The sequence below is a fragment of the Metopolophium dirhodum genome, chromosome 1 (assembly GCF_019925205.1).
Source record: "Metopolophium dirhodum isolate CAU chromosome 1, ASM1992520v1, whole genome shotgun sequence".
Classification (NCBI taxonomy): Eukaryota; Metazoa; Arthropoda; class Insecta; order Hemiptera; family Aphididae; genus Metopolophium; species Metopolophium dirhodum.
In genome coordinates this window covers 83,771,556-83,822,765 of record NC_083560.1, presented here as the reverse complement: position 1 = coordinate 83,822,765, position 51,210 = coordinate 83,771,556, and the positions used below count along the sequence as shown (strand labels likewise).

Below are 51,210 nucleotides of genomic sequence, written 5' to 3'. Positions count from 1 at the left end.
TGTTTAACTTTTTTAGGACCACCGGAAACATGAGTTCTATTGAAACTACATTAGATGAAAGCTCAAGTACCTTACAAACTGGTCTTCTGAACAGTTTGAATGAGAGTGAATATCTAGAAGTTGTTTCAAACACAGGTACTCCTGTCACCCAGTCTTTTCCACCTCAAAAAAAGAAGAAGATGATTACTCCCTTTCAAGAGTCATTACTAGAAGCCATAAAAAATCCCCCTCGCAGACCTATTGAAACAGAAGATTCTGACAAGTCATTTTTAATGTCCTTTTTACCTGAAATTAAAAATTTTAATCCACAACAAAGATCAGAACTAAAATTTCAATTTCACCAAAGTGTTAGAAATATATCTCAGTTTAATAATATACCACAGTACAGCCCAAATGTATCAAACTACTATAATCCTTTAAATTATCAACAGGCCCCACAACCACAAATACCCCACAGCTCAATATCAATACCGACACCAAGAAACTATACACATCCAACATATCACCACTCCTATTCTCCAATTTCAGACATAGTAAATAATAATTTTTCTCAACCAAATGATCAAACACCATCACAGTCTCCAGTATATTCTCTACTTCAAGATCCGTCCAAGTAACTTGATTATTTAAAAATGTTTTTTTATTATTTATATTTATTCCTATTTATTTTATACATGAAATACATTTTCTCATTTAAAGGTTACAAGTTATTTTGTTTTATATTATAATTTATTTTATTAACAAGTTATATTATTAAAAAGGTTGATCATTTTATTTTATGAATTTTGTTTTAAAAATTGAACTATTTTGTGCTATTTTTAGCTGTTATTTTAAAATTATAAAACTGTTTGAGCTTTGCATGTTTTAGTTTTTTTTAATACTTTGAGTTTCAAATAGGTTATAGTATAAGTCTTTACTTTGGTAACTAATCAATTTTAGATATTTTAAAATCAGAAAAATGGACAGAAAGTTTTATTTATATTTTTTGATTTAGTATAAATTATAGACTTGACATTTATGTTATACAAGGCTAATGAGTAGGTACCTATATAATATTTGCTTTATGTATTTATAAAATAGAACCTTCATAAGAGACTGCAGTATGGTACTAGAACTAGGCTCACTTTATTCTATCCATTAAAACATATATTTTATTTGGATTTGAAGTTTGAAAAAGTTCTAATTATTAATACAATTATTATGGTTAGTAGTTACTAAATAAGCTATACTTGAATAATTGATGCCAATTAAAAAATTATATTTAACTTGGTTGATATTCTTCTAATCATTTTAACATGACTATATTTAAATTGACTGATATTTTAAAATTACTTTAAATTTACTGTTATTTCTGATTTTTTTAATATTTACCTCAATGTAATAGTTAGTCGTTGTTCAGCGCTGATTGAGTTACGGAACTGAGTGTTTTCTTTTGTGATAAAGGGACGTAACTTTTCTAACAATTCATTGAAAGAATTAATTGACATCCTGTAGTATTCAAAAAATTTATCAGGATAACATCTCAAATTTTGGTAAAATGCATCAAATTGTCCCAGTTCTTCACGATTATGATTTACAGGGTGCACCCAATATTTTATTATTGGCCCTGGTGAATCCAATTCACCATATGCTTCTGCGACAGCAATCACTTTTACTATATTATTTAGATAATCTAAATCCATTGTAAACGTATTAGGTACCTATGTAATACGTATAATATACATTAAATATTTTGATCACATAATTTTAGTTTAAATTTATAATTTACTTACTTGTATTTCATTAAATACTTTAAAAAAAAATCGTGATTGGTAAAACAAATTATATACTGCTCATATACTGTTACTTGTTGGTACAACAAATTTCAATTAGTACAGTTAAGACTATAGGTAGGAAACTAGGAACTATGCCCAACTAGAATTAACTGGATAAGTGATAACCAATAGTAAATTCTTTAAAGCATTTGCCAATAGGTATTTAAATGAGAAAACACACGTGATTACCAGAATTCGAAATCCACGTGAAAAGGCGCAAAAAGTGGTTGATAAACTGATAACACCTATTAGACCAGCGGCAAAAAGTACGCAGTGCGGTGCGGGTCGTATAAACAGCGAACGGTTAAACCGTTCGAAACTAACGGCGAAAATAACGCAGTGCGTTTAGACCCTAAGTGTCTCAAAAGTACAGATACTGAGTGTTTTAAATTCTATTTTATAAATACACGATACATGTATTATTTTTCAGTCAAAGATTTAAAAAAAAAGTGGAAACACATACGGGATACCCATAACCGCTGTAAGAGAAAATTATTTACTGGATCTGCAAGCTCAGCAAAAAAACATTGGCCTTTGGCAGACCGTGTGTCATTTTTAAACTCTGTCGAAAATGCACGAAGGTACCTATATAAAAATAAATTATTTGTTTGAAATTGAAATATATAAATAATTTGTTTATAGTTTTGAGAGCAACATGGGATCACATAGAGAAGAAGGAACTATAGAAAATTTGAATATTGGTAGAGATTCGGTCATTTCACCAGTCCAAGATGAAGAATAGTCTGGGTCTTCATTTACAGAGGAACAAGTGGACCATCCTCTCCAAGATCGAAATTCTCCAGAACGTCCTTTTCAAAAAAAGCAAGCTCGTTTTAAGACAAACAAACTACCAATGTTGTTATCAAAAAAAGCAGAAGAAAGAAATAAGACCATTAAAAAAATTGAAGAGCAGAACCAGCTTTTTTTAGATGCTGAAAATAAAAGAAATGAAGATGACGAAATTGATTAGTTTTTTAAAAGTGTAGCTTTAAGTGTTAAAAAATTACCCAGAATAGCTATAAAAGAATCTAAATTGAGAGCATTAAATATTATGGTAAATGAACTTGAAGACAAATATGGTGATCATTCACATCAAACAATACCAGCTTTCTACCCAATTCAACCAAATTATAACCATGAGTTTTCTAATTCTGGTACGCCGTCACCTGCAATATCATACTCGATGACAGATACTCAAAGTACACCGTCGCCAATATCATACAATATCCACATACTCAAGTCACACCCTCCGCTTCACCTGACTTATTTCAAACATCAATTGCAAATACTTCTTCATTTTCATTAGCACCTTTCGACAACTAGATATAAGGTAAAAGTAAGATACAAATAGTTTTAATTTAAACTATGTATTTAAAAAGCACATAAGCATAATATTTTTTTTTATTTAATGAATTTAGTTCTTACAAAAAATATGTCGAGTAGACTACAACAATTTTAAAAAATACATGTTAAAGTAATTAATACATTTTTCATGTAATAATTTATGTAATATTTATTTGATACCTAGTAAAATACAAAGGACAATTTTTTTATCAAACAGTATTTAAATATTTTTTTTCACTAAAAATATGTAAACATCTTACCAGTTTAATGTACCTTCGTTGTTGAAAAAATGTTTAAATTGATCTCTCACCTTGAATACTTCCATGTTAGAAAATCCACCTCCTGCACTGATTTCCAACATTTTGTTGGTTGGTGCAGTTTGTTCACAGTCATATTCATAAAATGGTTTATTATTTTTTTCCAAGTATCCGTCTCTCAACATATTATGTAAACAACATGACACACATATTAAATTATCACATGTAGTTTGAACATTTATAGGCTGATAAAAACTCGATACACTTGACTTAACAACCTAAACGCATTTTCGGTGACATGCCTTGCTCGGCTTAGTCTATAATTAATTGTTTTTTTTGATACATCTTCTCTACTTGATTTTTTAGAATATGGCTTCATTATATGAGTGTGTAAACGAAACGCTTCGTCACCTACAATTACGTGTGGAACTACAATATTAGAACCGGGGAGAAAGCTTTCTTCTGGAAATCCAAATGATCCGTTTAAAATTCGCTGCCCTATGTCAGATTTAAGGAAAATACTACTGTCTGCTTTCTTTCCGTAGGAACCGATATCAACAATCACGAATTTATAATTAGCATCAAACATTGCCAAAAGTACAATGGAAAAAAAAATCTTTGTAATTGTAGTATAAAGATCCCGAATTCTGTGGACACCGTATACGTATATGTTTACCATCAATACCAAGTATGCAGTTAGGAAAGTTCCATTTATAACAAAATTCTTCAGCCTTTTTTATAAAATCAATTTGGCGTGGGTCTGGCAAAAAAATTGGAACTAGTTTATGTTTTAAAACTGATAAAGTTCGCTTTACTATTATGCTAATATAGTCGTGACATATTCGAAAACCAAATGACAGCCATCGAAATGATTCTCCAGTAGCCATATACCTATAAAAAGTGAATGATATTGATACATATAATTTATTTTATATTATTTTATTACGGTATTTAGTAAAACCATTACAATTTACAATAAACAATGAGCACGTCTTTATCAAATATATTTTATATACGGTTAAAATTGTATAACCGCAAAAACTTAATGTCTAATATATAACACTATGTATAACTTTATAAGTTAGGTAACTAATGATGATTGATACAAATACGTATGACAAGTTTATATATACTAGTAGCTCACCTTAAAGTAACTTCCAATTTTTCTGAAGCTGTAATTGGTTGTTTCACCCGATTGTATGGTTCTTTCGATAATTCTACCTCAACAAGTGATAACAAGTAATCGAATTGTATTTTGTTAACACGGAAAACCCCGCGAAATTTCATTTCGTCATTCGACAAATGTCTAATTATTGAAATTTCAAAGAATCCCTCTGTTTTTCTATTGATAAATAAGTCATTCACTTTTTGTCTCTTTTTATAACGTGTAATTAATAATTCATCATCTTCTTCTTCTTCTTCAAGTAAGAGTAATATCATTTTATTATTATTAGTTATTATATTAGTAATACTCATATTGAAACTGAAAAATAATAAAACACAAAATACGTCTTCACGGCGAGAACACTGAGACGATACAAAATATATGCTGACAAGCGGCACCACGTCGCTCACCGATACGACGACACCGACCACTTTGACGACGAGCACAAGCCCCGAGATCTCGTCCGTCACCCACGTCAGACTTCAAGGTTTCTGGCACAACTCTCCGACTCAATGGTTCACATACGCGGACGAGCGAATCCGTTCGGATTTGACGCGAATGAACCACGTGCTTGAGGCTTTGGACGAGGAAGGCGTGAGGACGACCACGGATTTGTTGGGACCCGACGCAACGTACGAAGCAATACGGCAACGATTCGTCATAGCGTCCCACAAGCCACGCGCTTTCAGCGGATGATTCAGCCAGGTGGCATGGGCGATCGTACCCCATCACGCCTGTTACGGAACATGCGAGACGTCTACCCCGACAATTCTTTGATGGCTTTTTGGCTGAGCAAACTGCCACCACCCGTCCGTCATCGCCAGCCTCACTGGTTCCGGAGATTTTCTGGCCAAATGTGCTGACCGCGTGTGGGAAGCGTGCCGGAGCACGAAGATTTTGGCCGTCGCCATAAACTTCGACAACCACGATTTACGCGAGTCGAACACGATCACTAACCGAATCACGCCGGCAAGCTCGCCCAACCAAGACGCGCGTTTCCTCGCGCTCGAAAACGCCATCCACACGCTCACTGCCCAGGTCGCGTCCCTTGCGACGTCGCAAGCTGCTGCGCTTTCTCATACGACCAACGATCGCTCCTCGCGCTAGCAACGTGATCGCTCCTGCTACCGCCACAGAGCAACATAACGGCGGGCTGGTGTTTCTACCACGACCGATACGGCGCAGACGGGTGGAAATGCCGCGATCCGTGCACTTACGTGCCCGTTACACGGAAAAATCCGTGAGGCGGCGGTGCTCCATCAACACCTCGCCGCGCGATGCAACACCGACTCTTCGTCAACGACACCCGTACTGGATGTCGATTTTTAATTGACTCCGGCGCGGAAATATCGGTGTTACCGCGACCCCCCTACTATCAGCAAAACATCGGCCACAACACGAAGAGCCCCGATATAAGACTCGTCGCCGCAAATGGCTCACAAATCAAGACCTATGGACCAAAACAACTGCACCTCGATCTCGGTTTCAAACGACTATTTACCTGGATTTTTGAAATGGCCGACGTTTCCCGACCTATTATCGGAGCCGATTTCCTACGGTTTGCTCATAGATATACGCCGAAACCGCATCGTCGACCTTGCAGTAAATAGTTCAGTAAAGATCACGCCTGCTACCATTTTGCCACGTACCGCGATTTGTGCCGTCGCCCGACCGTCGAAGTGGACCGCCCTACTTCTTGACTACCCCGAAGTCACGCGCAAATCGCCCGTACCGAACAAGTTTTTACACGATGTGGTTCACGAACTACACACCACTGGTCCAGCGCTGTTCGCCCGACCACGCCGACTTCCGCCCGACCGACTACGAATCGCACGTCAAGAGTTCGACTTCATGCTGCAGAAAGGCATCTGCAGGCCGTCATCGAGTTCATGGGCCAGTCCACTCTTACTGGTGCCCAAAAAAGATGGTATGTTCCGACCGTGCGATGACTATCGCCGACTCAACGCCGTAACAGTCGCCGACCGATACCCGTTGCCACATCCACATGACTTTACGGCAAACCTCGCTGGTAAAACCGTTTTCACAAAGCTCGATCTGGTGCGGGCATATTACCAAGTTCCTATCACCCCAAATGACGTATACAAAACCGCGGTCACGACACCGTTTGTTTGTTCGAATTTCCCGTCATGTGTTTTGGACTTCACAAAGCCGCGCAAACTTTTCAACGCGTTATCAACGACGTGTTAATCGCCTCACGCGACGAGGCTGAACACACCAAGCACGTACCATCCTCGAACTTTTTCAAAAATACGGTATCGCAATCAGTCCGGCGAAGTGCGTTTTCGCGACCGACTCGATGTCGTTTCTGGGACACCTTATCGACAAAGACGCGTGTCGACCGAACGCCGAACGCGTTACCACGATACACGAGTGGACACAACCGAACACAAAAAAAAAGCTCCAACGATTTTTGGGTTCGATAAATTTTTACCACCGACGCCGCCGAAATACAAGCACCCCTTTATAGCGTTGCGTCTCAAATCGAAAATCGCGATGGACATTCGACACTCGAGCCGCCTTCAATGCGTGCCGTCAAGCCCTCACCACCACCGCGAAACTCGCACATCTCGAACAGAACGCCCCCCTATGTCTCAACACCGATGCATCCAACGTGGCCGTGTGCGCTGTTCTTGAACAACACGTCGACGACCAGTGGCAGCCCCTCGGTTTTTTCTCAAAAAAGCTCTCGCCCACCGAACAGAGATACAGTACGTACGACCGGGAGCTCTGCCGCCGTCCAACAATTTCAAGTACCTGCTCACCGTCATCGACCGATTTACTCGCTGGCCGGAAGCCTCGCGCAGTCGCACAGTCACTGACCGTGAATTGGATCGCATGATTCGGCGTTCCCGACACCATCACCACTGACCAAGGAAGACAGTTCGAATCTGACTTGTGTCGTTCTCTTTTTTCGACATTCGGCATTCAACACTCGAGAACTTCACCTTATCACCCTCAGTCGAATGGTTTCATCGAACGCTTAAGTCCGCGCTCACTGCACATGAATCGACGCAGTTGTAACGAACCCAATAATACGCATGATATATTATTGTGATCTTTTCGCCTTCGGCTACATTAGACAACATAAAGACTAGCTAAATATTAGCACGTAGAAATCCGATTAGAAAACCTATGGGAATATAACGAGAGGGCAATGCGATCTTGAACCCGCATTACAATAGGTCCTACAACCTCGTCTTAATCATAAATCATAAATGTATGAATATAATATTTAGAAATTGCTTACGAAATATACATATATATATATAATGCACAGTATCTAAATATTGACGGATGGCGTATAACATATAATATGGCAAAACACGATAACAGGACACGATTGTCGGATTAACCAGGCGTGGGAGTGTATCGATGATTAATTAAACAACGTTCTGTGAAGTCCACAGAAAAGTCGATGGACTAGGGGGAAGTAGGAGAGCAGGAGGCCGTATAAAACCAGACCTGAAACGGCCTGTAGATTAGACGTGTTAGTGTGTTACACCATAGTACAGACGAGCACTTAATTGTAGTTCCAGATCTTCTACGAAGTGGTACAGATGCCCCTCCAGCAGTGTGTAAAAATGATTCCCACATTCCTTCTGATGTAATTTTTTTTAAACGACATTCAATCATCTTTAGACCCGACGTAGAAGAATTATATTTCTCATCTAAATTTGTCATTAAAGAAATAATATTTTTCATTGATACACTTTCATCTGTTTGTGATGTTTCTGGTACATCACATTTTTTTATTACTGGTAATAGTTCTTTCACAGTTTCAGATTGGATTTCAATATTCGACTCTGTATAGTTATTAGAAGTGGAATGTTCAGAAGAATTTGATAAAAAAGATTCAAAGAATGAAATTGGTAGAGATTTATCACCTTGGGCAAGAACCGAAATGGTATGTTTATCTTCTGGTGTGACTGGAGGGAAATTTTTCGATACAACATCATAATATAAATAAACAGCACATTGGTGAGCACAAAATGATCCAAATTGTCCCTTATCACATGAGCAAATTCCTACACTTGTATTTATGTCATAAGTCTTATCATCAGAAGTTACAACTTTATACTCAATATCTGAAATTTGGATTACATTTTCAGGTTTAATTGTACTGGCTTTTTTTGATTGTGACTGAAGAAAAAGTCTATAGTTGGGGCACCGAGAGAACGCTACTCCTTTGCGCATCTAAATGAACGAGCTCCGTGTTTCCGTGACCACTGGCCGCCGTAATTTCCCCCACTCAATGATCGTCAACTAATTAGACAGCCGCCGCCGTCGAGAAGCAACAAGTGTCTGTATACAGCGGCTCAAGTAAAACGAAAATAATAACTCCTGACAACTGACATAAATATTTTATAAATGTGTTTATTTATTTATTCCAACATATATTTGATCAAAATAAAATTTAAATAATACTAAAAAATAAAATAATTCAAATACAAAGAAATTAATCCGAGTCAGAATCCGAACTTGTATCACCTATTGTTAGGATATGACGTGCTCCTTCTTCAGGTTCATCGTCCATAAAATCGTCTGTTATGTTGTCGATTTTCCAAAATTTTTCTTTATCCTTGATGACGTGCCCAACGAAATTCGTCCACATTTCCGGTGTTACTAGTTCCACGCCTCTTTTCAACAATTCGTGTACATCTTTTAACTTAAAGGTAGTATTGTGAGTACGGACATACCTCTTAACAGACGACCATGCTAGTTCTATAGGATTCAACTCGCAGTGGTACGGGGGCAATCTTAATATTGTTTTATTGTTATCTTTCGCATACTCATCAACAACGTATTTCTCATGGTCATCCGTATGTATTGTTCTGACTTTAGACAGTAATGCCCCTTTTGTTGTTGGATAAGTAATGTTCTCGCCCTTACTTTCCAGCCAATTTATTATTTCCTGCTTTTTCCATGACATCGCTGGAATACGATCTTTTTTCACAGAATGATAGGCGGCGTTGTCCATCACTATGACAGCATTTTCTTTAAGTAACGGCAGCATTTTTGCAAACCATTCAAAGAAAGTACTGCCATTCATTTCATCATGATAGTCCGATTAGTTGGTTTTTGACTCAAAACATAAAAGGCCACCCGGTACGAAACCGTCAGTTGATCCTATGTGTAACACAATGAGTCTCTTGCCTTTTCCCGATGGTTCCTTTTGTCCCATTGTGAGCCCTGTGAGGAATTCGCGCGGTGAATTGACCGTACTGTCGTGCCATGCTTTGCTATGGGTTTCACCTGCGTTTACCCACGTCTCGTCAAGGTAGTATATTGGTCTGTTTTGTGATCTGTATTTTCTTATTTGATCTAAATATTTACCACGCCAAATAATTATGTCCTCTCTTTCGATAAGCGCACTATTGCGGGATTTTTTCACGTAAACAAAATGCAAATCTTTTAATATTTTACGAAATGAAGAACGTTTGAGGTTTGGTAAAGTTTCATCTTCATTAATAGCTATCAAAATTTTTTGTATAGTAGGAACTTCACGATTCCACCAAAAGCCATGTATTTTTCGTCTGATAGCTTGTTTGTCAAAACTATCTACTTTTTCGAGTATTGTAGGTCTAATTTTTTTTTTATTAGGTGATGAAACTGTACCTTTTTTTTATATTCAGCCAATGTCGTTTGTATCGTCCGTTGCCCAATACCACTTGATTTAGAGATTTCTAACAGCATTTGTCTGTAGGTCAATTGGGGGCTGTCTGGGTTTTCTTCTTGTTGTTTGATCTTCTCTTTGTACAGATTAATGATTATTTGCTTTTGACCAGTACCAACAAACTAAAGAATAATAAATTAATAAAATTAATAAATTAAGAATTTTGCTATAGAAAAATAATAATACAACATAATAATAATACTTACTTTTCCACCAGGATTTTTTTTGGAAGGCGATATATCGACGAGATCCATGGTGTATTAAGTACTCTCAGATAGTAAGATACACAATACTAAAAATACTTATAAGCAATGGTAGGTATGCTAAAAAAACGCGAAGAAAAAAAGTTGGTGAATATTGTATGTATGACAAAACGTGAGATACTTGAAATCGCTAATAACGCTGTATACAACACCACCACTATAATAACACGTGACCAGAACGACGGCAGCGGTGGCGGTAGGCGGTAGCAAGCGGCGTCGGTGGCAGCGGCGCGCATTAACGGCGGCCAGCATTCGGCTAGGTTTAGTGTAGTGGTGGGAATGCGCGAAAACGGACGTATTTTGGTCGCCGCCCAGTAGCGTTCTCTCGGTGCCCCAACTATAGCCTTACAATTTCTGGAGTTTGCAAATTCTCTGAATCTGTGACAGTAATATTCTTCCAAAACTTTACAAGCGAAATCAATTAATGCAATTGCATTATATGCCTTAACTCTCGATAAAACTATATCCTTGAAAATCCTAACAGTTATTTCAGAAAAGTTATTTGTTTGATGACCATTGACAGTTGCATCCCTCCATGCAAGACACCATTTTGATCGAAATTCCCAGTATGTGCTAATATATTTATTCCAATTTGCATAGTTGGAATTTGTTGTGTCTAGATATGCTTGTTCTGCTTTTTCAATAGTATTAGCATATAAAGTAATTTGGAATTTCTTCATCAAAATTTGTCTGCTTTCTTTTGGTATATTATTTTTTGCTTCCCATAACCAACGCCAAATTGCTTGAAGCACATGAAATATGCACAATAAATGTCTACTGTTTGGCCAATTATTATGAAGAGCATTAATTTCAGCAGAAGAATTATCAGTCATAAATATTTTAGGATATCCACAAGAACCAAAACTTTATTTTCCGGAAGAGCTTCTTTCAATAAATTGAATCCGTTATTATATGCATCATAACTTTGACCTACGAAAATCAATGATTAAAATTTAAGTACCCGTTTGTATACTAAAAAATGTGTTTAAAAATGAATTAAATTAAACATTTCATCAGTATAAATTGTTCTATAATTTATTTAAACATTGAAATTGATTTGTTTCAATATCATATTATAATATGCATGTTTTAGTAAATTTCATTTAACTACCTTTTCAATAACTATTAAATTAATTTTAAACTGCATTTGTATATGCAATATGAAGTTAAATTAATAATTACCCTGTGTGATTATAATGCCTAATGGTACAGCTCCTGCAGCACAAGGTGCTAATACAAATGTCGTGGTATGATTTTCTGGATCACATGCTGATATACTATCCACAAAGACAGTATCACTTGATGTTCTTAGTAGATGTGCTCTTTTCATCATAGGAGTCAATATAACAACAGCAAAATCGATACCTTGGCCGCAGGCGGCATTTTTCTTCGGGCAAGTCACGGTGTCCGTAGAACAAGTGCTGCCATCCCCCACCCGGGTATGGTAGATACCTACGGGTGCCCAATCAAAAATTCTGCCAAACTAAACACATACGTGTTCCTCCCCCTACCAACTTAACAACCTACAAACTAATAAATAGCTAATGGCCTCAGCTGCTGGGCTCAAGATCAATAAAAAAAAACAACAGCAAATGGATTTTGTTTAAAATTAACAATAATATCATCTTTTTTATATAACACTTTTTTTTCTATTAGTTTCTACATAATAACACATTTTATAATTAATATTTATTTATTAATCTAGGTACCTATTATAGTATATTAGCAATGTATATGTCAATACATTGACTGTAATACATATTATTATATTAATTATTATTGAAAATATAATAGAATAAATATTTACTTCAATTAATCCAGAACCACTACGTGGACCTAGATTATTGAGCCGCCATGTTTCATACCAGTTTTGTGCACATCTATATGTTGGATTCAGTGAACCATTGGCATAATCCTGTTGCTTAAAACCATGTTTCAAGGACAATACATTTTCATGGTACTTAGATGATTCAATAATTCCCAAACCATTATTAAAATATTCAATAAATGTACTCTTTAGATTATTGTCAGCTGGTAAAAATCTTAATGTCTCGGCAGTCTGTAGTGTATGTCCATGATTTGAATGTATTTTAATAGAAGCCAATAAACCTTCCTAATCATATAAATATATAGGTTCATACTAAAGATTATTATCTCCAAGTATACTTTTTTCTTTTATAAAAGCAAATATTTGTAATTATTATTATTATGTTTAACTATTTATTTATTTATTTCTCAGAAACAGGAATACCTATATTCCCTATAATACCTATTACCTATTTAATACCTACAATGTTAGTCCTACATTAAATATAGAATATTAAATGATTGATTCGTAAAAAAGTTTTCAATACTCCTTAATTTCAAAAAGTACCTATTTACCTATTTAAGTATTTTACAAGTTTGTCAATTCTTCCTATAAATTATCCTTCTTGTCCACCCTGCCACAAAAATATGTACAGATTGTTAATACAAAAATAACAATAATTTATTTTACTATAACAATCTTAAATAATTATATTTATTTTTAATAATCTTGAGGTCTTACCTTAACATAAACATCTGTTTTTTTTTGTCCATGGTGTACTAAGTTTTATACTACACAATATATAGGCTGGGCACATAGCATTTTTTGAGTTTCCTTTCTTATTGTTTTCTTTAGAAACCTTTTGGAAACTACTATGATGACAAACATACTTTTTTCTATGATGAGTATTATTAATAATAAAAATAAAAATTATCATTTATTATTCTCTAAACTAGTTAAATAATAATAAGTTAAATATATTATTTAATTTTAAATTAACATGTTACCATTAACCATAAATAAAGTAATTAATTTAATAATGTTATGATTAGAGCAAGTACTTTCATGCATTCACACATTTTTCTAGTTAACTTTTTCGTATGTTGAGTAAGTACACAACACATTTCACAATGTTTGTGACCAAAGGCTCAAAATTTTTAGTGCATATTTTTGCATATTTTGAAATTTTTGGATTTAAAGTACATATTTTTTGATGCAAAAGTGCATGTTTTTAAATGCATATTTAATGATTTTTTAGTGCATGAAAGTCCATGCTCTAACTTATGATACATCAACATTCAACAGTGGTTAAAGTGTAAAAATTTGAAGACCCCCCCTTTAGGTCAATAAATTAAAAAAAATTACAAGTGTTACAGTCGTTCCAGACCATTATTATTTAAATCATAAAAATACCTATTTTTGTTTTTATTTAAATAGATATTATTTGAAAAGGAAAAGAGTTTTTACAATATTTTGCCATTTGCAAAATACCTTATTGTTAAAAAATAAAAAGATACAACTGACTGAAAGGATGGAAACTAGAGGTAATAACATATTGGAAATCTTGGCTCTATCATTATCAATACTGATACAATTATAATTTTCTTTCCAAAAATATTATGTCAAATCAGTACCTATTTATATTTCATAATTAATTTTATATAATAATAAACCAAATTCATAAAATATTACAACTTCAAACAATGCAAGTATCTCATCTTTGGTATATAGCCTATAAACTATAATCATATATTAATAGGTACCCAACTATTAGAGGTACCTCAATTTCTTTATACAACCATAAATTATAAATTATAATATAATATAAAATATTGTTCCATGATATAATAATATATTTTTAATTGTTTTCATTATATAAAAATATGTTAACATATTATAATATTATTTTTCTTTATTGTAATACACCTAACTGAATTTATATATAATTGAACCATTGCAATTAAAACTACATGGGATGCAAATCTGTAACTTTATATAAAAGGCAGAGAACTCTGTTTAACAACAATAAACAAATTATTGGAGCTTCAATATAATACATTCATATAGGTAGGTACATATAATTATGTAATTTCAACTTTTTTTTAACAAAAAAATCCAATATTTAGATTAGTTATAGGTAATTAACAAAATTGATGTCGTTCTTGCTATGACTGTTGTCTATTAATAATAGGCTAATAGCCAATAGCCAATAGGTAGATACCACTACATAGGTACACTTACGAACACATAATTTTGGTTCCTGCTGGAATGGAGCTTCTTGCTATTTAATGAGTATTTGTTAAAGAACAATATTCATTCACCCACTGCTTAATATCATCTACAGAGTTTAAATTACTTCGAATTTCTATAAAATTAAATTTTTCCTCTTTTATTTTATTGATAAATGATTTAGGATACATTTTTATCTTAGCACTATACTCAGTATACTCTATAGTCTATACTATAGACTCTATAGTTTTAAAGTTGTAGGTGATGTCTATTTTTCTATTTTGTATTTTATTTATTGATATGATAATATTTTAATTAATTGATTGATTGATATAATATATGATTATATTTTAATGAGATAAAGATAAAAACGGCGGGTGATTTAAATCCAGCCAATCAGGAGAGCCCGGTTGTGAAACAATGTATGGTATGGTAATATGCGTCCGGGGGTAATTCGACAAGCCCCACGGCAAGTCAAGAACCCACGGACAACCTGTCAGAACTCCGCGGCTTCCAGTCGACCATTCAACAGGGCCAGTCCTCACAACCCCTAAATAACGACATTTTTAAAATCGCAGGGGAACAACTGCAAAAGATAATACTGATGTTGCCACAAACGAACGATACAACGTCGTTCGAGGCACGCCTAATGGCGCTCGAGGCAAGCATGACGCGGTTCTTTACGGAATCACGCTCGGCCACCACGCAGCAGCCACATGACTTTGCGGTCCCGCGGTTCACAAACCACCCGTCACCTGAACACGTAACAACTCGTACACACGATAGTTACCAGTCGGGTAGGTCGTATGAGCGCAAGGACGGCGGCGCTCAGCCGAGCACCAGCCACATTGCCGCCGCGAACAACCGACCGTTTTTCACACGCGACACTCACCACGACTATACGGGTCACACCACACACGCATCACAACACGCGTCATACGAAACACGCGCACATGAACGTTCGGTACTAATACCGTACGAGGACTTGCGTACAGCAAGAGCCTCGTTACCCGAGTTCACAGAAACGAGGGCCGAGGACCCCGTACGGTTTATAGACAATACCGAGTCGATTTTGACGCAAGCTCGTATACACCTATCGGATTGGTGCAGGGCGGTCGAGCCGCAATTAAAAGGAACGGCGAGTACATGGTACTATTCTATCAGGGCACTCGACCTATCCTGGACAGAATTTAGGGAGGAATTTTATGAAAATTTCAATAACGCCGAAATTCAGTCTCGATTGCGCGTCGACATCGTGTCAACACGTCAAACGCCCAGACAGTCGTTAACGGAATTTGTGCTGATTAAAAACCAGCTTGCACACCGCGTAAATACCGGCCTATCCGAATCGGAGTTGGTAGGTATTATCGCCGGACTAACGCGCGACACATTCCGTACACACATACATCTACACCGGCCATTGACGTTCAGCGAGCTGCGACGCATCGCAGGCGTTTTGGACCCGGTAACGGACAACATCAACCCGCCTCCACAACAATGGGCCCCTAAAACCAAAAAAGTGGTGGATACCCCAAAAACAGCCCCCCCGGTCGAAAAAAAATTTTTCACAAAAACAACGGAAAATAAACCACCGGGGCCGTGCAGATATTGTGGGGAACTCCATTGGAACAGTAAGTGTCCAAACAGACCGACCACGTCGGGAAACGGCGGGGGAGTCGACGAGGACTAGTCCCCCTCATCGACTCATCACCACCCCCCCACTCATCACCACCCACTCACGGTAGTACACACGGAAAAAATAAGCGTAATCGAAAAGCGCGTAGTTCGGTAATTCAACATACAGAACAACCAACTACGAACATTTTTTCCGTCTAATCACCAATCGGCACCCGTTCACAGACCCCCAACCTACACCACCCCACCATTGAACACACTCACCTCACCGGTGACACGTGTGTTCAACAACAACCGGCTCATGGAGTAGCCACAGGTGTAGGGACAAAGGCAACAGAGACACGGGTGTTCACCCGCACGGGTGACGGGGACACAAGCACACACACCACGCTTATCCCCGCATTAGGTCAGTCTGCGCACGTAAAGCAACAGGCGAGCAACGAGGCAACCGATGTTGACAGTATGGTCATGGCGGTTAACACCAACGACCAGACAGTCTCCATCGCGGTTCAGAACCAGTTGTCCCGCTCGACCAATTGCAATACGACTAATAACGATACGCGAAAATGCCAAGACAAAAGTCCGACCCCCGCGGTCGAACTCGAATTTCCGTCAGGCTTCGTAACAGCCCTATTAGATTCGCAGGCACAAAAATCGTACGTAAACCCGACAGTAGCCCGTAAATACGGCAAAACACCCACACGGACCAACAAACACAGTCCGGATGGCGGACGGTCACACTGCAACAACCAGTGGCACCACCACAATCGAAGCTAGGATAGGTATACTCGATATAAAATTCGAAGCTACCATCCTAGTCAATATGTATTGCGACGCGTTACTAGGACATGACTTTCTTGTTAACAATGAAGTCTCTTGGGATAACGCCGCGTGCACAATTCACATGGGTAAGCAAATTCGTACGTCGACATGTTGGAAAGGAAAGTCTCAACCACCCGCCACTCCTCCCGACCTGTCACAATTAGAATTCGGAAACGACCCCGATACTCGCGCGAAACTAACCAAGATTTTAAACAAATACGCGGTAGTATTCAGCGAAAAAGTAGGACGTACCAAAATTATTGAACACGAAATTTTGCTTAAAGACCCGTCCCCAATCGCGCTCAAACCATACCCATATCCGCAACAGAAACAAACTGCTATCGACGATATGGTACGCGATATGGAACTCCAGGGGCTCGTAGAACCTAGCACCTCACCGTAGGCCGCACCAGTAGTATTGGCAAAGAAAAAAGACGGAACTTTTCGTCTCTGTGTCGACTACAGGTGACTTAACGACGTAACGGAATCCGACGCGTACCCAATGCCAGATCTCAACAAAATGATTAGGCAAATGCGGGGCTCGAAAATTTTCAGCATTTTTGACCTTCAGTCGGGGTACTGGCAAGTGCCGCTACACGAAAATGCGCGAAAATACACGGCTTTCCGAACACGTAGAGGTCTATTTCAGTTCAGATTCCTCCCCTTCGGTCTAAAGAATAGTCCAATGACTTTCGTGAGACTCATGAACGAGGTCATGAGGGGGTACCAGGATGAATTCGTACAAGTCTACCTGGATGATATTGTGGTATTTTCAAGGGACGAGTACGAACAACAGGCCCACTTAGACAAGGTTCTCGAGCGGCTCAAGAGGTTTGGACTAACGTGCAACACAAAAAAATGTAAAATAGGTCTTCACGAAATTTCATTTTTAGGGCACATTGTAGACTCGGAGGGCATTCAAAAACAACCGGAAAAATTGGTATGCATTGACAATTTTCAGGTTCCCAAAAAGGTTAGGGACGTACGTACATTTTTGGGCGTGTGCAACTGGTACAACCAGTTCGTAGACAATTACGCGGATACCATAGCACCTCTCACTAATTTATTAAAACAGGGAGTACGGTGGAAGTGGACAGATGTAGAACAACGCGCGTTCGAATCAATAAAAAACGCGCTAGTCACATCACCGAAATTGTCGCCACCCGATTATAGCAAACCGTTTTGTCTGCAAATTGATGCAAGCGAAATAGGAGCCGGTGCGGTACTTTTCCAACGGGGTGACAGACCGGAGGAAAGACGCATAGTGTCCTACGCAAGCAAAAAGTTTAGCGAAACGCAAACAAGGTACGCCGCGGTCGAACGCGAGTGCCTACCGATAATCTGGGCGACAGACAAATTCCGTCCATACCTAGAAACCCGACGTTTCGAACTCCTAACCGACAATTCGGTACTAACATGGTTATACAGACAAGACAAAAATTCAAAATTAGCACGTTGGTCACTACAACTAGCTAATTTAGATTTTAGTACGGTACACGTCCCGGGAATACAAAACGAAGCACCCTATTTGTTATCCCGTGACCCGGCACCGGGCACACCCGTAAACGAAGATCGATTCGAGGAAAAATTGGTAGGGGCGTCCACAACGCCGACAACCAGTGTTAACCTCGAGTCTGACCGTATATTTTCCATGTTCGTTAACCACGTTAGTGACGACACACCACTCACCGCGACGACTCTCGAAAAATGATAGTCCGAAGACGCCACGATCCGTGACGTAGTCGCCGGTCACAGATGGGACGGGCCCGCGCGGAATACTAGGAGCACAAAATCGGGAACAAACGCATACGTTTTTTCCGAAGGTCTCTTACGCGTAAACATAGGCCCCCACACACTAGTCGTGATACCAAAAACCAAAGCACAACATGCAATTTGGAGGTGTCACGATCACGTCTTATCCAACCATCCAGGTTGGAAAGAGACATACCGGGTTGTTCGACAACGGTACTATTGGAAAGGTCAAAAAAATGACGTCAGGTTATATGTCGGTGCGTGCCACGTATGTGCGTGCACGAAACCACTAAACTCACGTCCAAACGACCCAATGCAACCAAGAACCCCCCGTGAACCATGGGAAGTTATCAGTGTCGATCTTATGGGCCCATACCCACGTTCTGGTAACGGAAAATCGTACATACTGGTAGCAACCGACTGTTTTAGTAGGTGGTCCGAGGCTTACCCCTTAGGAACAGCAACCTCTAAAACAATAATCGAAACGTTAGAACGCGAGTTCTTTTCGCGTTTCGGTTACCCCCGCGTGTGTCTCAGTGATAACGGCCCATAGTTTGTGTCAAACGAAATGATGAACGCGCTAGAACGCTGGGGGGCACAGGGTTGGACGACCCCAGTCTACCACCTGAGGGCAAACCCAGTCGAACGCCGTAATCAAGATTTAAAAAAAGGGTTACGCGCACAACTAGTCACGGGCAAATATAAATCTTGGGACACAAAAATACCCTCAATTCTATTTTCGATATGGAACAGGTGTAACGAACAGACATGCTATCCACCCGCGGTCCTTGTCCTCGGCAGAGAGTGCAAGAGACCCGGAGATTGGGCGCTGTCTGAAGCTGCGCCGGTACACATCGAAAAATCACAGGAAGAGAGGAGGGTAGAGCGGGAGAAACGTATTTTAGGCAAAAAGGTAGTGGTAAAACCAAGCACGAACACCGGCACACCGGTGAAGTTCGGAAGGGCGACGTAGTCTACTACAAAGCACACCACTTATCTAAGGCACACAAAGATTTTCATGCCGGTTTCGCATCAAAGTTGTGGGGACCGGTAAGACCGGTAAATAGGTCGGGAAAGGAGTCTTCCTAACCGACCAACAACCGCCGCGGAAAATACATGTGTCAGGCCTGAAACGGGCACCAATAGGGCAACATTAAATAAACAATTGCCTGTAATAACAATCATTACAGACAACATGACTGGCCAACAACAGGAAAAGTGGCAACAGGTTGCCGAGCTGATCCAACGGCTGGGGCTGGTATCCAGTGGCCAGGGTGTTCGGACAAAATCCCGCAACCAAAATCCCGCCTGACGAAATGCCGCCACCAAAATCGCGTCTGGACAAAATCCCGCCCGAATGAAATCCCGCCGGGTAAAACCCCGCAAAAAAACGTATTGTACGTAAATTCATTACAACGTAATTCTGTTTCAAAAGTTGTCTACTGCTGATCTGTATTGGTAATGCGTTATCGCTTATCGCTTGAACGATAATTAGGAAATCCGTATACGGTATAGCCATATAGATATATATATATATAATATATATACGCAACTAGCAGACCCGGCGAACTCCGTTCCGCCACCAGATTCGTTTTATGTAACATTTCGTTTGGTGATTTAAAGATAAAGAAAAAAAATTTTTTTTGTTATATATTTGAAAAGGAAAATATTTATTTCATTTCACAACAGTAATAAATTCATTTCAATTACCTACTAAAATGAAGTGTTATTTAATTGTTTCATTGTAGTGCTCTTTGGTAAACCACATTTTTTGTTTTTTGGTCTGACGTTAACACAAACAAAGCGGATGGTTTCCCAACTCGTGAACACGCAACGTATAACTGTCCATGTGAAAAACAATGATTTTCCAAATTTATCCCGCAAACACTAAGCGATTGGCCTTGCGACTTATAAGCCTTGCATCCAGGAAGAATAGACCACCAGTATTATTGTCCACCGCTTGCATTAATGTTTTGTATACTTGTTTTTGCTGTTCATTCAGCAACGGAACATTATTTCTAACGAATTCCTGCAATGTATCAACATTGTATTGCAGCTCTCGATTTAATTCTTGGTTGAATGCATCGTGCATCGATCGATTTGGCGCAATCATTCCTACTTCAATCAGTAGCTTGTTTGCAATAGTCAAGCATTGATCCTCAATCAGAATCAATCCTTCATTGTAGATTTCATCGGTTATTTGGATGTCAGGATTATTCGTTTGAATACGCAAGCGATGCAAGATATCTTCACATATGGCGTCTTTGTATTTGTTCCATAACTGAATTGGTTGTGAAGGAAAACATGTGGTGATGATAATTGCGAACAGCGTTCGTATTTGGTACGCATTTGATGAAACAACTGAATCTGCAAGTGTTAAATCCCAATGAGAATCGTTCTCCAGCAAACCCAATAGTTGACATGCTTCTCGATATGTTTGGCATTGGTGGCCATTCACAGTTTTCAAATGCGCAAATGATTTCGGTCCACGTACATTTACTAACAGCAGTCGCAAATAAAAACATTCATCGTTTCTAGGATGAACAGTGTACATACGACCTAGTGCATCAGTTGAAAACACCTGTGGCCAGTCTGGAACTGGGGTTCCTTGTTTGCGACGTTGGAATTTCTTTGTTAATTGATTCCAAGTGTAATACTTGGGCATTTCAACGTACATCAGCGTCGCTGCGAATGGATCTGCTTCACACATTGCAAAGAAGCTAGTCAATGTTGTCGATGGTGGTCTCTCAGCTCGTTGTGCCGCATTAGCCTCAGTGAAGTAAACTCTTTGGCCATTTTCCAAATGCACTGCTAAATGTACAACTGTGGGATATCTTTCATGAATTTGAAATGACAATAATCGCCACAGTGCTTCATTAGTACTGACGTATCTGCCCATTTGGAAGTTGCTGATTGCGTCATTCACATTTTCCGACGCAATACCAAACACAGCCATGTCGCTGCCTTTTGTGACGTACTTGCACAAATATTTGATTGATTTGGCCGAATGACAACTCTCAACGTTTGCATGTGTTTCGAAAATTCGTGATAGCAGCGGGCAATATGGTACAATGAATTCATTTCCGATCTCAATCTCTTGATTTTGAACTTTAACTTTGATAGTTCGACCGTTATCTTCTTTTGAACGCCGACGATAAACTGGATATCCATCGTTCCCTGTGACTGTTTCAGCAACTAACGGTCGCGGATATCGTTTTGTGCACTTTCCATCAGCCATGCAAGGCGATAATGGATTTAATGCACCGCACGGTCCATGCACCATCTGTGTCGTCACAATGTCGTGTAGACGGGGATCAGGGACTGGATCAGGAATTTCAGCTGATATGATGTCATCCACTTCATTTGAATGTAATTTGTTCAGCAACCAAATTAGGATATGAGCATGCGGTAGTCCACGCTTCTGCCATTCCACCGAGTACATATAACAACGTGTGTCACCAAAAACTCGATACTTAGTAAGCACATCCATCATAACCATGAGTTTTTGCTGAAATACTCTGGCGATTATGTCATGGCAATCTTGCGGTTTTTGACCCGGTTCCAACTCGCGTTCAATTTCCGTCCACTTCGGATTGCATGTGACCGTAATAAATAAATCCGGAGTTCCATAATTTCGTACGTACGTCATAGCGTCTTGAGCGTATTCGTGCATGTGGCGTGGGCTTCCGATATAAGTTGATGGGAGAACCGTCAGTCGTCCAATATTCTGAACATCACCATCTGAATGAATAGCATCACGCAAGTGTATATAGTCCTCAGATCGTAGCTTTGGCTGATTGAATCTGATGAACGCTAAACGTTCGGTCTCGACTTTGACATACATGTCGACAGCGAATTGCTGGAATAGCCGACCGCACTTCAGAATGACATTCTCCTCATGTGTACGAATCATCATACGATACGCATAGTAATTCATTGCGCTTAGATTTTTATTATTCGTTGATACTCCTGAAAATGCAAAATTAAATGAATTGTTAATGGAAACCAATAAAAGTAATAATGGAAATAATTAGTGTGTGAATATTGTACCTGTAATTGGATCGACCATCTTCAACGTGATGTCGTATCCGTCTTGCCCTTGCCAATAAATGATTGGATATTGTAACGCATCGTACAAACGATGTGTCTCGTTTACACGATGCATGATATTGCTTCTTCGCTGAACGACAATGTCTCGTGATTTAGTTGGATCGCCAACAATAATTGCAGCAACATCATTAACGGTGGGTGCATTGAATCTTCGCACATGTTCACCTGTTGGAGTACAATCCGCTCTTATGACAAATTTGTGCGTATCCGATGGCATTCGTTCCAATGCTGTTTTGAACATATTAACCACAGCATTATTAGCGTGAAAAAATGCTTGCAACTGTTCAATAATTCGTCTCTTTGCAATTATGTGTTGGTTATGTGTGTTGTATCTTTTACCTTGCAAGTCGGCATGAAGCCGCCTTCTCGAATGATATTAGCTCCAAAGGAAGTCATGCGAAAGCAGTTATTGTATTCAAGGATGTGTTGAAGAAAATGGCTGGAATCGGGATCACTTCCATCAAACAATGTTTTCAGTGGCTGTGGTGGTGTAAGTAATGGATCCAGTTTGACTTTTCCACTTGCGCAGCACAATCCAACCGTTTCTCTTTTGAACTTTAACGCATTGCAATATCGGCATATAGTCGTCATTCGTCCAATATCCAAATTTTCATCATCACTGTAGTTCGCAGTGGGATCATATTGGAATGCCAAGCGATTGTATGATGCCAATGATCTTCGTGTGCTCACGCGATGTCTCAATCGGTCTTTTTCTCTTATTATATTTTGTCTTTCTTCTCTTAAGTTCCTTGAATAGACTTGTTGCTGGCTTGCATGTCTTGTGCGGCGGCCGATGTTCGCACGTCGTTCTCTAGGCATTTTGGACTATGGACAGAGTGTTGAATTTAACTTCAAATGCACGATCCACATAATTTACACTGAGCTTAAATGAAATTAACTGAGCAGAGAATAATGACTATCTGTCAAACACTTTATCACGCACCGTTGCTATTGGTTTGAAGTACATGCTATGTATAATAGATGGCGCTGTATGTGAAAAACGATTTCCCCACTTTTCTGTTGAATTTTTCCTGAATTTTCCAGAATTTTCTTTGCTATAAACCTCACGGAGCCCAAGACCTTTCCAACGAATGCAAAACCGTGGAAATCGGTTCGTGCGTTCTGGAGTTATAGCGTCAGGGAGGAAAACCGGACTTATTTTTATATAATAGATTAACTGACGCGCGTGTACGATCTATTGTACTTTATCTCCGAATTTACGATATTAGTATACTTATGACATTCGTAACATCAAGTTAATAAATCAGTCTACAGTACAAACACACACGCATTTCATGTCGCACGTGTCTCTCGTCATAAGTTTAAAGTTTTAATATGGAATTTGTAAAAAGTGCTAAAGGTAATAATTTATTAGTGTATAGAGGTTTCCTATACTCTAGAGAGAAACCACCAAAAAATGATGAAACAATATGGAAATGCGTGGAAAGCAAAAATGTTATGTGTCGCGCGAGAGTCCATACTAATGGTGAAGAAATTACGAAAGTTATGAATGTGCATTCCCACCCACCTGATCCAGCCAAAATTAGTGGTAAGCGAATTTTTTCTAAATTGAAACAGTTATCTATGGATGTAGGATTATCAACTCATACTGTAGTCGCAAATGTTTGCCAAGACATTACACCAGGAGTTTCTAGTGTATTACCCAGTATCAGTTCTTTAAAACGCAATGTACGGCGATATAGGGTATGCTTAGAAACTTCCCCCTCTAATCCGTCTTCCCTAGAAGACTTAATAATACCGGAAAAATACTTACTGACAACGGGGAAAAAACCGTTTATGTTGTATGATAGTGGAAAGGAAGATCCTCAACGATTACTGATTTTTTCTACCAAAGAAAATTTAGAACTCCTCACAACTTGTGATCATTGGTATGCTGACGGAACATTCTCCTCTTCCCCGCCACTATTCTCACAAATTTATACTATTCATGGAGCTAAATTTTCCACCTGCTTACCCCTTGTCTATGCACTGCTGCCTAATAAGACCCAAGCTACTTACACAAAATTTCGGACAGCATTGAAAGTATTAAACTCATCATTAAAACCTAGTACTTTGATGATAGACTTCGAGAAAGCAGTTCAAAAATCGGTCAATGAAGTTTTTCCTGAATGTCTGGTGAGAGGCTGTTACTTTCATTTTTCCCAGTCAATATGGCGTCATATTCAGTCTTCATCTTTACAACAGCGATATATGAACGATGCAGAATTTGCTCTAGAAATTCGTCAAATAGCGGCTCTTGCGTTTATTCCAGAGGAGGCTGTAGAGAATGCGTTCAAAACATTGATTGAGAGTGAATTTTACGAAAATAATGGGCCAGAACTTGCTCCTCTCCTCAATTACTTTGAAGACACTTGGCTGGGGCGACTAGATAGACGTGGAAGGCGGCGCAGTCCTATTTTTCCTCTTTCTATGTGGAATTGTTTCACTAATGTATCTGCAGATCTCCCTCGAACCAATAATGGAGTTGAAGGATGGCACAATACTTTATACTCACTCCTACATGCTGCACATCCTTCTATTTGGAAAGTAATTAATGCATTCAAACAAGACGAAAATCTGACAAAGGTGAAGATAAAAGGTTTTATTCAGGGGAAGGAAAATGCGTCTCAGAAGAAACGTTATCAACTCTTAGATGCAAGAATAGAGTCTATTTGTTCTAAATTTGAAGAGACACCAACTCTTGACTACCTACGTGGTATTGCACATAATTTGCAATTTAATGTTTAAAATAGTAAATAGATAGTAAATAGTATTAGAAATTAGTAAAATTAGTAAATTTTCCAAATGACAAGGACCATATTATATGGAACTACGATAATAAATAAATAATAAATCTTAAACAACTTTTTAAACACGCCCATTTAATGAATTTTATGTATCTTTAAAATTCGCTATTGGCCAGTCCTAAGCCTGGTAAAGTGTGAAGGAAAAGTTGATAACAAAACAATTTATGAACTTTTTGCGGTATTTCGTCCTAGCGGGATGCCGTCCGACGGGATTTTGTCCAAACGCGATTTAGGCGGCGGGATTTCGTCCGGCGGAATATTGCTGGCGGGATTTTGTCCTAGAATCAGTGGCCAGGATGAGCCGCGAACAGCCGCCCAGGTCGCGAGGATGACTACCCGCCATTTCCTGCAGGACCCAGTGCGGGCGGCCATCTACAACCGGGGCTGGGCGGACCGTACAGCGGACATCCAGCGGAGGTTGCGTCCACAACGACCACCATCGACACCAACACCCAGCAGCCGCACACCGTCACTGACTAGGCCACCACCTCCAGCAACAACCGCCACCGTAACATCTGCGGAGCCGACACCGGTACCTAGGCCAACGGGGGTACTCCCCGGCCCGACGGGAAGGGTGAGGACGGAGGCGCAGCAGGTGAAGGAAAAGAGGAAGGCCAGGGAAAGCGAGGCAAGCCAACAGCGTCGGCTTGCCAAGCAAACCGCGCCAACCTCAGACCCGGAAACAGCAGGCACGCCTCCGACCAACCCAACATCGATGGAGGTAGACAAACCGGCATCCAAGGACGGCAAGTCCGAGGAGCCGGGACAGCCCACCAGCCAGACGTCGCCAGACCAATCGGAGGCCACGGTAGACATAACCGTGGCAGATTGGCTGGTGGTGTTCGAGGGGATGCCGGAGTTGGACGACAATCACACGTTCTACACTCCGGTAGGGTCCCCAAAACACCCCCAATAACACTCACGGGCGCGGGCAAGTCTACCTCAAGCGAAAGCCAGAGGTAGTACAAGCCACTCCGTCCCATAACGGCACACAGACACAGGTACAAGTGTACCCCGGTTTGGCGGGGGAGTATGACGCGGTACGCAGCGGCCATCAGTACAAAGTACATGACGTACCGCAGCGACCCGTCTACACTTTTCGTCAACCGCCACTACGGGCTACAGCGCGACAACGCCAACTCCCCCACCGCGCCACAAAAGCACAAGGTGAGATGGGAAGGCGAGTCGCGTAGAACGAGTACCGGCCGTCGTGAACTGCCATTGTAAAACCATCCGTTTTGACATCCATCCACGCGCCGTGCGTACCTACCACGACCACCGCAATATACATATATCTTTTGTGGTAGATATACTTCCGTTCGTTGTTTTTTTTTTTTAATATATATATATATATGTGTATCTCGTACGAGGATAAAATAAACGCAAACTACCATCGCATTACTTGTGTTTGTTAAAGTAACGAGTGTGCCACACACAACCAGCGACCGGCTCACCGCGGATCACCCGATACCACCGTCGTAGCCGCGTCAAAGTTATCCGCTGAATAACAATTAATTGTTACAAAAAGTAGCAGATAACTCATCCGTAACTATATTTGACCGATAAGGTTATTAGGACATTGAAAAACTGATTATCATTTATTTGTTCTTAACTGTCCGATAACTAGAGTTATCTGACGGATAAATGTGATTGAAAAACTATTAGGACTAACTGCACATTATAACTTATACATAATATTATATTATGATTTCAAATCGCAATTTGAATATACCATAGTGATATCTACTATCACATACAAGTTGGAATATCCTCCATGTTAAAATGATATTCATACTGCTATTTCTAACTACATTTAAAAATACCAATATTTTGGTAACAGTGAAAAATAAAAATATTGCTTCACATATTGGATTTAAATATGACTACAAAATAAATTAAGTAAGTATAAATTTGTTTAACTGTAATATTATTTAATTATTATAATGACAAATAAATTTTTTAGGTGTAATCAAGTTAATAATTGCAAGAAGTGGAAAAAAATCTATTTGGACAATTAACTGCACGTTACCAATGATATTTATTGAAAACTAAAAATATTGCTAGTGTTAATGTTTTATAATTTGTATGTTATTTTATAATTAATTTAAGTGAGGCGACCACATCAATCATTACAACTTAAAAGATAAATGTATGTTGTGTTTAATACACATACCTACACATATTGTGTAAATTGCGTAAAGCAAATAAAAAATTTAAAAAATATTAAGTAGGTGTGTGATTAATTATTATTATACATATATAAATGACTACTAAGTAATTGCTCAATATAAATTCTTTCTGTCGATGATTGGTGTTGTCATTGAATAGTAATTTGTACTAAATTCGAGTTAAAATATTATTAACAGCATTTTAAAAATTTTACTTTTGTTTTAAGTCTGGGGTTATTGGAAAGTTGGTTTCAATTTTTTGAATACATGTTATACCTTTCCTCGTATTTTGCAAAACTGCAAAACGACAATTTTGATTTAACTGTATCATCATTTTGGAATAGATTTTTCATAGTCCTGAGCTTATAAATGAAAGTAAAATATTATAATGGTTCATAATATTAACAGTGACGCTGAAGTCCTAAAGTTAGGATTAAGATCATTAATACGCACAAAATATAAATCATTATTTTTACCATAGAGTAATAATATAAAGAGATGAACTAACATATACTTGCACAGTACAAAAAGTGAAGCAATTAAAAGGACAAAAACCAGTATGACCACATGAAGGAAAAACATTATTTATTAATATGTGGTTGGTAGGAACACTTATAAAATATTTGCAATTTATTTTGTTTTAAAATAATAATAATAATTAATAAATTAAAGACAAATTAAATATATTAAGCAATAACGTTTATTTAATTTTAAATAAAAGTAAGTAACAAAAAATAAAATACAGATTATAGTAAAAAAAAAAAAATAATTGAATTTAAAAAACTAATCTTAAATATATAATACGTTCACATATTAATAATTATACTTATTAATATTACAAAATTATGTTATAATTTGCATAATATTATTATATTAATGTATTAATATGTACATTAATACTTTTTGAAATCATGAGTGGTTCATGATAAAAGAATCATCTTGTATTGTAAACTCAACCTATTAGAATTAGGGAAAATGTGAAAATTTCAATTTATACTTCTCTTTCACATGCATTTCACCGTACTTTTAATTTATCCTTAATATATCTAAAAATAAAAATGAATAACTTTTTTTAATAAAATGAACATTTAGGTAAAACTTATATTTAATATTTAAAGCTGTAGCAATTAATAAAGCATTAATTAATATTAACAAAGAACAACTATTGGCCTTTGAATAAGGTTAATTTATTGTAAAAAGTTCTTAATGAAACTACTTCGTTTTGTTTTCTGCATAGATATTTAATTTTTATGTCATAATAAGTTGAAATTACTGACTTAATTAGAAGAATAACATGATTAGAAAAAGGTCCATTTTCTATATTATGATAATTTATTGAAGAAAAAATATTTTTGTCATTAATGAAGGAAGCCAGAATTTTATTTTTAATAAATAATGAATTATTTGGTTTATGTTCTTGGTAATGTAATTTTATAAATTTTTCTACAACTAAACATATTTCAATAACATCAGTATTTGGGTATGTAAGACCACCTTTATCTTTTAAAGAAATTAGAGATAATAAAAAGTTTTCTTTGGTCCCAAAAAGAGCTACATACATCACATTTTATTTGTGAAGCTAACTTATGAGAAACAAAACCAGCTATGTATAAAGAAACTTCTGTGGAGAATGAACTTAAATGGAGATGAGTTCCAAGTGTTTCAACTGTAAAAGTCTCTGGATCTAATTCAATATCATTATAAAGGGAAGCATTTGTATCATTTATGGCTTGGATTGGATTTTTAGATACACTAGAACAGTTTGGAATTGGGATATCTAAAAGAGAAATACAATTTCCAAGACCGCTGTCTTTTATTTGTGCTTGAACTAATAATTTTTTGTAAGCAGATCTAAATTGCATGGATGTTGGATTATTGTTGTGACCCCCCTGAGACCTAACACTACCGAAAAATATTTCAAGGTGGTCTTGACTTAGTTTATATGACGGTATGAATTTTAAATTATTTGTATCAATGAATTTTTTTTTTAAGTTAATAAGGGAATGAAAACATACTATGAAACCTAAAAAGCCAGTTGATCTTTGTGATTTTAAAATTGGTTGACCGGTGCTTAATTTTAAGTTATGAACATAATAAATGAACTTTTTACTAAAATCAAGTATATTTTCATAATTATCATTATAGATAGCTCCTTTGAAGCCATATGGAATCAATGTTCTCGAATTCAAAATATCAAAAGCATCGTTAAAGAGTTTTATAAAATTGACAGTAGCAGTACAGTTTTCAAAATCTTTAAGTTTAAGTACATCTTTACAAAATATTAATGAATTTGCAACTGATAAAGAAAGAAGCTGTGTTGCTAATTTAACCTTCATTTTTTTTTTGAAAAAAAAAAACATACTCTTTTTTTAATTTATTAGCTAAATAACATTGTTCTTTATCTTGTAACATCAAAAGTAATTCAATATATTTAAAACTAATTATTTCGTTATTACAATCAATAAGCTCTCTCTTTTCACCAAATGTGTTCCTAACAAGTTTTATCATATGAGCGGGATCAAGCATGATGGAAACATCTGTATTATTAGAATTACTAAAGCTAGTTTTCATGCAAAATTGATTAGGATCTAAACAACAACCAAGGGCACGAGCCATGCTTAAATTTACAGCACAGCCATCAAACGTTAAGCTAACAATAGTTACACCAGTATCACTTAAAATATTAATGCATCTGCGTACAAGATTTGTTTTTTGATCGCTATTTAAATGGTTACACAAAAAATAACCTACAGGTAGCTTCCAAGAAAAATTTATTGCGACAACCATAAATACTAAACATTCTGTGGCTTGATCAACACTATCATTTTGTATTTCTGATCCAAAGTCAACAAAACCAAAGTATTTATCATTGTTGAAATCTAAATGTTTTCGAATGGAAATTTCATCCATCATTAAAGCGCAGTAAATAGGCGTTGAAGTATTTTTGCAAGCTAATTCTAATGTGTTTAGTGCTTCTTTGGTGAAGCCTGGTTCAGCGTTTACATGTGTATACCACTTACTTAAAGTGCGCGGACAAGGCAGTGCAGAATTAAATTCTCTTCTAACAAATTGATATGCTTTTGGAGAGTAAAAGTTTAAGGTAACAGCAAATTTCCGAAGCTCCAAGCTATACTTTTTTGGAATTTTTCTACCAGCATTTTTTTTGCAAAAATTATTGATAAGATCTCTTTGTTTACCAAAGTTACTATCCAATAACATACCTTGTTCTTCAGAAATCAACGATTTATTTTTCAAAACCTTAATAACACCTAAAAGTTAACAAAATATTAAATACTGGATATTTATTTGTACTGATTTATTACCTCGGAGAGAAACAATTCGATGCTTTTGTCTTCTCACTTTTTGGGACAAGATTTTAATTTTCATATTTTTGTTCTTATTCTCCTTAGACAACATAGCAACATATTGTCTTAGCAATTTTTTCCTAGGTGTGTCTTCATCTTTAGAGGTCATAATAGATTCAACTACTAATTTAATAGAATCCATCTAAACAACAAAATGTCAGAATATAATATTACAAATATTTTTGACTAGTTTTTTTTTATTTACCTTTGGTTTATTCACAGTATAAGCTTCTTTACTAGTAGATGGTTCACTATACACTAATTCTGGTTCATCAGGTAATGGAGAGACTCCTTGAATACATACACCATGGTTCTGTAAAATAGACAATCATTAAATTATTTTAAAAAATAATATAGGGGATAGGAAATAAAATACCAATGCAGTTTAGTAAAATCCTTTTTTAAAATTCAATACATACACTGTGATTTGTCAATTGTTTCAAGACTTCAGGAACAGCTTTTTTAGCCTAGTATGAATAAAAATACAGTTAAAAATATGTAATTTAATTATTAAATATAGGAAAAGACAAATTTAATTTTAAAAAACTCGGCTTACATATTTTAAACGGTTAACAACAATTGAGGGAACAGCATTCTCATGTAATGTTTTGTTCCTGAGATACTTCATAAAATCATCAGGTTTAAAATGTTCAGAACAAATAGCTGATGTCAATTTCATTGTTGAAATATCTTTGCCGCATTCTTTGAAAAATTCTAACCACTGCTCACGAATACCATCCTTTTTGGAAATTCTAAAAATAAAATGAATTATACTTAGTTATTAATAGGGATTAAATATTGGAGAATTATTAATATATAATTATGAGCTAAAGAGATGCATATATGAAAACTGACGTACCGATGAAAGCTAATGTTTCCTTTCTTCGATTCAGCATTTCTCGTACGTGAACAAATAAAACAACTCGGCATTATGGTAAGACCAAGTTAAGCAAACAAATAAACACGTTATTTAAAATGAAAAAATTTTCAAAATAAAATCACTAAGACACGTTAAAAAACAATGATCGACAATCGTTGTCAATGTTGTTGTTGTCATAACTTCAAATAATATTTTATTGTTTTTTTAATTTTGTTATCAGTTATCATGAATATAAAAGCACGATAATATATTGTAATGTTTTTTTTTTTCAAACTGGAAACACTGTATTTTGTCTTTCTGATTGCTTCGTATTGCAACGGCTATAGCGTCCCCCTGATTTTTACGCACTAACCAATCACCCATTTAAGTTAAAATAGCTAGTTGAATATTTATTATAGGATTCGGCGTCACTGAAAATTGTTATAAAATGTGGGACAATTGGTCATGTAATATTTACCTGTTCAAAATATTATTTAAATGTGTTAGTATAGTTTATTCAGAATTGTAAATTGAGTGGACAACGATTAAATAAATATGAACTAACTAGTATTTTTATAGTATTAGTATTTTATTTAAAATGATAAAAAAAATTATGATTGATCATTAAGTTTATGAATGTTATTACCTAGTGTTGTTAGATGGGGGAAAAAACAGCAGGTCCAGTCTGTATATATTAAATATTATTAATTTTCTTTGTACAGCTTGTTCATAACATCTTGTAAATTATTATTTATTATTTCATATGTATATGTTACAGCTAAAGTGTTGAATTCCGTTATTTTATGAAATAACTAGGTAGTTCATGAATTACCTACGAATATTAGTTAAAGTATGAAATAATACATGAAAATTGTACTTTAACTAGTTATTTCATAGAATATCTAGTTATTCTGTACAATTTCAGTTTGATATCCGTTAAAGTATAAAATACATTAAAATTTAAAATATATATTATAATATTTTATTTTACTGAATTATGAATTAATTATAGTTATATTATTTATTTATTTGTACATGTAAGGCTATTATGGCATTTAGAGTTGCACAACACCTCTTTTTTTCTACAAACACATCGCTTTGTGTCACATTTTTTGGTACAAGTGCATTTAAAAAAACCCTGACCAGTTCCCAGTGACTGCGCAGTTGCCGCAGATCTTAATGTAATACTTTCATTTGGAACAGCTTCTACAGCTAACAAATTTTCTGAACATACTGTGAACTGGGATCGAGAGTATAGTTGTTTAACACTCCTGTAATTATATAATGTTTAAGGTAGGTAACAAATAAATAAAAAATTAAAATAAAAAATAAAAAATTACTTGTATTATTTAAATTTTTCTTACCATCATTGCATCCCAGTTGATAAAACCCATCGTCAGTTAATTTTAAAACAACTGCAATAATTGAACGAGGATCACCCTTTCCTCTATCAACATCGGGAATTTTGATACGCACTGTAGAACCAATATTAGCAACCGCAAATTTAGTATTTGATAAATCTTTCATTCTTTTTGCCTGTTTTTCCAAATTTTCTTTAGCTTTTTTCCTCTCCTTAAAACATTTAATTATTTTTGTAATTACAATATTAAAGCTAATTTAGCTATATAATAGCTATAATATAATATTGACCTACCGTAGCAATATTTAAATGAACTATATCTTTTTCTGTGCCAACTGTTGGTCGATCTACGTCAGTAACGTCATCCTATAAAATATAAATAAATAATTAATTTAAAAATAATAAAAATAATTAATGATTAATTTTTCCTCCTACCGTAGCAATATTTAAATGAACTATATCTTTTTCTGTGCCAACTGTTGGTCGATCTACGTCAGTAACGTCATCCTATAAATAAATACTTAATTAGTCAATTACATTAATACAACTTTAAAGACATGGATGATATTATCCAATCGGGTTTCTGTCTCTAGCCCTGAGTTAATAGTTTGTTGACTTACAGCTTCTTCTTCAGATTCCATTTTACGCAAGATAACTTTAGGTAGAAGACTTGAAGATAGTCCAGTTTTTGGTACACTACCAAACATTGCTTCGTATGGACTACGTTTAATTCCGGAATGTAAAGCTTTATTCTTCATAAATTGTACAAACCGAAGGCCTTCACTCCATTTGTTGGTATTATTGCTTTGCATCCACGTAGTCAGCATATTTTCAATATCCTGGTTTGCTCTCTCTACGCTGCCCTGAGATTGGCTATGTCGTGGTTTGCCATGGACAATAGTCAATTCGGGCCACATCTCTTTTAAAGAATTTACAATTTCATTACAAAATTCTCGGCCGTTATCCGATTGCAGTACTGAGGGAGCACCAAATAAACAAAAAATATCCAAAAGAACGTATGCAATCTGTTCAGCTCTTTTACATTTCAAAGGTCTTAAAATACAAAATTTGGTCAGATGGTCCTGATAAACCAAAACAAATTTATACCCTGCGTCAGACTGAGATTGAAAATCAATTAAATCAATTTGGCAACGGCTGTTAAAATCTTCAAACACCATTGGTTTTACAACAATACCTTTTTTTTGACTTTTTTTTTTTTGCTGGCAAGGTATACACAAATCTAAGTATTGCTTAACATCAGATTGAGTAATATTTTTATAACGTTTATTTATTTCATATAACATGCGATCTCTGCCCCCGTGTCCAATAGAAATATGAATTTCATGTAAATAATCAAATATTTCTTCAATCATAACATATAATTTAACATTTTCATTTTGATTACTTACGGGTAGTATTAATTTTTCAATGCCGTTTATTTTTACAATATCGTAATGTTTTTCTAACCAATAGTCACGAGAAGATTCCTTTTTTATTTTCATTTTTCTCACGTCTATCATCAAACTTGCATATTTTTCTTTTGTTAAAACTGCACTATTTGGTTTTAATAAACGATTTTTAACACTAATATAAAACTTTTCTTTCATTAAATCTAATTCATTCATTGTGAACAATATAGTTAATACTTAAAATAATAGTGTAGAGACAAACGAACTAACAGCGAACACGTGTGACTGTAAAACTATTACTAAACTTTAAACCTGTATAATACATGTACCAAATACCAACAACAAAAATCTTATAATAACACGATAAACGATTATCTTATAATAACACGATAAACGTACATTGCGGTCACCGATAATCTTATCTGATTTAATGTGTTATATTAAATTGTTGAAATGTAAAGGTGGGATCACACGGCGCGTTGCGCGTCGCGCGGCGTGTGGAGTGGTATAGCGCGGTACAGTTGACGCGCCGTCTGATTCGTGTTGCGCGGGGTGGCGTTATTTACAATTTGACACATTAACTAAGTGATGCCAGGGAATGCATAAAATAACTAGTTAAAGTATAAACTATATACATTACCTACAAGCTTTAGTTATTTTATAAATTACCTAGTTATTTCATAAACTAACTGATTCAACACTTTAACTGTAACATATACACGGCAACTTTATTATATTGTTAGGTACTCGTATGCACAATCATATAAGTGTTACTTAAAATCAGTTTAAGTGTCGCCTAAGCACATTTTTCTATACTTTTGAATAATGACTATAATTTATATTTTATATAAAAATCAGCTTGATTATAGTATATTTTAATATCTATAAGTATCAAACAAATAACACCGATAATAATATTATCGTAAACATTATTGATAAGCATGGAATAATAAATTAATTTTGAGGAAAAATAATTACAAGTTACAACATAGAACACTGTGTTCTATGGTAATTGGTAATACTTTAATAGGTATTTAATTATTAGTGGTATTACCTAACTACGGGTTACTTAAATTTCAACTATGCAAGATGCAACCAAAGTGTTATTACTATTTAATTATTAAATTTAAATATTCAAATTGTGAATACCTATTGTTCTGTTTAATCACGAGTAATTGTGAAAAGTTCTTTGTTGTATGTTCTTAGTATACTAGTATCTATTAGCATTGATTAAATATACATAGATAGCCCACGCAACGTTAAAAACTGTTAATGAAAAATCGAGGTATTGGGAGCCTTAATATAATAGTAGGGGAGCCTGAATTCAGAGAGCGCTAGAGTAGTTTTCGACAATATCACAACCGCGGTGGTAACCATCATGATGGTAGTACTTGGTAGCTCATGATGGTATTTAGATTTACTTAACAATTTATGATAAGCGGTAAGTGATAACATTTAATTATTTTAATTGAACAGTTAACTGACAAAAACAACTGTCTTATTGTCTTATGTCTAATTCGACTATGCTCTGACAACTACAGACTCTCTATACGACTATTATACATTTATACCTACCTTACCTCGCGTTATTGTGCCGTTATTGTATATTATAATAATTCTCCGTTGTTATTTGTACCTACATTAATATTATGTCACGCGGTTGTGGTAGTAAATGTGTATACATGGACTGTGGTAAATCCGCTCGTAATAATCCAGATTTGACATTCCGTAAATTTCCAACTAATGAGGACGTTCGTAAAAAGTGGATTTTGAGTTCGGGTAAGGACAATTATTTATTATATTAGAAAAATAATGGAACATAATATTTTAGAATGAAAATAAAATACATAAAAAATGTGTTATTTTTATCAAAATTAAATTACAAGTTTTATACATGTAATTAGCTTAATTCAATCAAAGATTAAGGGTATGACTTGATACATAGTAATTTAAAAAAACTGATACATTTTATGCGTTGTCTTGTGTGTATAAGACTGATAAATAATAACACACTAACTACCTATTGTTTGGTAAATATTAAATAACTAGGTAGTAGGTAGGTATTGTCTTATAATTTTATCAAATTATTCAAATTGTATTTTATTTCTGGTATATTCTATGAAAATGAATGTCGTGGTATTGATTAAATATACATGTAGGTACCTACAAATGTACATTTAATTAATCGTTGCAAGTAACACAATATCAATGTAATAGGTATAGCTAGGTATTGATAGCTAGCTATAATATAATTATGAGAAAAATTTCTATGTAGTTTATAACTTAAGAAAGGGAATGAATACCTTATTATTATTTATATTTTATTCAAAAACTATTTCATGTTAAGTACATCAGTTATTTTCTATAGGCGGTATAGGTACTACTTTTTATCACATTTTGGTAGAATGTAAAAAAATATATTGGCCTTTTGATAAACGGCTAACATTTGCATCACTTAAGTTAACTACCTACCTAAATATTTTTTGTTATAATACTATTAATACCTACCTATAGCTTTATTGTATTGATAATAATAATCATAAATATGTGGTATTGAGTGAAGTCGCTTACTATGGCCAATTTGACTTGACACTTGGACTTGGTCATATGTGACAACTCCCCACTCCACCCTAGATATTACAACTTACAAGTAAATATTTTAAATTTTGTACTAAAATAAAATCTTATATTTTAATTAGGAAATGTTACTCTACTGAGTCTCACGCCAAAAGAATTATCATGTCGATACATCTGCGACACTCATTTTGTAAGTACAGATTATACCAACGAAAATAAAAGCAGATTAAACAAACACGCAGTTCCTACTCGATACATAGAAATCGGAAATTTTCATGATACCACACCTACTAATGTTTATAAGAAAGTATGTGTAAAAAGTCCAATTCAATTAGAAATGGTTACCAAATCAGGTTCTCCGAACGTCTACGTTCTAACACCAAATAAAATTCCACCTTCCACTAGTAACTTATCCACAGTTGGTTCTACATCTTCGACTCCAGTATTGACACCAACAACAAGGAAATTCATTGAAGAATCACACGTGCCAATAAAATTACACCCTAAAAAATTATTTGGTGGTGATAAAATTTCAAAACTAAAATTTACTCTGGAACAAAAAAAAAAGCAAATTAACAGTAAAAATGTATCGCTGTTTAGATTGAAAAATAGGTTACAATTAATGAAAAATAGAAGGCAGACTACAAATAATATTGTAGATTCATTACAATACCCATCAAAAGACTCTAAAGTACTTGTAAAAATGCAGACATTAAGAGCTAAATCATCAAGAAAACCTTTCACAAAAGCAGAACAAAATTTTGCCTTGAGTTTATTTTACAAATCACCAAGTACTTACAAATTTCTAAGAAATAATAAAAAAATAACTTTACCTGGCATGTCAACAATTCGTCGGTGGATTGGTAATTCAAAATTCAGACGGGGATTTAACTCAGGACTATTTCGACAATTAAAAAAAAAATGTGAATCAATGAGCCAAGATGAATTATACTGCACATTAGTATTTGACGAAATGAAGATCAAAAACTATCTTGAATATTCTAAGTTTCTAGATTGCGTTGAGAGGTATGAAGATTTGGGACCTAAAGGCCGCACAAATAAATTAGCTGGTCAAGCCATGGTGTTTATGATACGTAGTTTGTATTCATCATGGAAAATGCCTATTTGTTATTTTTTACCAGCGACATCAGTAAAAAATTGTATATTGAGTGAGTTGTTAGTGGAGGTAATTAAACGGTTATTAGATTGTGGATTTCATGTTAAAGCTGTAATATGTGACCAAGGCACTAACAACGTAGCAGCACATAAACTACTGAAAGTTACTAAAGGCAAGCCGTTTTTTGAAGTTAATGAAAGGCGAATTTATTCAATTTTTGATACTCCACATTTATTTAAAAACTTACGTAATCATTTAAAAAAAAGCAATTTTATATTTGAAGGCAAAGAAGTTTCTTTTCAAGACTTGAGAGATGTTTATGACATTGATAAAAAAAGTTGTACTAGTCGTTCTTTATTAAAAATTACTGACAATCACATTAACCCAGGGCCATTTCAATTGATGTCATGTAAATTAGCTATGCAACTGTTTAGTAATACAATGTCTACAGCTTTAAAAACCAGTGTTTACACCGGTCAGCTGAAGTCTAAAACAGCTATACAGACAGCTAATATGATTAAGTATTTCAATGATTTACTAGATGTACTAAATAGTATGAGTTTGTACCATTCCAATCCATTTAAATGTGCTTTATCCACCGAGAGACCGCAGCAACTAGAATTTCTTCAAAAAGCAATAATAACATTTGAAAATATAAAAAAGAAAACTTCTACCAACAAAGGGAAACAAGAAACCAGACCTGTTTGTTTTGATGGTATGTGCTGGACCTTGAAATTGACTATTATAATGCTCTATAAAGAACAACAAGATAATATGGGATTCACATACATTTTGACTGGACGCCTCAACTCTGATGTAATAGAAAACACATTTTCTATATTTAGACAAAGAGGAGGATATAATAGGTAAAATATGCCTTGAATTCTTATATAACATAAAAGTTGAATATTTTAAGTTGTCAATAATTAATAAAATGTTGATGTTATTTCAGAAATCCAACTGCAAGAACTTTCCGCACAACGTTTAGAATTAATGCAAAAATGAGTTTAATGAAACCATCTAGTTCTTCTAACTGTGAGCCAGACGATGACATCCATTTAATGACTCACTCTGTAAATAATGACGTACAAATAGATGGAGATAGTAGTGAGTCAACAATATCATCCAATGAATCATCCGATTCATGGAGATTGGAAAGCATTCAATTAGAAAAAGAAGCAGTGGTTACTTTGGAAAATTGTTCAAATACCTATTTTGCTGGTTACCTAGCAATGAAATGTATATTAAAATTTCCCTGCTTAAATTGTGAACAGTTAATGGTGAAGTCAGATTTTTCAATTACAAATAAGTAGTATATATTTGTATGTTCACAGCCAGCTTTTCCACGGTAAAAATTTTTTTTCAAGGGGGAATGTCCCCCTTGGAGCACTCAGATTTACCGTGTAACACATTTCACACTGATTGTTAGTAAATTTTACCTCGAAAAAATGTGCTGTATTTCATTTTTACTCATGTTGGTTACACTGATTTTTTTAATAATGATAAAAACATTATTTATTATTTACAATAATTTTAAGCTGATTGCTGATTATTTTTTTCATATTCAGTTACTAATGATCCATCGTTCACTCAAGTTGTGTCTCATTTTTCTTTATTTTCTCAAAGTTTTATTAAATTGTATAAGTTATTTAATTTCTTCAAAAATGAATTTTCAAAAATGCGCAAACGATGTCCAGTCATTGGTCGATCAAATACGATTCAATTCAACGCCAGCGTATCCAGAATTCTCTGCATTTGTATCTAGGTTACGATCTTTTAAAAGTTTTCCTCCAAATACCGGTCAGAATAAGTACAAGCTCTCAGAATGCGGATTTTACTATATCAATCTCGATGACGCAGTTCAATGTCATTGGTGTGGAGTAATTCTACATAGTTTTGAAATCGATGATAATTGTTTTATAGAACATACCCGATTCTCACCAAAATGTTTATATGTATTATTAATGAAAGGTAATCAGTTTGTTCAAAAAGTCTTAAGTAAATATTGTAAAACCGAAGTTATTTGTAATTGTGAAACCGGTTCGTACGACACCATTTGTTAAATCATGTTTTTTTTATATAATATACTGTTTATAATATTTGCTGTATTGAATAAAAAAAAAAAATAAAAAAAAATTGAATGTTTTATCTTAAATGTTTTATTATTCGATTTAATATCTTGTGGACGTATAGCCTAGCGGGTTAGTGCGTATATAATAATTTAAAATGTTTTTCAGGTATCAGGTTAGTAAGTATATGTAAATTCCCTCTCTAGTATGCACTAATTCGCTAACTGTACGTTCACATTTTTTGCATTTTTTTTTTATCCGAGTTTTTAGTATATAATATGACTGCAAAGGAAAAAACTAACAGTCCAATGTATAACTCCTAACAGTTATATCCTACTTTTTATTGTGTACTTTTTTAGCAAAAAAAAACTTCATTATGAGTCCACCAATAATTGTCTGTAAGTCTACATTCGACATCCGAGCTTTTAACAAGAAAAGTATTACAGTTGGATTACTAATTAATAAGCAGATTTCAATTATTTTATTATTAGAATGTAAACTTTCAAAGAAAATTATTACATTAAGTTTAGAAGAATGGTTCACACTGATGTCTGAATCTAATTACAATTCAATTATTAATAACCTAAATACCAGGGTGAGGCGTGTAAAGATTACCGATTCCTTTTCATATTCAATTAATGTTAAACAGAGTTCAATTACCCTACATCTAAACGAGGAATATATTACCTTGACACACGTAGATTTGTACCGACTTCGTCAATTACAGAATTTGATTGATTTGTATGTGGTAGACAAGCAAAAACGTTTAGCAAATTATCAAATTACTTTCAACACTGCATATGACCTAATTAAAAATGATGTCCGTGGTCTGCCATCCACTTGTCAAAGGAACGAATTTACCAACCAATATATTCAAAACTATGATTTTAATTATTATAATCATTTACAGAACGATGACACATCGTTTTTATATGAAATATTACAATTTCATTTTAACACATTGTCCGATATGATTTTACAAGATCTAATAATATAAAATATATAAATATGATTAATAATTATTTATTTAAAAAATAAAAACTTTTTTATTCAATAATAAACTTGCTTTTTTTTCTTAAATTACATGTTACCTTTAATCATAAAGAATAGTTTTATAGCGTTTTAGTTTCAAATTTTATGTTTTCAGTAAATAAGTAGATTAAATTTTGATAGTACAGAATTGATAGCAATGTTTCAATTAGAAATTTTTTTTCTCAGACATACTATATAGTTTATAGGTTTATGTTTTCCAAGACCTTTGAGTATTGAACAAATAAAAACATACATGTATAATAATATTTTGTTTTATTAAATGAAACTAATTTTTCCGTATGATAATCAAACAACCGTCTTGCTTTTAATAGTTTGACGCTTTGGATCGGTTAGTAATTTATCAAATATAATTTGCATTGTCTCATTAAGACCAGTATGAAGTGTTTGATCTTTTGATTCGTCGGTCGTGTACAATCTAACAGTAGCTTCACTGAACTTCCATCTATTACAACAAATTATTTTATTTAAAAACAAAAGAAGTAAATAAAATCAGTAAAAAAAAAAACAGATTCAGCAATAGTTTTTAAATTTAAACCAATGTATTTACCTGTCCTTTACTGGTACATTCTCGATGTTAGTAACCTTATAATGACTTAGCACCCAAAGATCCTTTCCTTTTTCTTCAAAAGGCGTCTTTATTGTCACAACGCCATCTCCTTGTCTGAATGTTAGCGAATTAAATACTTCAACATCAAAATCTTCTGATCTCAAGCGTTCGCTGATATTATCTCTGTATGATGCATTCTATAAAAAAAAAATAAATTATTTATGCTATCATTAGGAAAAAATATTATTTTTATTACCATTTTATTCTGCTTCTTTTTCATAGGTTTTTTAACACTAGTTTTTTCTGCAGAACGTTTTGATCCAGGTTTTGTTTTTGAAAAAGACGGTCTTATATCAATTGATTCGCTAAAATGTTCATTCTGTGAAACATAAAACATAGTATATTATTTTTTACTGTTTTTTTTCCATTATATATTTTTTCTATGTCCCAAGAATTATACCCAAAGCGTTGAGTAATGTTACGACGCACTTCCAATATACTATGTTATAATCAGTCATTTAATATTATTTTAAGAATTATAACCATAGCGTTGAGTGGTGTTACGACCGGCCTCCAATTTTCTATGGTTATAAGATATTTACTAAGTAGTTACTAACCTCTGAATCAGTTGAAGCAATTGTACGGTACGACATTTTATTTTGGTAGTATTTCTGTTGAACTGAGCTTCTTGTCCTGGGATGAAATCTTGAAGACTGGTGAATATTAGAGAATTCCCTCTGTCTTTTATACACAGATTTTTACCACTACTTCAATAATTAAGTATACAAATGGTCATAGCCTTACATTATAGAAACCTGCTAAAACATGAACATACAGGTACAACAGCAAAATCACATTACATGACTTTAAATTGACGCTAACATAACCTATCCCAGCCAAATGTTTATGACATTCACCTTTTACCATGGTCAATACCCTCCTTGAATAAATTTCTACAATAACCTTACCTTAGATGGGTGCTGAAACATGTTCATATACAACAGCAAATTACATTACATGAATTTAAATTATTACAAACAGGATTTAAAATAAATTAGAATGTATACATTCATTCTCAAAAACCAATTACATTATATGAATTTTAATTGTTGCTAACATAACCTGTCCAGCCAAATGTTTTCACATTTACTAAATGTCAATGCTTAGAATGTATACATTCATTCTCAAAAACCAATTATATTATATGAATCTAAATTGCTGCTAATATAACCTGCTCAGTCAAATGTTTTCACATTTACTTAATGTCAATGCCATTATAATATTAAAACAGGATGTAAAATAAGTTGAAATGTTTAAATCCATCACAAAAAAATTCTAATGAGAGAAGAGAGGGTTATTTTCGGGTATAAAACCCAGAATTTCTTAGCTTATCGTCATCAGTTCAAGCAACAGCAGTTCCAAGAGCAGCCAGCAGCAGAACAGTCTTCTTCGCCAAAACAACAGCCAGCCAGCAGTTTACCAAACATCTTCAACGGCCAGTCAAAAGATTGTCAAAACAACTCTAACAAATAGACCAGCCATCATACTTAGAAAAAGTACCTCAATTTCTACAAGCTATGTAAGTACTATTTTTTTTTTTTATTGTTATTATTTAATTTAACATCATACTTCTTTTTTTTAAAAAAATAAAATAGAATAATAAAAATTTATTGTTGTAATGATAATACAGTTTTATAATATTACTATGGGTATTGAGTGTTTAGACTTAAAGATTTTTTTTCATAGATTATTTAAAATAAAAACATTAAAATAGAAGTAGTTGAAAGACGGTTTCTCAACTCTCACTTTTAGTCACTACTATAATATAAGCTGTTTTCTTTTTTTTGTTAAGTTATGATCAAGTAACAATAATACGTTATAATTACACCATAGAGTAATAATACTAAAATGAATTACACCACGTCTACAGTATAGAAGATAACTGATGTACCATACTATCATAGATTTACATAGATAAGATAGAACATCGGGCTTATCATTCATCAATAATATTGATAATTATTACCTAACCTCAAAAATCTTTAATAGTCAATCTCTTTCATGATAATTACTATAGATACCGTTATCTAGTAGTTGTTGCACGATACCTTGTTTTTATCAATGTTAAAATACTATAGCTGATTATAAATATTTGTTATAGATAACGTGATTGTTGTATTACACGTGTAATATTATCTTACGTAAAATGTTTTAATATAAAAAATTTTTTTTATTATATTAAAATATTCAATAATGTTTAATGACTGTATAAAATATATCCTAAAACGTATATTATACACATATATAAATTTAAATTATTTTTTCTATAATGTTTTTTTTTATTGCTTTTACGTTAAGATTATTCGAAAGCTGCTGTCGCACGTTGATAGTAAACACGTAGTTGCTTTCGTGACAACGTAATGTTACCGTACGAACTCTACGATAGTTACAATCGCCCTATCTACTATTAACTAACATATAAATTATCACGTGTTTTTCTATTATCGTGTGACGTAGCTTCACTAGCAACTAAAATTTTATTTTTTATGATATAAATGCTATATTGTCTAATTTTTAAAGTTTTTTTATTTAGCTTTGAATAATATAATTAGTTATTATTATATATACGTATATACGTACATTCGTTGTTTTATAAATAATCGCTTTAATAATTAGATTTATATAATATTTTATATTTTATACTAATGTATTTAGTCAAAAATTACAGATAATGAATTTTTGGCATTCATATGATTTTTGTAATGAACAAATTCAATATTATGGAGAACAAATTGTAACCTTAACGAAGATGATTGATGAAAATAAGATTAAAGAAAGATATGAATATAAAGATCTCAAAAAAAAAATTAAAAACCTGAAATTCATTATTTATTTAAGTAGAACAAACTCTAACCCAAATTTTTCTTATATAAAAGATTTAAACGCAAAATTAGTTTTATTAAGAGAAGAAAAAATGGATATATGTAAAAAATATAGTGATTTATATGTTACGAATTTTCGTAAGCGAGAACACTGTTTCGGTAAAAGGTTAGACTTTATTACAACAGCAGAATCTAAGCGCGAAAGATTTAGATCAGGTTAAAATTTTTTTTTAAAAATTTGTTATGAATAATTAGTAATAATATTATAAGTTTATATTTATGTATATAGGTATTCAATGTAATTTTCTTTTTTTGATTAATACATACAAATTTTTAATATAAAAGTTAAAAAACATAAAAAATAGAAATATGTTGGAAATAAATTATTGTCATTAATATGCATTATTTTTTTTTATCTGGCAGATAGTTTACAAATTTTATATAATTTTTCCAGATTTTTTTTTTAAAAAAAAAGAAAAAACATGGAAGCCAAATCGTTAATTCACGAGCAAATCATTCAAATATTGGAACAGCAAAAAGAAAATGATCATGCTCAAGATGTTGACGAAAAAATGTTCTATTCCAATATTAAAAATATTAAAATAAAAATTCAAAAAGCGGTGCTGAAAGAAACCAGAAAAAGACTTATTGAAGAAAAACAGAATTTAATAAACGAATTTAAACATTTAACATATATTAATTATTTATGCGAGAAAAATATTCAAAAAGGTCTAAATAATTTATATAGTAAATTAGATAATGTCGAATAATATTCTGTTTTTCAATAAATAATTATAATATTATTTTTTTTTTTGTTATTATTTATTATTTTATCATATAATTATTATTGTGTATATAAGATCTGCTGGTATGATAAATGTTTTCAAATAAAACTAATTTAATAAAAATGTTAGGAAAAGTGGTTTAGATTTAAAAAACGTATCAATTAGTTAGTTTTTGAAATTCTATGTAATTTTCAGAATCATGAACCCAGAAATAAACGTAATTAAAAGCAGAATTCTAGCAGCAGAACAGCAGGTGCGTGACAATAAACGCTATTATATCGAGAAACGGAAAGCATTTCGAAAAGTATTTGTAAAAATTAATGATAGTATGAAGAAAAATTCATTTTTTAAAAATAAATTGATAAATGAACATAATAGATTCGAAAACTATTCAAGTGAATGTAAAGCAGATATTCAGTGTCGGTTAACAGAACTAAACAATCGGTTAAGAGAATTAGAATCTGAGTAATTTCTTATTATATTAACCAATTCTTTTTTTCTTTGTAATAATTTAGAATTAATACTTTTATTATATTTTGAAAACAAGATTCTGAATTGCTTGCATACGATTTAAAAAAAAGAAGTTGATGTTATAATAAATTTACAATATTATGATTGCTTTTACCTATGTTTTTTTTTATTTAATCTATTTTTTCAGTTTCATAATGAAAAGAAAAACGGTTACAAAACACGAGCGAATGTCATCTTCTGATGAAGGTTTATTTGAAATCGAGAGATTTAAGAAATGTTCAAAAACATTTTTGATTAAGAATACTTTAAATTTTATAGACTACACGCTTTTTTTTAACTATGTTAGAGATAAATTAATTTTAAAGTTAAAAGAATCATGTTTACAATCATCTATAAAATTTAATTTACATGTGGATAGCGTATACGAAAGAATACTCACTCAAGAAGTTCGGGACATAGCTTTCAAAACTTCTAATACACTTGCATGTAATTCATCCGATTTCAATAAATTACTAAATGGAATGTTCAATAAATTATTATCTGAACAAGACCAGTTTTTAGCGAAAGGATCTGGGTGGTCCCTTAAAATTATAGATGTATTACAATTGAGAATTAATACAGTGAATCCTCTCAGAGGAGGAACGTATCTAGATCTACCTGAATATATAAAAGATAAAAGAGCAATTATAAATGTAAAAAATAACGATGCTAAATGTTTTAAATATTCAATACTATCTAAGTTTGATAATCGATCGAATAAAACTTATTTGAATAAGAAATATTTTAAAATGTTAGAAACAAAAAGTGGTTTAGATTTTAAATGTATTGATTTTCCAACACCAATCAGTCAGATGAAAAAATTTGAATGTACAAACGATGTAGCAATTAATATTTATAGTTTAAATGATAAAAAACATATTTTTCCTTTGTATATTTGTAATACTGAAAGAAAAAAACATTTCGATCTTTTTCTGTTCAATAATGATGAAACATCACATTACTGTTATATAAAAAATTTTTCAAGATTCGTTAGAAGTCAGAAAACTAAAAATTAATGACTTAATGACTCAGTTTAAAAGCGTTATCTAGCGGAACAAAATACAGCAGTATTATTATTTTCATTGATTTATTTACCACTAGATGACGCTTTTTGTTTTTATCGATTGTAGATATATATATAGTTTTCAAAACAGACTAATTAGGATCAGGAGATCATGTGAAATAATTAATTCGACTTAATAAAAAAACTGATATTTTATTTTATAAAAAAAATAAATAAATAAATAAATAAATATTATACATAAAAAAAACATTATTTTAAAATATCTGATGATGTTATCCACGAATTTTGACTTGAATCAAAACCTAACCATTTAACAAACATTTTATTCCCAACTTTTTTTACAATACGTTCAATGAGAAAGGTGTTTGGAAAATCAGTTAATTTAATTTCCTGTTCATAAAAACCACCTAAAATTACACTGCCTGATTCATCCTTTAGTTGATAAGTAACTGGATTTGTCTGTAAAACTTTTGAAACTGTAAATATTTCCGTTGTCCAATTTGGTGTATATCCTTTAGTAAATATATGTTTATACTTAGATATTCGTACTTTATCGTTAACTTTAAATTTTGGTTTATACAATGTTTCAGAAATTATATATGTGTTAAATTTAATTCTGTTTGTATCCATTCGAGCTTCACTAGGTGTACATTTGATTGTTCTGTGTTTTGTGTTATTATAGTTATGTGTAATTTTTGATATTGTATTGTACCAATTCCATGTGCCTGTTGCAGTAAAATGTCTATATATATTATTTTTAAGAGTTCGAATCACACGTTCCGCGATTGAACATTTGATAACACTGTATGAACTGTAATGTTTAATTTTATTTTTTTTCATTAAATCTTGGAATTGGACATTGTAAAATGCTGTACCATTATCTGTCTGTAAAAATTTTGGTTTAGCTTTTTTCAATATATTAAACATTCCTTTTGTACATTCTTTACCTGATTTATTTTTCAGCGGTTCCACAAATACATATTTGCTATATGTGTCTATAACAATTAATATGAATTTAAAACCATAATTTTTTTTAGAATGAGATTGCATATCCATTAAATCAGCTTGCCAGAGGTCGTCAATAAACCGTGTTACCACACTACGTCTAGGAAATATTTTTCTCGCTGGTCGATGTAGCTCGTTAGCTATACTCTCTAAGGTTGTCATTATACTATAATATTTCTCTCACGCAGTTCTTCTAAAATAGATATAATTTCATTATTGACACCAGTATTACCAACACTTTGTGATGATGTCAGAAGATTTAATCTAGTTACTAGCTCATTCGGATCGTCATAATAAACTAATTGTGTTTGAGGTAATACATCTTTATATAAACCTCTGCCTGTCTTAGGATCAGGTGATGAAGTAAAATTAATCATATCTGTAGACATGTGATCTGCAGGTGAAAAACTGCTTGCTGATTGATTAAAATCAAATGGTTCAATTTCTTGTGTTATTTTTCTACGTTTAGCGTTAAATAACCCAAAAGGAGTAGAAGGTAAAGTATTGTTAAATGATTTTAAGCTAATTCGAGGAGTTGTATTCTCATTAATTTTAGCTATTTCTTCGTTAAACTGTTTTTCCTCCATTTTCATTCGATCATACAACGGTTTTACAACAGTCATCCATTTATGGTACCTCGAGGTTCTAGGTTTTCCATCTGCTTTTAAATGGACTCCAGAAGTTTTCAAAATATTGTAATAAGATTCTATATCTTCTATAGTTGTTTTTTTTGGTTCCTTCTCACATAATAAAGACCATAGTCCTGGTGTAAATTTATAATATTTATTAAGCAGCAATAATTTACCGTGACTAAAAGTTGCAGAGTGTTTTCCTATTTTATACGAATCACTATCTTTATCATAATGCAAACCATAGGATTTATCATAACGCGTTGATTTAGGACGGTTATTTAAAAAATTTTCAAATGGTGAATTTAATTCGTTACCATCATCATCTTCACTAGTACATGAGGTTTCTGATTTATTTTCTAGCTCAGTTGACTGTGTGTTCCATATTTCATTTTGTTTTGTATGTGTACTCAATGGTTCAATTATTGGCTTAAATGCTTCACGGAAATAGTTTTCAGAATCTATAACACCGCGTTTCATTTCCATTATTTTTCGTTTAATATTTTTTTTTGATGTTATTAAATTTTCCAACAAGACTTTTTCTTTGTTCATTGTAAATAATAAATGTAATATACCTGTATCGTGTGACTACCGATAACACTATGCAGATAATTACTTTGTGACGGTATATTTATATATGAGTATAAGCATATAAAATTATCTTATTTTAATGAACGTATGAAAACCACATCTATACCTTCCTTCATTAATTTCCCGAGTTTTATCGATGACCATAAACCCATAATCACTATGATTCCAACATAAATGAGAAATTTTGCGAAATTCTGAGAAATCCATATCTGTAGATGAATGATCGTTGAATATATGTCGTAAATTTGTATCATCTTGTTTCAGTATTATTAAGAAGTTTGCGTTATCTCTTACTAGCTGTTTGGTTATTTTAGAATATGTCTGTGCTAAATAAAATACAGAGCTAGCACCCGAATGTCTACCCATACTAAAGTATTCTCTAATTACGGACTGTGGACCACATATCACATCGTCAAAAATGATGATGGAATTTTTCTTGGTTAAGTTTGGTTTTATAACCTTATCAGCGCTTGTAAATATGAAAAAATTAGCACCCTTTATATCATCTATTATTTTTTTCAATAAAACATATTTTTCCTGATTAGAGGTTTTTGAGTATAAATAAATATTTTAAAATCTTAACCCGTTTGCATGTGTGATCAGATTATACATTATATTTGTTTTTCCTGAACCACTGGGGCCAACTAGTATAGCACGTATAGTATCGGGTAATAACGAACCATGTCTTGATGGTTTTTTTACTACCTGAACATCTACATTTATAACATCTAATTTTTCTTTCTGCTCAATCAAATTCATATTATTTTCATATAAATACTCTAGATTTTTTAAATTTATAGCCAGTTATAGATGGCGTGTTCAACTCGCAAGTGTAAGTCAGACAAGACTGGAAAAGGATTAGTAAACTCTCTTATAAATAGTCTCCCGTTCGAAGCCCATGTTTCAGGCTATCAGTATTGCGGCCCTGGTACAAAATTAAAAAAGAGACTAGATCGTGGTGATAAAGGAATAAACCCATTGGATGCTCACGATATTGTGTATGCAACGAGTAAAAATTTAGACGATAGACATAAAGCTGATAAAGTGCTAGAAAATCGTGCTTGGGAGAGATTTAAAGCAAAAGATACACCTAGAAAAGAGAAATTAGTTGCGTACGCAGTAACAAACGCAATGAAAGCTAAAAGAAAAATAGGTATGGGTTGCAAACGGAAACGTGCTATAAAAACAAATTGTATACTAGCAGCGAAAAAAAAAAGAATCTCAAAGAAAAAGAATGGTGGTAAAAGGCTGATTTTAGCACCGAGGCAGTCAGGAGGTGTAATTCCCTTAATACCTATATTTGCAGGATTGTCGGCACTTGGTAGTTTGATGTCTGGAGGTGCTAGTGTGTATAATGCTGTTCAAAATTCAAAAAGAAAAAAAGGCAGTGGTTTGAAATCAAACAAAAATAGGTTAAGAAAAAAAAACTGATGATCACGCTACCTAACAGACCGCTTTCGTCTCAAGATATTATAAAATATGTCGGAAAGTTGAAAATCAATCATTTCCGTGGAGTCTTTTCACGTGATAACTTACCTAAAAAACCGCATACGATTGAAT

The 51,210-nt window shown here is 34.0% G+C and overlaps 5 protein-coding genes and 1 pseudogene across 6 annotated transcripts; 1 reads left to right on the top strand and 5 right to left on the bottom strand.

Annotated features, from left to right (window-relative positions):
• Positions 1–3,082: 3,082 nt before the first annotated feature.
• On the bottom strand, positions 3,083–4,855 carry LOC132942676 (uncharacterized; annotated as a pseudogene).
• Positions 4,856–8,021: 3,166 nt separating this feature from the next.
• Positions 8,022–13,424, bottom strand: LOC132942662 (uncharacterized). Its single transcript, XM_061011242.1, is given in 7 exon segments — positions 8,022–8,779; positions 10,888–11,416; positions 11,419–11,468; positions 11,721–11,896; positions 12,133–12,197; positions 12,346–12,651; positions 13,407–13,424. Coding segments are annotated over 7 exon segments (1,902 nt in total).
• A 7,232-nt stretch (positions 13,425–20,656) lies between these two features.
• LOC132942652 (uncharacterized) lies at positions 20,657–23,712 on the bottom strand. Its single transcript, XM_061011221.1, has 3 exons — positions 23,233–23,712; positions 22,834–23,191; positions 20,657–22,752 (listed from the first exon to the last, which is right to left on the bottom strand). Exons 1-3 carry the CDS (start codon positions 23,710–23,712, stop codon positions 20,657–20,659), a joined length of 2,934 nt encoding a protein of 977 aa, XP_060867204.1.
• Positions 23,713–24,228: 516 nt separating this feature from the next.
• Positions 24,229–25,641, top strand: LOC132942645 (uncharacterized). Its single transcript, XM_061011213.1, has one exon. It carries the CDS (start codon positions 24,229–24,231, stop codon positions 25,639–25,641), a length of 1,413 nt encoding a protein of 470 aa, XP_060867196.1.
• A 7,226-nt stretch (positions 25,642–32,867) lies between these two features.
• Positions 32,868–35,583, bottom strand: LOC132935641 (KRAB-A domain-containing protein 2-like). 2 transcript variants are annotated; one of them, XM_061002235.1, is made up of 4 exons: positions 34,017–35,583; positions 33,888–33,960; positions 33,747–33,818; positions 32,868–33,664 (listed from the first exon to the last, which is right to left on the bottom strand). In XM_061002235.1, the coding sequence occupies exons 1-4, from the start codon at positions 35,075–35,077 to the stop codon at positions 33,305–33,307; spliced, it is 1,566 nt and encodes a 521-aa protein (XP_060858218.1). In that variant the 5' UTR covers positions 35,078–35,583; the 3' UTR covers positions 32,868–33,304. The 2 variants fall into 2 exon arrangements, with proteins under 2 accessions (XP_060858218.1, XP_060858219.1); XM_061002236.1 differs by having other exon boundaries at positions 33,888–33,959; positions 34,073–35,583.
• Positions 35,584–41,962: 6,379 nt separating this feature from the next.
• LOC132942629 (uncharacterized) lies at positions 41,963–42,421 on the bottom strand (the record flags this gene model as incomplete). The annotated part of the gene is made up of 2 exons (XM_061011193.1): positions 41,963–42,119; positions 42,225–42,421. Coding segments are annotated over 2 exons (354 nt in total), but the record flags the coding sequence as incomplete, so codon positions are not given.
• Positions 42,422–51,210: the final 8,789 nt, after the last annotated feature.

Excerpts from the sequence above, each read along its gene's own strand:
- LOC132942645 (XM_061011213.1), top strand. The coding sequence starts at position 24,229 with ATGGAATTTGTAAAAAGTGCTAAAGGTAATAATTTATTAGTGTATAGA.
- LOC132942652 (XM_061011221.1), bottom strand. The coding sequence starts at position 23,712 with ATGCCTAGAGAACGACGTGCGAACATCGGCCGCCGCACAAGACATGCA. Across the intron at positions 23,192-23,232 it reads GCTTCATGCCGACTTGCAAG|AGACGAATTATTGAACAGTT; the intron begins GTAAAAGATACA and ends ATAATTGCAAAG. Across the intron at positions 22,753-22,833 it reads GATGGTCGATCCAATTACAG|GAGTATCAACGAATAATAAA; the intron begins GTACAATATTCA and ends TTGCATTTTCAG.
- LOC132935641 (XM_061002235.1), bottom strand. The coding sequence starts at position 35,077 with ATGAATGAATTAGATTTAATGAAAGAAAAGTTTTATATTAGTGTTAAA. Across the intron at positions 33,961-34,016 it reads GAAACCCGATTGGATAATAT|GGATGACGTTACTGACGTAG; the intron begins CATCCATGTCTT and ends TATTTATTTATA. Across the intron at positions 33,819-33,887 it reads TTCATTTAAATATTGCTACG|GATGACGTTACTGACGTAGA; the intron begins GTAGGAGGAAAA and ends TATATTTTATAG.